At 41.9% G+C, this 72,089-nt stretch overlaps 1 protein-coding gene across 1 annotated transcript; it reads left to right on the top strand.

The window, feature by feature from the left end:
• Positions 1-13,834: 13,834 nt before the first annotated feature.
• On the top strand, positions 13,835-53,202 carry LOC147621746 (pleiotropic drug resistance protein 1-like). The gene is made up of 24 exons (XM_086822769.1): positions 13,835-14,604; positions 16,065-16,185; positions 16,510-16,592; positions 16,719-16,803; positions 17,005-17,164; positions 17,320-17,396; positions 17,477-17,530; positions 17,631-17,721; positions 17,863-18,164; positions 18,259-18,540; positions 18,667-18,983; positions 19,086-19,246; positions 19,392-19,495; positions 19,583-19,745; positions 19,881-19,994; positions 20,080-20,246; positions 20,356-20,688; positions 20,758-21,048; positions 50,958-51,041; positions 51,127-51,260; positions 51,354-51,581; positions 51,942-52,113; positions 52,249-52,503; positions 52,636-53,202. The coding sequence occupies exons 1-24, from the start codon at positions 14,255-14,257 to the stop codon at positions 52,909-52,911; spliced, it is 4,404 nt and encodes a 1,467-aa protein (XP_086678895.1). The 5' UTR covers positions 13,835-14,254; the 3' UTR covers positions 52,912-53,202.
• The last annotated feature ends 18,887 nt before the right edge of the window (positions 53,203-72,089 follow it).

Genomic DNA, 72,089 nt, shown 5'->3' with positions numbered 1-72,089 from the left:
CATGAAATTATGGGAGCTTTCCTTTGGCTTAATAGTTTGAGGGATCTACTCTTGTGTGCAACAAGAGTGGCCACCAGTTCTTTAGAAGAGGAAACGGTCAAAAACTAATGAATTATTAAGAAATTCACACTTTTTGGCTTTGGAGAGAAGTAGAGTAACAATGCATAAAACACTATTAAGCTTCAACAAAGGGGGAGGCTTCTATTTATAGGAAAAAGTGAGCTTCTAACCAAGCAACCTGATTCTAGAATTTTCCAGATCAGTTTGGTCAATTTTTGACCATTTTTGGATCAGTTTAGTTGGTCGTTAGTCCACTCTTCATCTTATGTGAGTATTTATTCATTTTTGGGAGGGATTTTTTTATTTCTTCTATTTATCTCCTCCACACATTTGGATGAATGTGATTGGCCCCTCAAAACCTTAATTTAAAATTTTCAGAAAATCTGGACTCCTAGGATAAGGCCTTTTAATGCACCTTCTGAAAATCTTTTTTTGAACTTCTGTTTCGGGGGAATTTATTTTAATAAGAAGAGATATTTTTCCGTCCAAAAATATCTAAAATCTGAATAATCTCTCTCTAGAATATTTTCTCTCTCTAAGCCAAAATAGGTAGAAACAAGATCTTTTATATATCTGAAGAGGGATTTAATTACAGGGGACTGATACTGGACATCTTGAGAGGCTGGGGAGGTCTAATATCACATATTGTATTCTTTGTCTAACCTTTAAGTATGGCTCATGTTAGAGCAATTGTGTTTTTTTCCTATATATGTATGTAGCAACAATGTCGATTGAATGACTTATTGAGCATGGAACTTTTTTATATTTCCCTTTGTTTTTGTCTACTTAGAGGGTGAGGCTTGCAATTCTAGCTCCAAGAACCTTTTATCATAGACCTCTACTTTTCCCTTTTGGTAAGGGTTAGCCTCTCTTGGATCATATCAAGCTATCCCTGTTGAATTTTGAGGTCATTTTTGAATGTCACATAGGCTTCTACTACGAGTTCTCTCTCGTTGTTTTGTAGCTGCCCTTGCATAACTTGAATATGATCTCTGCTAAGTTAATAATATTTCTCTCTTGATAGTGAGTGTACTCTGTGAGGAAATATTGCTTTGCAACATTAAGAGAATACACTTTAAATACGTTCGAAGGTATACAAAACTCTAATTTAACTTATGAACCTATCAACACAAGGTCAACTTCCAAAAATATAATAAGAAACATATGATCCATCGAGTTCAACTCATCTAAGTTTTTTAGAAAAGGTACAAAATCTTGGACACCCTGGATGAGAAGCTCTATCGTCCTATCGAAGAACACGACACCCAATCTTCTCCCAATTGTAGCTCTTGCTTGTGTGAGAAATTGAAACTTCTCACCCACCTCACATACCTTCCATGGCATGACTCTTACATGGAGAAGTATATTGTGTACCTCTTTGAATTTAATTAGCACCTTGAAAATGGCTATTTAAGGTAAAGAAATTGAATATTTAAGGCAAAGAAATTGATTTTTTTACCTTATTGAGTTTAGTCATTGCCCACTCATCACATACATCATTATACATTTTCTTGAAGTCAACATCCAAGATGTATAGTTGTCCTTGGTAATTGTATATTCACTTAAACTTGAGTCAAAGTGCCTAAGATAAATAATAATATCTTTCAATCTTCAACCTCTTTATAACATCTTCCATGTCTACCTTCTTATCAAGTGTTCTTTGACCCTCTTTCATTCTCCTTTAATTTAATTTTGTGCCCTAGGATTTTCTTAAGTATCATAAACAAATTACTAATTTCTAGACCCTCTAGACACTAGGATAAAGAGGAGCTCATAACTCCCACCTCATCATCCTTTGTGGTCTTTCTTACTTTCCCTTTCCTAGGTGACTTTGCCTTTGCATTGATTATCCCCACAATGTCTCCTTTTAGCCTTGATAACTCACCTTTACAATATTTGAAATTAATATCTTCTATAGAAATTATTTGGATAAGTAATCATATGCATATCACTTCCACGGGCATTCTGAAAGTATGACACCCCCTCTCTCCTCATGGAATATAAGCTAGGATTAGTATAAACTCCAAGTCGCGTAATTGTGGGTGGATCATGTATGCCATGCGGCTCCATGACTACCATGGGGCCAGTCACATATCTAGCCACTTCATCAAATTGGAGCATAAGAAATGCCCATTTGCCACATCAATATGCCACCTCTACATGCCATGTAACACCAAACTTTGCCACATCATTATTAATGGCATGGCATGCCACCTCCTTCACGGCCATGTCATACACTATGACACATCATTACAAACATGTATCACTAGTCCATGTCATGAGATTACATGCCAACTTACCCATGTCACATCATCAAACCAAACTACAACAAACGAGCACCACATTACCAATTGCCATGTCAACATATCATGCATGAATACAATGGCATGTGAAGTGTTATGCCAAGCATAGCTTGCTCATGTATGCATACATATGCATATATCATGTCAACAAGAGAATGTGTGTATATATGTATAGGTGATATCTAAGCTAATAGCTAATAGCATGTGTGTATGCATGTAGATGTGATATCTCAATTCAAGCTAATAGCTTGAACTTAAGACCTCTTTTTGAAAACAAATATGTGCATCTCGTTGTTTTTTGCTCACCTTGAAACTCCAACTGGGGGTAAACCCTTTTTCATTGGCATGTAAATTGGGTTTTCCCTTAAGACTAGTATTGCATGCATATCAATGCTTGCATCTATTCTTTTAGTATCTTACCTTGGGGTAAACCTTCTTTTCATTCGCATGTAAACTGGCTTTGCCCTTAAGACTAGTAATCTCATGCACATTGATGCTTACATATATTCTTCTATACATAGGAAATATTATGTGTGCCATGTAGATTGTATACCAAATGCATTAGTTGATGGGAGCTTTACACCATCATAGGCCATGCTGACATATCCTCCTTTTTAATGGACATGATGCTTTTGGTTCCATCTCTTATACATGTGTGCATAATTACGTAAGTGATAACTTATTTTTAAAAAATCCTATAATTGAGGATTGGCTAACCTTGCTTGGCCAAATTATCCCATGAATTACCTTCCCATGCCATGGGCATCATTCCCTCCAATTTCAGATGTTGGGCTCCGATTGGGTTTCTGATCGGGTATGGCATCCATGGCTTTTTTGTGTAGGCTTTAGGGTATATCCTTCTGGCTTGGTTGAATGAGTTTCCTTTGGCTTTAATAATGGGGAGCGTGTGGAAAGGCCTCAGAAGCTATCATCCGAAAGGGGCAGTGTCCACCCTGCTTGTCTAAGCAGTATTGTAGGAGGTCTTAACAATGTTCTAATATCACATGTTATATTCCAAGAACCTTTTATCATAGACCTCTACTTTTCCCTTGCCTCTCTTGGACCATATCAAGCTATCCCTGTTGAATTTTGAGGTCATTTTTGAATGTCCCATAGGCTTCTATGAGTTCTCTCTCGTTGTTTTGTAGCTGCCCTTGCATAACTTGAATATGAGCACTCCTACGCATTGATGTCCTCTTCTCTTAAAGCAAACTTGGCACTAATTATCCTCTTTTGATTCTTTGATCTTACAAATAAACATGGCATTAAGTTTGCAATATCATGAGCATCTCGTCTACATTCTTCAATCTAGCTATAGACCAAATTCTCAAGTTAAAATATTGACTCATGTTTAATAAAAATTAAAAACAACCATGCTTAATACCTATCCACTCATTGTAGTTTGTCATAAACGAGTGGCTTTGATTCCTGCATCTTTCTAGTCCTATGTAAAAGAAATCATTTAAGTTAATAATATTTCTTTCTTGATAGTGAGTGTACTCTGTGAGGAAATATTGCCTGCAACATCAAGAGAATATACTTAAAATACGTTCAAAGGTATACAAAACTGTAGTTTAACTTATTAACCTATCAACACAAGGTCAACTTTCTAAAATATAATAAGAAACATATGATCCATTGAGTTCAACTCATCTAAGTTTTTTAGAAAAGGTACAAAATCTTGGACACCCTGGATGAGAAGCTCTATCGTCCTATATTGAAGAACACGACACCCAATCTTCTCCCAATTGTAGCTCTTGCTTGTGTGAGAAATTGAAACTTCTCACCCACCTCACATACCTCCCATGGCATGACTCTTACATGGAGAAGTATATTGTGTACCTCCGTGAATTTAATTAGCACCTTAAAAATGGCTATTTAAGGTAAAGAAATTGAATATTTAAGGCAAAGAAATCGACTTTTTTGTCTTATTGAGTTTAGTCATTGCCCACTCATCACATACATCATTATACATTTTCTTGAAGTCAACATCCAAGATGTATAGTTGTCCTTGGTAATTGTATATTCACTTAAACTTGAGTCAAAGTGCCTAAGATAAATAATAATATCTTTCAATCTTCAGCCTCTTTATAACATCTTCCATGTCTACCTTCTTATCAAGTGTTCTTTGACCCTCTTTAATTCTCCTTTAATTTAATTGTGTGCCCTAGGATTTTCTTAAGTATCATAAACACAATACTAATTTCTAGACCCTCTAGACACTAGGATAAAGAGGAGCTCATAACTCCCACCTCATCATCCTTTGTGGTCTTTCCTACTTTCCCTTTACTAGGTGACTTTGCCTTTCCCCACAATGTCTCCTTTTAGCCTTGACAGCTCACCTTTAGAATATTTGAATAATATCTTCTATAGAAATTATTTGGATAAGTAATCATATGGATATCACTTTCACGGGCTTTTTGCATGTATGACACCCCCCTCTCTCCTCATGGAATATAAGCTAGGATTGGTATAAACTCCAAGTTGCCTAATTGTGGGTGGATCATGTATGCCATGGGGCTCCATGACTACCATGGGGCCGGTCACATATCTAGCCACTTCATGAAATTGGAGCATAAGAAATTCCCATTTCCCACATCAATATGCCACCTCTACATGCCATGTAACACAAAACATTGCCACATTATTATTAATGGCATGGCATGCCACCTCATGGCCATGTCATAAACTTTGACACATCATTACAAACATGTGTCACTAGTCCATGTCATGAGATTACACGCCAACTTACCCATGTCACATCATCAAACCAAACTACAACAAACGAGTACCACATTACCAATTGCCATGTCAACATATCATGCATGAATACAATGGCATGTGAAGTGTTATGCCAAGCATAGCTTGCACATGTATGCATACATATGCATATATCATGTCAACAAGAGCATCTGTGTATATATGTATAGGTGATATCTAAGCTAATAGCTAATAGCATGTGTGTCTGCACATGTAGATGTGATATCTCAATTCAAGCTAATAGCTTAAACTTGAGACCTCTTTTTGAAAACAAATATGTGCATCTCGTTGTTTTTTGCTCACCTTGAAACTCCAACCGGGGGTAAACCCTTTTTCATTGGCATGTAAATTGGGTTTTCCCTTAAGACTAGTATTGCATGCATATCAATGCTTGCATCTATTCTTTTAGTATTGTACCTTGGGGTAAACCTTCTTTTCATTCACATGTAAATTGGCTTTGCCCTTAAGACTAGTAATCTCATGCACATTGATGCTTGCATATATTCTTCTATACATATAGGAAATATTATGTGTGCCATGTAGATTGTATACCAAATGCATTAGTTGATGGAAGTTTACACCATCATAGACCATGCTGACATGGACATGATGCTTTTGGTTCCATCTCTTATACCTGTGTGCATAATTACGTAAGTGATAGCTTATTTTCAATAATTCCTATAATTGAGGATTGGATAACCTTGTTTGGCCAAAATATCCCATGAATTACCTTCCCATGCCATGGGCATCATCCCCTCCCATTTTAGATGTTGGGCTCCGATTGGGTTTCTTATCGGCGGGTATGGCATCCATGGCTTTTTTGTGTAGGCTTTAGGGTATATCCTTGTGGCTTGGTTGGATGAAGTAATCTCCAATAGTGCTTTACAAAGGACTGTCTTGTGTAGGCTCCTCAAGGTAAACATCCTTGTTGCTAGGTTGGATTTAGTAATCTCCAATAAATCTTTGCACTTAAACTTTGGCTTCAACAAAAGGATAAGCTATTTGGATTATCTCTTCATATTTTGTTTGTGATAAGGCTTGTATAATGATTGTGTGGGATCCTAGATCATATCTTAGAGAGCTTCTGTTGAGAGAATTCTATAATGGACTTACCATTGTTAGGACTCTACACTAGCTCCTTTAGGTCACAACACCCTACTCCTCTTGGTCACAAGGGTTAGTGGGAAAATCCAAATAAGGAGGAAAATAAAATATGTTACTTTGTTGTTTTTTAGTGACATTGTTGATGACAAGAGAGTTAGGATTGAGGTGAAAACGTCTTAATCTAGTATTTAGAGGGGTAATTTTCTAGAGGGTATGTTAGTGGAGGCAAGAGAGTTAGGAGTGGGGTGAAAAGGTATTAATCTAGTAGTTAGAGGGAAATTTACTCATGGGTACATTAGTGGAGGCAAGAGAGTTAGGAGTGGGTTGAGAAGGTATTAATCTAGTAGTTAGAGGGAAATTTACTAGTGGGTATGTAAGTGGAGGCATATATCGTCTTCATGTGCCCCATCATTAGACTTCTCAAAAAAAGACTCTAATTAGGTCCATTCCCCTTGACCTATGAATTGGAGGATACTTTATGTGCTCCAAGGCAAAATCATTAAATAAACATGTAAGCATGGCTATGTAATCATTAAGTAAACATGTAAGCGGCTATTAGATTTTTATAAATATATTGGTATAACTTAATAATACCAGGTGGATTGTATTGTATGCTTTCATAAATTTTGAGGTATGAAAATGTGTCATAAGCCTCTAACTAGTCGTATGTTTAGAACCATCCTTGGAATTACTCACCCACCTCACATACCTTTAGAACCATCCTTGGAATTACTCACCCACCTCACATACCTCCCATGGCATGACTCTTGCATGGAAAATGTATTGTGTACCTCCTTGAATTTATTGATCGCCTAAAAAACAACTATTAAAGGTAAAGAAATTGAATATTTAAGGCAAATAAATTGACTTCTTTGCCTTATTGAGTTTAGTCCTTGCCCACTCGTCACATACATCATTATACATTTTCTTGAAGTCAACATCCAAGATGTATACTTGTCCTTTGTAGGTGCATATTCACTTAAACTTGATTCAAAGTGCCTAAGATAAATAATAATATCTTTCAATCTTTAGCCTCTTTACAACATCTTCCATTTCTACCTTCTTGTCAAGTGTTGTTTGGCCATCTTTAATTCTCCTTTAATTAAAATTTGTGCCCTAAGATTTTCTTAAGTATCATAAACAAATTACTCATTTCTAGACCCTCTAGACACTAGGATAAAGAGGTGCTCATAACTCCCACCTCGTCATCCTTTGTGGTCTTTCTTACTTTCCCTTTACTAGGTGACTTTGCTTTTTCATTGATTATCCCCAGAATGTCTCATTTTAGCCTTGACAGTTGACCACTACCACTGGCCATATACTATATGAGGTGCTCTTGATTCCAAAAGGATTAACATCATCCATACCCAATCCAAGTCTTAAATGTCTAGGCTCTTCCTTGAAGCTTGGCCACATTTCCTCGATGCGCTCATCCATCTTCTATAGAAATTATGTGGATAAGTAATCATATGGATATCACTTCCGCAAGCACGCAGTGGTGGGCTAAGGTCTTCACTATGAAATGTAGAAAGCACCCCGTTGGTGGTGGTCTCAAGCTGCAAGGCTACAAAAATTAGCTGATGTTACAACATTTTGTACTTGCTTCTGGACTAATTTGAAATACCAGCCCATTTTGATTTTATCGATGCGTTTTGTGTCATGCCGCTCTACTCTTGAAAGGTGTCAATGTGTTTGTAAACTGTCATGTCCTACTGTCACTGTTTTGTAACCTTTTATTGGTGCCCAATGTCTAACTTTGCTTTTGCGAAAAGGCTGTGTTCTTCTACTCATATAGTTTAGTGGTACTACAACAGGGGACCATTGGTGGCTACATGAACAACCACCGGATACATCAATGCCGATACATGTAATGGCAAGCAATAGGCGCCTTGTTGTTTTGGATGTCAATGGAGTGCTACTGAAGGATTAATGCAAGTTTGAATGCACTTCTCAAGTGAGTTTTCTACTTTCATAAATTGTCTACTTCCATTACAAATATATAAGAAGAAATTATTTTTATATTAATGTATTTGATTATTTTGTCAATAGGCTTTTGTTGAAGATACTTCCAAAGGAGAATAGATTGCCAACCTCAAGAGACCAAGAAAGAAGCTTTGTGACATCTCTTCGAGTCTTGTATTATACTCGCATCCATGCATGTATCAATGATTCTATTCTCTTCCGTGGGATACATGCGACGGCTCAAGAGTGTCGTATTTGTGGGGCGAGCCAAGATATCGAGAGGACCTTAAAGGTATACATGTGCCACATAAGGTGTTGCGACATGTTCAAGTGCAAATATATTGCAGAGCTCATGTCATGGCATTCCTCTCATCAATCTAATGATGAAAAGATGAGAATTGCCACAAGCACTCCTGCATGGAAGCACATCGAGGAAATATGGCCAAGCTTCAAGGAAGAGCCTAGACATTTAAGACTTGGATTGGGTATGGATGGTGTTAATCCTTTTGGAATCAAGAGCACCTCATATAGTATATGGCCAGTGATAGTGGTGAATTACAGCATTCCTCCATCCATGGCAATAAAGAAAGGACATATCATGTTATCCCTTCTCATTCCTAGGAAACATAAGTTAAAGAATATGGATATGTATCTTGCGCCCTTGATTGATGTGCTTGATATACTTTGGAGAGGTATCCATGTGCATGACATATGTTGGCCTCCATCTTCACGAGACTTTCTCTTGAAGGCCATCTTGATGTGGACGATGCACAACTTTCCTGGTTATGCGAGTGTTCAGGTGAGTCAATGGGTTTCTATTCATGATGATTCTTTATTATCATTGTACTGTTTTTTGACATGCTTAAATGTGTATGTTGTTTAGGTCTCTCCACATCTAGATACCATGTATGTCCTATTTGTGGTCCATCATTGGTGGCATCAAAGCCAAAGAGCTTGAAGAAAGTGATATATGAGAATCATCATCGATTTCTCCCTCATCATCATCCCAAATTTGTTCGTTCTTGGATGGGAGTCCCTCCACATCCACTAAGCATGGGAGATTGGAAGGCATTATGGAATGGAGTGGAAAGTCCTCCTCCCCCAAGCATGAATAGGTAATATATCTTTGACATAGAATTCTAATACAAGCCTTTATTTGAAAAGATAATCCTCTTAATATTTGTTGTTATTTGATAAGGTACTCTATCTTCTTTCGCCTACCATATTGGACGAGCCTCAAAATCAACCATCTTCTTGATCCAATGCACATCTTCAAGAATGTTGCCTCTAACATTTGGGAGAACTTGAGAGAAACATGGAACTCCTTGCTTGTAAGAGAAGATCTACAAAGCATAGAGAGGGTGCAAAGAGCTTGGCCATGAGAGGGACCAAATGGGAAGACAATTCTACCTCGAGCACCTTGGATATTGACAAATAAGGAGGAGAAGTTGGTGAAAGATACCATTACTACATTTCGTACTCCAACGAGATGCATGAGGTGTTTAAAAGGTGCCTTCACAAAGACAAAGAAGAGAGGTGTTGAGCAATATATGGCTTGAAGTCCCACGATTGGCACAAGATGCTTCAAGTAAGTGAAACATTCAAGTTGTACATATTTAACTTGTTTAATCATGATGTATCTAATCATGGTGTATAAATGTTTATAGTTTATTCTTCCTACAAGCATTTCCAATTGTGCATCCCACGAAGTGCGAGATACGATTTATAAGATGGGGGAGCTTGTGAGGTTTGTACTCCAAACCCTCATAGTCAATTTTCTACATACGTTTTCCTCAAAATGATTTGTTTATTGTTTCGCATTGTAGATATGTGAGCTCAAAGGAAATCGATCCATGTACACTTGACTATGCAAGGGTCATGGCGGTGGAGGTGGTCTGTTTGGTGGAGGAGACATTCCCAACGGTCAATTCTCACAAGCTAACGACATCTTATCGTTCATTTAATTGATCAGATTGTCGTATGTGGCACTGTGCATGATCAACGGATGTTCTTTCTTGAACGTTTCATGAAGACCTCAAAGAATTTTGTAAGGCAAAATGCAAAGCCAAGAGGTAGTATTTGGTTGGTATAAGAATCTCTTGTTTATATCTCAGAATACCTTGCCAAGTGAATCCCTCTCTCCCTCGCCTATGGAGCAATGAAGAAGACTTGAGGATGACCTCTCATGTTCCTCAAGGAAAGGGAAAGACCAAAGTCATGGATACAAAGATGCATAGTAAGCTTAATATCTTTTGTGTGCTTTAATAGTGATGTGATGAAAAGATGGGTGGCAAAGTATGAGGATGAAAATGCAAGAAGACAAAGTGAAAGGTCGGCATTCCATAAGCGCAATGGACGTACTGTGCCATACCCGGAGCACCTATGATCACTTCGCAAGAATCTTGATGTAGATTGGCTATATGAGGAGATGGAGAGAGTGGTGCAAGACGAAAACATGCATATCACATTGGAGGAGTGGGAGTATGCCCGAGGATGCTTCAAAAAGGTAAACAAACTTGTGTTCTCAATCATATTTTAGTATGTTAAACTTGTAAAATTTTATTTTGAGGTATTTATAAATTTTTTTGTCTTGGTATAGTGCACAATGTTTAATGCTTTGTGGTCGGAGGGTAAACATTTTTGCACACAAAGGATTGATGAGAAGAGGAACACCCAAGATTGTGGGGTAATTGCAAGCTTTGAGGGAGCCCATGGACCCATGGATGATTATTGTGGATTGATCCAAAATATCATTAAGCTTGACTTTCGAAGCTTCTTTGTATATATTTTGGATGTCGTGGTTTAAGGATGTAGTGAAAAGAGGTCCTAATGCAACAATTAAGCATCATGCAAGTGGCTTTGTGACCATTGACTCTACAAATTTTTGGCAAGGAAAGGATGGGACTCTAATGTTACCACAACATTGTGAACAGGTACATAAATTATTGGTAATTACAATTTTTGCATTTACAGATAGTAGAGATGTAAATTTTTTATATGATGTACCTTTGTGCTTGAATAGGTTGTGTGCCAGCCAATAATTGACAATAAGAGATGGTGGCATATAATCCCAATCTCACCACGTTCAAGAGCCATTTATAGTACATTCACCCACATTGAGCATATGGAGGAGCATGTCAACTCCACTATGGAGGGAGATAGCTTGGAAAACATTGATGATGATCGTGCCATTGGAGATGATGATCGTGCTATTGGAGATGATGATATTGCTTCTCATAGTGATAATTCTAATAGTGGGAATATTGATCTCTTTGTAGATCTGGATATAGGCATGGACATTGAGATAGATACTTTAGCAAGGGTTAACCTCATTGAAGATGAGGTTGAACTCTAGTTCTTTCATTGTACTTTTATTATGGCTATGGTCTTCCTTTTGGTTAGTTGTTATTGGTGGTTAATTGATTGTTTTATTAGTAATTCATACCTGTAATTAGAGAAATGAGACATGGATAATATGAGATGGATTTGTGCACTTTCAATCGACAAGACTCACAATGCACGCGAGTCTCAAAAATCACCTTATTTATGTGTCCTCCACATCAGTCAATGGCATTCCAATATGTTTATTAGATTGAAACTACAATTAGATAAATGAGACATACATAGCTTGATATAGATTTATTATGATATGTTGTTATTATGTTTTTTAGATTACATGTAAAGATTCATGCCTTTTTGAGATTACATGTATAGATTTATTGTGATATGTTGCTTTTCGTGACATTACTTAATCATTCACCTTTGGACTGCTTTTCATGGAATTACTTGATATGCCAAAGCCTTTACATGTATCCAACTGTGAAGGTTCAAGATTTTTTTTAAAGCTTCACTTTGATGAAAAGATGTGGGGACTCAATCATTGTCCTTTGGATTGTTTTTCATGGAAATACTTGATATACCTAAGCCTTTGCATGTATCCATCCCTTTCACCACATTACTCGATTTACCTATTTTTTCTCTCTTTCCTTGCAAATATGCTTTCTGGAGATTCATTTGTATATAAATGCACCAAAAAATCATGTATATTATCAAAATCTTGTGCACATAGTTCAGCAAATGATATTTTTGGGGATTGAAGATTTTGTTTTTCTTTGCAAGGTCCACAATGCCAACTGTGTCTATAAGTGGGTCAAAACTCGTGTCTGGTTTCAAAAGAACTAGACGCGATCATAGACGCATTTATAGACGCGATTATAGATGCCTGCGTACCTTGCGCGTCTATAAGAGCGTCTAGTTTCAAAGGAATTGGACTATATAGGTGAGATCTAGGTCAAGCTAGGGTGAGCTATATATAGTCCAACATATGGGTCCTCTTAGGGTGCTTTCACGTTTGTTTACGGAATATATACGACTAGCGGGGTCCTCTATTGATGCTTTCAGGTTTATTTATAGCTTGAAATCGGATCCATTGAGGAGGACAAAGACAATAGATGATGAGATTGAAAGATGGGCTACTAGAAGCTCATATGGTTGTTGGTAACACCTTCGCTATGCCAAATGTGACTCACTTTCCATGGCACAACAAAGTGTAGTCCTGTGGTTGGGCATATTAATTACTAGCACGTTATTAATTTGATATACTAATAGGCATGGCAAGGAAGAACTCAAGTGTCTCCCCAAATGTCGTCACGAAACGAGAAATCATTTAAATTGGTAGTTTTGTCCTCTTCACTTGCAAAGTATACGCTATATTAATTTGATTCACATGAAGGGGTTATTAAATGGGTGTGGATACATGGTTATTGAAGGATGGAAGTAATCTTCGGCCATTCTGAAACCTTCGTTCTGAATGTAAGAAAACTAAGTACTTCTAAACTCATCTTGATGTTTCTCACGTACGAAATTGATTCATGTATAAAAATGCTTTGTAACATGAGAAATTAATTTTTGTGTATGAAGAGGCTTTAACATGTAATTTCAAATGAACGTCAACAAACAATACTTTGAAAGATTGTTTCATATGCATTTTCCACCAAAAAGAAAAACGAATTCTTAACTTTAAAGGTAGCTCGTCAATGATCAATTGTTTCATATGCATTTTTCAAAAAGAGAAACGAATTCTTATCTTTAGAGGTAGCTCTTCAATGACCAAGTCTACTAAGAAGCATCTTTCTAGAAGAGCAATGGTCAATTCTTCACTTTAAAGCCAGCTCGTTCTAGAAGAGCAATGGTTAAGAAACCACCTTTTTAGAGGTGAAGAGGTCAAACGTCTACGTCAGGAAGGATCTTTCTAGAAGATGACTAGAAGTCAAAAAAGGGAGGCCAAAATTTCCACGGTGGGTGTTTATTGGCTTGGGGTCTCAAAGGTACTTCAATGATTCTAGATTAAAAAAGGCGAAAAAAATCTAGAGGCTGAGTTTTTGGAGCATTCAATTTTTGTCTTTGTTTTCAATATAATTCTCATTCTGGCGACAAACAAGAGAGGAAATTTTCAAACCTATCTTGGAATTCAAATTTTGAAAGCTACAAGGTACCCAGGCCTTAACCAATTTTCAAAGGTGGTTCACAGGCGCGCGACTTCCCAAGAAGCTCTCTCTCTCTCTCTCTCTCTCTCTCTTTCACACAGACTCACGAGTCACGACTTACGAGTACATATAAAGAGACACCGATACTCTCACACACTTGCGTGCGCCCCCATGAAAGATAGTCGTCGCTTCAATCATAATCCAACACCTTATCTCTATTGAGCCGCGTGTGAAGATTATGCGGCCGCAAGCACCTCCTACTCTGGTTTTGGGGGATTAGCACGTAAACCTTCTGCATGCATACATGGTCTTTCCTCGGCCAAAACCAGATTTAGTACTCTTGCCATTTAAGTAAAATCCTCCTTGATCTTCTAGTCTTTCTCTTTAATCTACTCTAATCAATCTAGTAAACATTATCATGGGAAGCATTCTGTCTCTAATTTTCACTATCACGTAGCTAACCAGTCCATCTCCATTAGTCTACACTGCTAACTTGCTGCGAAAATCAGAGTCATAAATCATTCCTCTGATCAATCGCTCTAGCACCATCATTTGTGGCAAGTAGCTGAGCTGCTTGAGATGGCCTCGTTCTCGAGCGAAGCTGGTGTTGGTGTCTGGGGAGACGCAAGGACAGCCAGCCAAAGAATGTTTGCGAGGGATGACAGTGTTTTCTCGAGGCCTTCTAGTGGTCGGGGCGACGATGATGAAGAAGCTCTCAAATGGGCAGCCTTGGAGAAGCTGCCCACTTATGATCGGCTAAGAAAAGGTTTCCTCGACACTGTCAGCGAGACGGGCATGGTCATCCATGAGGAGGTGGACATAGCCAAGCTTGGATTTGCTGAAAAGCAGCAGCTAATACAGAAACTTCTGCATGATATTGAAGAGGACAACGAGCGGTTTCTCCTCAAGCTAAGAGAGAGAAGTGAAAAGTAAGTAAACTCCCAAAAATGCTTCTGATTTCAGGCTTCTCCTTCTTTCGCTGCATTGTGCGTGTGAAATTGAAATTTTGAACAAGAATTTCATCCAATTATTACTATTTTTTGCAAAATAAGTGGCGCCATTATTTCTTTTCCTCTCAAGGTGAGGCCGATTTTTCAAAAGTTGAGAAGGTTCCAAGATAAAGCGAACCCGAATCCTAGGACTTGTTGCACCTAGTCATCCCAAAGAGCTCCCGGGTGATGACATGTTGTAAAACCTCACCTTGCAGTATAGCCGAGGAATGTAGCACCAAGGGAGGGTGTTGAGAAATATAGACACCCGGGCTTATATATACTTTGCGCACACACCATTTGCTGTCCTTTTCCAACAGTCTAGCCACAACGATCTGAGCCTTTGCTGGCACATGTGGAAGGCTTTTCATAAATTTACCTTGGCAGGACAGTGTGTATATACATGCTCCTCATCCATAAAATAGTAAATTTCGGTGATGATAAAACTACAACATTGTTTTGTATCACAAGGTTGGAATTGATTTGCCCAAGATCGAAGTTCGATTCGAGCATCTAAATGTTGAAGTAGATGTTTATGTTGGAAGCAGAGCATTGCCAACCCTTTACAACTTCACAATCATGTGAAATGACATGGAATGATATGAAATGATCTAAAATAATGTGAAATGACATGGAATGATGTGAATTAACGTGGAATGATGTGAAATAATGTCGAATGATGTGAAATAATATGAAATGACATGGAATGATGTGGAATAATGTGAAATGGTATGGAATGATGAGAAATGATGTGTAAAGATAGGAATCTTACTTGAAAAATATGTTATTTTTAAAGATTGTTTTATGTCAAGAATGCTGGAGGAAGCATTTTGACTATCTTCTGGAAAGAGGTCATGGACCTAGGTTGAGAATGTTGCAACAGTTAGACGGAGAGTCAAAGGACGTCTCGCCTGGCAAGGTCGGCCGAGGTCTTGATTAGCCTCGGTTCGGTTAAAATGGTGAGCTTCCGGTATGGTAGATGAGGGACCAAGGAAGCGGCCTATGAGTGAAGTGTCAGGTCGCCTGCGAAAAGGATCCTAGAGGGTGTTGACCATACGGTGCTCGGGCTCTGGGTCGCCCACGATACCCACGCGTGCGTCTAAGAAGAAATGGAATATTGAGTTGGAGTTGTTTTCTGAACACGGGCGTGGATCTGGTTAGTTGACCTTGTTGGTCGTCAACGGATGAGTCCATGGTTTCTTTTTGGTAAACTGGATCTCCATGGTTGATTTAGCTGGTCTTCAATGGAGAGTCCATATGGATTTTATGGATAGAAATTGGAAAAGTTGGAACTTGGACCATAGAACTGGAATACTGAGGATTATGATGGAAACACTCTGGTTTTATTACAATTCTATCTTGAAAATAGTTGAATGAGAAACACTATGCATATATCACAGGGTTGGGATTGATTTGCCCAAGATCGAAGTTCGATTCGAGCATCTAAATGTTGAAGCAGATGTTTATGTTGGAAGCAGAGCACTGCCAACCCTTTACAACTTCACAATCAACTTGCTGGAGGTAAGCTTCACATGACTGCACACGTGCACACCTGCCTTCATACCCACACATGCACCCTCAAACGTGCACACATCCACACATGCACGTGCACACACACACACACACACACACACATGTGCATGCGCATGCGCACTTGGGCATGCACACACATATGCACATGTGCACCCAGGCATGCACACACACATATGCTACATTCAAATGTATGTATGTAGATTGCAAGTGGACAAGCAAAAGCAGACATCTTCCTAAGCATTTTTTTCAAGATTTGCTACCTATCTGTAAGTCTTATATTTGTAGTAACCACATGCTTTTCTTATAATGTAGGGGCTTTTCAGTTTTTTGTTACCAACAAAGAAAAGAATTCTTAACATACTCGATGACATTAATGGCATTGTCAAACCCTCCAGGTAGGTTCTTGGTCTGTATAATGTCATGGGATATTACTGTGACATGTAACATCTAAAATAACATGGCAGTTCAATATTTTCAAGGTAGGTGGCTCAAAACCCAAAATCTCTTGTGTTTGTTTGCAGAATGACATTGCTTCTTGGGCCCCCCAGTTCAGGAAAGACGACCTTGCTGCTTGCTCTTGCTGGGAAGCTAACTCCTGATCTCAGGGTATGTGTGAAACTTGGGCTACATATAATGGTGGGCAGGAATTTGAAAGGGTGAGGTCGCACGTACATATCTTGCTGGCAATGGGGAGAATGGACAGCTGCCGCAGCTTTTCTTTTTCCCTTAAAAAAAAAGAGCATTTATGAACACCACCATGAACCAGTATACAAACTAATGAAAGAAAAACATGTGACAAAATGCCAGGTGTCAGGCAAAGTGACATACAACGGGCATGAGATGACCGAGTTCATTCCACAACGGACGTCTGCTTACATCAGCCAGCATGACCTTCAACTCGGCGATCTGACCGTTCGTGAGACGCTCGACTTCTGTGGTCGTTGTCAGGGCGTTGGGACTAGATATGGTCAGTCCTCACCATCCTGATAGAGTGTGTGCTTCGATGTTGGGGGCATTTGAAATTCCTTATATCCTACCCTATTTACAGTTTTAGTAAAACAAAATGGAACTTCAGGAAATCAAAGCAGTAGTCTCCTTAAGTCTGCTTACTGCCTGCAACAGAGATGCTCCTGGAGCTTTCAAGAAGAGAAAAAGCAGCTGGAATAAAGCCAGACCCTGACATTGATGTGTTCATGAAGGTAACTAGACTTCGCATACATTTCACTTTGCAATAAGTTTCGGCTGTATCTTGTGTACTACCTACCTGTATCTTTTGCAGGCGATTGCGATGGAAGGGCAGGAGACAAGTATTGTCACAGATTATATATTGAAGGTAATGCTTCTTTTGTGGCATGGATACATCTGCGGGCATAACCGCTTGATGCTTTCAGTACTACAACAATCAAAGATTTGATCACATGTTTACCTTGCAGGTTCTCGGCCTTGACATTTGTGCCGATACCCTGGTTGGTGATCAAATGAAAAGAGGCGTTTCAGGAGGGCAGAGGAAGCGTGTGACAACGGGTAAGTGCTGTGCTCACATGAAGATAGAGCAGAGTGCCACTTGACTCTCTATCCTTGCATGTTTCACAAAGCTAATTTGAACACACCAAGACAAGCATGCATCACAGAAGGAAAAACATTTTTTGATCCAAAGATGTCCAGGTGAAATGCTAGTGGGGCCTGCAAAGGCTCTCTTCATGGATGAAATCTCTACTGGCCTGGACAGCTCCACCACTTTCCAAATAGTGAAATGCTTGCGGCAGGTCGTCCATGTGATGGACTCGACCATGCTTGTCTCACTTCTGCAGCCTGCACCCGAGACTTTCGAGCTCTTTGATGATGTCATACTTCTCTCTGAAGGCCAGATTGTTTACCAGGGCCCTCGGGACCTTATCCTCGATTTCTTCAAAGCAATGGGGTTCAAGTGCCCGGAGAGGAAAAGTATTGCGGATTTTCTGCAAGAGGTACAAGAGCTGCTTGGTTGATAAGCTTATAAGATATTGTTGCCTAAAGACACGGGAAGTTGGGGGCTTCAATTGAATTGTTTTTCTAACATAGGTCACTTCAAGGAAAGATCAAGCACAGTACTGGGCAGACCAAAGCCAGTCTTACAGGTACATTCCTGTGAAGGAGTTCGCAGAGTCTTTCAACTCTTTCCATGTCGGCCAGCGGCTTCAAGAAGAGCTTGCAGTCCCCTTTGACAAGGCAAGGAGTCATCCAGCAGCCCTTTCAACTAGAAAGTATGGCCTCGGAAAGAAAGCCCTATTCAAGGCATGCTTCTCAAGGGAATGGTTGCTCATGAAAAGAAACTCCTTTCTCTATATTTTCAAGGCATGCCAGGTGTTTCCCCTACTCAGCCCTCTCCTGCCTGCACTTTCTTTTATGTGATCCCATAGACTTATTGTGTAGTATCCAGGAAAAATACCCTAACATCCCATTGTTTGCTATTATCCTTTCAATCTACAGGTATCGATTATATCCATTGTTGCAATGACAGTTTTCTTCCGGACCAAGCTTCATCCGGACAGTGTTGCGCAAGGAGATTTGTATTTGGGCGCCCTGTTCTTTGCACTGATGATTGTTTTGTTCAATGGCTTTAGTGAGATGGCTATGACTGTCACTCGTCTCCCCGTGTATTATAAACAAAGAGACCAACTGTTTTATCCTGCATGGGCTTACTCAATACCAACTTTCATCACAAGGCTACCCATATCCGTGCTGGAGTCGCTAACTTGGGTATGTTTAACATACTACGTGATTGGATTCTCTCCAGGACCCGGCAGGTTAGTAGAAATTGAAGCATTGTAGATCCTAAACTCTAGTTCTAGATTCCCTAGAGTCAGTTACATAGTGTGATTCCACTGATTGGGAGCTGTCACGCACAGATTCTTCCGCCAGATGTTGATATTATTCTGCATGTCTCAAACAGCCCTGGGAATGTTTCGCTTCCTTGGTGCAGTGGGCAGATCTATGATCATAGCAAGCACATTCGGATCCTTTTTTCTGATGGTCATCTTCCTTATGGGGGGGTTTATCATCTCTAAAGGTACATCTTTTGGTCTCCATACACAGAGGAAATTGCTATTTTCTTGGGAGAAATTGCTAACACCATTTGGAGGGCCCAAGGCTGGCAGCTGATAGAGTATGCAAAGTGGAAAATGGGTGGTAATCTGGTTGTTTGGCATTGGCAGATCAAATCCACAAGTGGTGGATTTGGGCTTACTGGATCTCTCCAATGATGTATGCGCAGAATGGTTTAGTCAACAATGAATTTCTCGCAGATCGTTGGAAAAAGGTGCATGAACCTTCCATCCCTAGCTGTAATACTATCTTTCTGTTCCTGTATCCATAGCACCTAACATGGGGAGCTTCATCGTTACAGCCCTACAGTGGGAGTGTTGATGCACATACCATTGGAACAGCCATATTAAAATCAAGAGGATTCTTCACAGAAGAGCATTGGTATTGGATTTCCGTTGGAGCTTTAATTGGGTTCACCATACTGTTCAATGTCTTATTCACATTGGCTTTGGCTTATCTCAATCGTACGAACTTCCATCTTTCACCAATATTGTTGCAAGTTTGTTCAGAAGTTCTAGTATCTAGGTTGCTCCCCTTTCAGCCTTATTGCAGTGCACACACATGGGCTTAGTCAAACAAATGCCATTGTTGGCCTGCAGCCCTGGGTAAACCTCAAGCGATCTTGTCAGACGAAGCTTTAGAAGAGAAACACTCAAATAGAACTGGGGACTCCTACAAATCAGCATCAAGCAGGCCAACATCTGCCCATCAAGGTAGTAAAACTCTCCCTTCACCAGCCTTTCAAATGGAAGTTCCATGAGTTCACATTATTGAAGTGGCTGCCTCCAATTTTGGTAGGCATTGATTTACCCGAGTGGAGGCGATCAAGTATCTCCTCAGCAGACTCTTATCACTCCGATGGTGCTGAAATTACCACTGCAATTCAAAGGAAAGGAATGGTTCTCCCTTTCCAACCGCTGTCTCTTGCCTTCAACTCAATCAACTATTATGTTGACATGCCCCCAGTAAGATCTTCTATCCTCCAGCTTCTGCTGCATGCAAATTTGTTTACACCTGTATGCCAAGGGTAGAAAAAATTAGGTCTATTTTACATGTGATATCATCTTCCAACAGGAAATGAAGAAGCAGGATACTGTTGGAGATAGACTTCAACTGCTACGAGAGGTGAGCGGATCCTTCAGGCCCGGGGTTCTTACAGCTCTAGTGGGTGTGAGTGGTGCTGGAAAGACTACTCTTATGGATGTTTTGGCTGGAAGGAAGACAGGTGGGTATATTGAGGGTGATATTAGGATATCTGGATATCCAAAAAAGCAGGAAACATTTGCTCGGATTTCAGGCTATTGTGAACAGAATGATATCCACTCCCCCAACGTCACTGTAAAAGAATCACTTGTATACTCTGCATGGCTTCGTCTGCCAAAAGAAGTTGACGAGACAACAAGGATGGTAAGCTCTTAGTAACCTCAAAGTCCTACTTTGCAAGCTTCCGACTATAATTGAGAATATCCTGTGCAGATGTTTGTGGAAGAAGTGATGGAGCTTGTTGAGCTATCCCCCATCAGAAATGCTTTAGTGGGTCTTCCTGGTGTCAATGGGCTCTCGACAGAACAGAGAAAGAGACTCACCATTGCCGTTGAGCTGGTAGCAAACCCTTCCATAATCTTCATGGACGAGCCCACATCTGGTTTGGATGCACGAGCTGCCGCCATAGTCATGAGAACTGTGCGTAACACTGTAGATACTGGCCGGACAGTAGTATGCACAATCCATCAGCCAAGCATTGACATATTTGAAGCATTTGATGAGGTATGCTTGATGTTTAAAAGTTGTCAACAGTAAACTTGCACTTGCAATTCGGAGTCTTACTCAATTTCTGCTGCAAAAGGCTGAAATCGCTGGAAAAGTTGTTTTATTTTATCTTCGTTAAAGGATTGCATATAGGAATTGGAGAAAGCCACACTGGGCCTGTAGCACCATGTGATCCCGTCTCCACCTAGAGACAAGAAGAGCCCGGGCCTAGAAAACGCTGCCCACCATTCCTGCATTAAGCTGCCCTACAGATGCTCCCCAATGACAACACGGTGTGGATGAGATTGATCGAGATGGCCTGGACGACTTATCAGCTGGTGGGTTAGAGATCCCTCAATGATCTTGCGGCATTATGATCGCGAAATTGCCAAGCTTAAGATGCTTCCCATGGGCACTCGCATGGTATGATGGTAGCCCAAGGAGCCGTGGGAACTTGCCTTGCCTCCATAACCGTTATTACTCCACCTGGTGTGCCCAACCTATACTATCCTCGTAATTGGGTGAATGGCACCACGATCCTTCTATTAGTTAAAAAGGGACCTGGCTAGAACAACAGTAAAAGAAACATAACAGGGGGGCTTCCTCCATGGCTGGCTGCTCTCACAGGAAGGCTACATTGCTAATACAAAAGTAGAAAGTCACTAGGGACCTGCGCTTGGTGTCAACACCTGCCTCCCAACCTCCAGAGAGGATCAACAAGGATTGTCTCGTGCGTGGAAAGAGTGTCATCTCGAGAGTGGAGCCTCTCTACTAGATTGCGACAAAATAAACCTGCTGAAACCTCGGTCTGCTCCCTAGATGCCGAACCGATTGGGGCAACGGGTGCCTAAGGCTGAGTCACTTTCCTTTACACCGGGTCCAAGCTCGCCTCTACACTGGGTCCAAGAAGCTCTGGAGAGGTCGTGAGCACGTGACCGGTCGTTGAGTCGAGGTCTGCTGGACTAAGGTGGAGGAAGCCTGCTGAACCTCACGCTCTGCGTAACCTGAGGAAGGTTTAGGATGAGGAGGGGGAGGGGAGAGAGGAGGCTGCCTAGAAGATGGGGGCTCTTTGTGGGGAACTTGCTTTTGGGCCAACTGGAAACTTAACCGGGCCCAAGCGGGCGTGCCGTGACAGATTCAACCACGTATCCAAGAGATAGAGAATAGAGATAGATAAGATAGAGACAGGGAGATAGAGAACGGTTTAGGGAACTTTGTACAATACACACATTGAGCGGGGGAAAGACCTTGCCCCCTTTTAGGAATTTATTCAAGAACAATCCATGGGCTCGCAAGCCAGGATCCATACAACCAATGAATACAAAAGCAAATAAATATGTCGATGTAGAATATCCAAGTCGATGTTGAAGTCGAGGCACGAGATCTCTGATGCCGAGCACTCCATGGGGATGACCCTCAAGAATCTCTCACCGGGCTAGTACCAGATCCGATATCCAAGTCTAATATCCAATTCCAAATCCAAATCCAAGTCCAAGTCCAAGTCCCAATTCCAAATCCAAGTTTCAAATCCAGGGAACCTAAGCTTGTACACCAAATACACAATAGATTCGTGTTGACAACAACGAAGAATATGATACTCAACTATAAGCTTGCTCCCCAAACCAAATTAGAAAACAACTCTCCAAAACCGAATAGGAGAGTATAAATAGAATAAATGCTCTTGTGGCTACACGGTATCTCTTGGTTCAGGCGATGATTGAAGCGTATAATAGCTTGTATGGAGGGCAACACAAACATCGTATAACTGTTAGATAGGTGTTGCGCAGTGGACTATCACATGCCATAAATCCAAGCATTGTCCACACATCAAAAACAACACACAAAGTAGAAATTCAAACATACATCTGTATGCAGTGCACAAGTAATGATCCTCCTGTTCATGGATTGTCGTGTCTGGTTTCATCCGAAACCGTGCTGAGCTATCTGGCTCTCGAGAGAAACCGCTCAGACTATCCTCAAGGCCATTTGGTCACTAGGAGCGCCCGAGAGTTCATCAATAGTCATATGGGCCATTTGGTCGCATTGACCGCCTGATTATGAAATCCAATACAGTCATCTGGGCTATTTGGCCGCAATGATTGCTCGACTGTCCATCAATAGTCGGCTGGGCTATTTGGTCGCAATGACCACCCGATTCTTCATCAGTAGTCAGCTCAACTATTTGGTCGCAATGATCGCCCAACTATGAAGTCCAAAATATTTGGTACGTTGCCATCCAATGGGTCATCTGGCATCGTTGCCACCCAAATACAAATCTTGCTCCTTGAGCTATTTGGCATCGTTGCCACCTAAACCAGAGCATGCCCAAATAACCAATATTTAAGCAAAATAATGATCAATTCCATTTCAATATATATACAATGAAGAGGGCTAGAGAAACAATCCCTCCCTCTTGAATGTGTCTTGATCGCAAGACGTCTATGCCTGTACTTTAAATATATCTGGACCAACCGTTTCCTCATAAGCTCGAAGTATATGTGGATAGTCCTTGAAGTACTCCTATGGCATCCATTTCGCATCCAATGGCAAATAATTCTTGAATTTCAAGAGGAACTTTTTGACCACTGTCTTTTCTCGTTTTGTCACAGAATGAAACACAATCTATTCTGGCTCTTCCACCAAGTGTTCTGGCTCTTCGATCCTTGGTGGATCTTCCACTACAGGCTTCTTTGGGGTAATCTTGTGTATGGTTTTCATAAACTGACATGGAAGGCATTATGTTTCCTCCAATGATTTAAAAGGTCCAACCGATAACATACACAGTTGATCTTCTTAGTAACCTGAAAATGTCCATATACCATCTTTTCCATTCCCTGACTTTTGCAATCCAAAGATAAAAGCCATAGCAATACTCACAATACTCTCTCACAGAACATTCAATGGGTGCAATAATCTTGCGAGCTTTTGTCAATCAAACTTGACCTTCAGACAAAACAAACATTCTCGAAACATATAGCTCAATGTCCTTTCTCATTAGGCTAAAAAAAGTAGCTCAGCAAGGCTTGAGTTGTAGTCAAGATGGCTCTATGCCCTATGCAAGATGGAGCATGTTATTCTTCGATCACTTTTGGTCTCAAATCCTTTGTTACACAAACGGGTTTGCATCATATGAAAAACCTTGCTTGATGACATAAGAAGTCACTAAATCTTCATTCTGCAATCTTGTTGTCTTTCACTTTCATAGGTCACAACATGGTCCTCATGGTACAAGACTGCTCCAAAGCAATCTTGCCGAGGTATCACATTCAACCATAAAAGGTTTTGCAATCTTGCCGAGGTATCACATTCAACCATAAAAGGTTTTGACTAATATAAAATAATCAACATTGGGTCTTTGCTAGCATAAAATCTCAATGCTTCAAAGGATTTTTTTCAGCTTTGCTCTATAAAGATTCCCACGGCTTTCTTTATCAAAACTTGCTATGGACTAGCATCCATTGCCAACCTCTTGACAATCTTCCTGCCATGATGTCAATCTGATGATCTTCTGGTCTCTTTGGCTTCTTGTTCTGGCAGGTAGGGACAATTTTGTCATGTGCAAGACATGCACTCGCTGAGCCTAGATATAATCTTGAGGAGAGCAACCAAATAAATACTGATTAGAACCCGAGATTAGGAGCATGTGTTGTTGATTTGGTTGCAGCAAGTTGAATAGGATTTGTCCAGGAGTTGGCCAACCAGCAGTCGGCCAGTTCCATATGTCAATTTCCAGCCTATAAAAGACATTGTTTCTCATCGTTTTCAGTATTCAGCCCTAGCTTGGGGCTAGGTCTAGACATAGGCTTAGAGTAGGTTTACACCTTTTGATTGAAGGCAGCCAAAGGCTACAAAACATATGTACCTTTTTGTACAGATATGAATATACTGAATACTCAACTCTCTCTCTCTCTCTTCTCTGTCTTCTTCATGCGTTTTTGCATCAGCATGCTCCTAGATGGTGTTTAGGGTTGAAAGAAGGTTCCGAGAGCTTCCGCATGTAACAAATTTGCAGCCAAGTATCCCTTCTTTCCACATTGAAAACACTTGGCATATTCCTCAAGTTGCTTGAGGGACAATCTTCTTAAAAAGAGTGGAGGTTTGTCCTCACTCATATCCTTCTTCTCTCGAGACTAGTTTTTTTGATGGGGATTGGTCTTTAAACTTCTTCCTTTGAGGTGGATCCCGATTTTCATTCTTTGTCTTGCCCTCGATCTGAGGCATGTACAAAGCCTTGGCTTACAAAGGTTTGGCTTGGGCTTCCTCCAAAGTTTTCGAACCAGACATATAAACTACTTGCATAAGCTTTGGTTATAGTCGCCAAAGAGGTGATAGTCCAAGTGGTAAAGTGTTTGCCTAGGACCGAAAGGTCTTGGGTTCAAACCCTGCTTGGACCCCTCGGCGGCACCTCTCATCCGCGCTCTCCATAAACTTCCCTTTCGGCGTCGATCGTGTTCTGGCCGCCTTTCCCAGGAGGACTCCAGTGTAGCCCCTCCGCTCTCTGTGGTTGAGTGTGCTCGTCGCCCTCTTCAGAGGGCCGCGTAGATGATCTTGTAGCTCACGACACCAGCGTGGCTGGGACGTTGAGCGAGTTGTAATGTTAACTATTAGTAGGATCTCTCTCCCGGGAAAAAAAAAAAAAAGCTTTGGTTATAGTCCATTCACAAACTTTCGCATTTCCATTAGCAGTGGAATAAGAGTATATGAAGTAAACTTCAAAGTTGTTAAGGTAAGATGCCATATTCTCACCAACTTTTTGCTTTACCTCATCCCCTTCTTTCTACACATCTGCTTCAAAATTTGCGGGTAGAACTTTGTGTTGAACATAACCTTGAAGTCGGTCCATGTCTTTGGCTCGGTCCCTTCTTACACCACTTTTAGCCACCAATTCAAGGCGGCATTCTTCAAATGCATGTGAACCATTCGAAGTTTGGACTTTTCGGAGAAGTCCTCTCTTCCAAAGGTGGCATTGAACTGTTCAACAAAAGATAATGCTTTTTTTGTATCCCTCTTTCCATGAAAAGCATCAAACTTGACACTCTTCTCTCTCGGCTTGAAGTCCATCTTGCCGGTTGATGTAGGATCTTTTTCCTTTCTTTCCCTTATCTGTTCTGAAGAAGGTGCATCTAAGAAAGTAGGTGTAGGAATAGCTCCTTCACGAGAAATAGACTTGGTGGCTCTAGATCCTTCTGCAATGGTGACTCCTTTGGCACGAAGGTAGGCTTTGGAAGTGTCACCTCCTTGAGCTTTGGTGGCTCTAGCCTTGATAAAATCTTCCAACATTTGAGCCCTTCTTTGATCCTCTTCTCTCTTGGTTATCCAAGCGAGGAACTCTTCGTCTTTGAGAAGTTGTCTGGACTGGTGAAAGTCATGGTACTCTTTTGATGACATGGCCGCGGTCTCATGAGTAATGGATCGACGGTCTTGGTTTCCATCCCGAAGTCTTGGATCGGCCTCATAGTTGTTACCTTCGTTAGGCCCTCAACTCTCGACATGGTTCTGTCACCCCAAGAAAAATTCCTTGAAGGAAATCCTGCTCTGATACCACCGTAAGACCAGCGGTGCATGCTGTGATAGATTCAACCACGTATCCAAGAGAATGAGATAGAGATATATAAGATACAGAGAGGGAGAGAGAGAAGGGTTTATGTAATTTTGCACAGTACACACACACACTGAGCGAGGAACAGGCTCCGCTCCCTTTGAGGAATTTATTCAAGAACAATTTGTGGGCTCGCACAACCAATGAAGACACAAGTAAACAAATATATGCTGAAGTCGAGGCACGAGACCTATGATGCCGAGCACACCACGGGGATGACCCACAAGAATCTCTCACCGGACTAGTACCAGATCCAATATCCAAGTCCAATATTCAATTCCAGATCCAAGTCCGAATCCAAGTCCAAGTCCAAGTCCCAATTTCAAATCCAAGTTCCAAATCCACGGAACCTAAAGATTGTACACAAAATACACAATAGATTCGTGTTGACGACGAAGAATATGATACTCAACTGTAAGCTTGCTTCCCAAACCAAAGTAGAAAACAACTCTCCAAACCAGGAGAGTATAAATAGGACCAATGCTCTTGTGGCTACATGGTATCTCTTGGTTTAGGCGACGGTTGAAGCGCATAATAGCTTGTACGAAGGGCAGCACAAACAATGTATAACTGTTAGATAAGTGTTGCAACTTAGAGCAGCAGCCAAGTCAGTGGCAGTGCTGATGTGTGGTGGCATTGCCAGGTGTTGTTCAGTGATGATGGTAGCGCTCAGTGGCAGGGGCAACGGCAGCTGCGCACAAGCAGGCCGCAACGGAAGCAAAGTGTAGGCAGCGCAAATAATCAGCAACAAGCGCGAGCAACGGAGGTATAGCCAGGCGCGAGTGGCTTGGGTCCTATTTTATATCCAAGGGAGGTCTTGCTTTTTGTCAAAAGCTTATCCATGCTTGCTTTTGACTTTCTCTCTTTGCTTTCCTCTTTTTTTTAAAATAAAGTTCTTGTGCTTTGCTTTTCTGTCTTCAAGGCCTTGCTTTTTGGCCTTAGAGCTGCTTTTTGAAAAAACAGCTTTTAGCTTTTTGGTCTGGCTTAGTCTCCTCTTGCCAGTGGTGCTCTTGGCTCACGGTCAATCCAATTTGACTTTTTTCTTTTCTTTGCTTTTTGACAAGGACTGGTGCTTTTTCTTGAGTAAACCTTATGGTCCTTGTCCCCATGCCTTCTTCCACTTGTCTGGTGTCCGGGCAAGGGTTCCATCATGTGAAATAGAGCTAGGAGGGCCAAATAGTTACATTGACTTTGGGGGAGGGTCTCCAGGGAGGAGTCCAAGTGCCTTAGAGGGAGGAGAAGAGGGGTGTGGTGGCTATAGGGATGTCTTTGAAGATAATGGCTCATAACAGTGTGTGGTGGTTGGGTGATGGCCTCTACTACACCACTAGCAAGCACACAAGAAAGAAAAGTAACTCTACCATATCACAAAACAAATCTTCAAACTCCACACTGGCATCTTCTAATGAAGCACTCCTCAACTCAGGTTCATGTGGGGTCCCCAACTCACTAGGGACCTCCTACCCCTGCACAATAGACTCATCAGTCTCTGAGCGATCCTCCATCTCCTTGCTAGCATCTACTGCCTCCAATTCTGGGTCCACCGCCATACAAACTGCATTCCTCGTCACTACACAAACGCGGTGATTCATTGCATTAGCATCCTTTGCCATAACACTCACGTAGTGATCTGCAACAAACACACTGTTCCTAGCATGAAGTACATTAAGCAAATCAAACATAGCATCTCTACCTGACCTAGTGGATGGCATATTCAAGCCAGCCTTCCGTCTCAACTTCCTCTCTTGATACACAACAGTCTTTACATCCTTTGGAAAACTCGGTGGGTCCTTCACCTCCATCTTTTCCTTGATCCTTCCATTCAGTTCTTCCAACTCAGAGGGTCTCGAGGGAGGAGTCCAAGTGCCTCAGAGGGAGGAGAAGAGGGGTGTGGTGGCTATAGGGATGTCTTTGAAGATAATGGCTCATAACAGTGTGTGGTGGTTGGGTGATGGCCTCTACTACACCACTAGCAAGCACACAAGAAAGAAAAGTAACTCTCATATCACAAAACAGATCTTCAAACTCCACACTGGCATCTTATAATGAAGCACTCCTCAACTCAGGTTCATGTGGGATCCCCAACTCACTAGGGACCTCCTACCCTTGCACAATAGATTCATCAGCCTCTCAGCGATCCTCCATCTCCTTGCTAGCATCTACTGCCTCCAATTCTGGGTCCACCGCCATACAAACTGCATTCCTCGTCACTTCACAAACGCGGTGATTCATTGCATTAGCATCCTTTGCCATAACACTCACGTAGTGATCTGCAACAAACACACTGTTCCTAGCATGAAGTACATTAAGCAAATCAAACATAGCATCTCTACCTGACCTAGTGGATGGCATATTCAAGCCAGCCTTCCGTCTCAACTTCCTCTCTTGATACACAACAGTCTTTACATCCTTTGGAAAACTCAGTGGGTCCTTCACCTCCATCTTCTCCTTGATCCTTCCATTCAGCTCTTCAACAAACTTGTCTTTTTTCAAAAAGTTAGAGAAACCTGACACTCTCCCAATCCTCCTCCATGCAGCTTCAAACTTGTCACAAAATCTGGCACTTCCTCATCCTCTCCTTGGTTCAACCTGGTCAACTCCCCCCACAAGTCTTCTGGAGTGTCCACCTTCCCATAATTCCTCCTTAGGCCTTCTCTCAACCCATCCCAATCAAAAATCTCTGTAGCCAGACACTGCAAGTCTCCACCTTCAAATACAGCAAGGAACAATTGAGCAAAACGTTGAACTCGGATCCTAGGGAACACACTTCCTACAAGATCCTCTGCTTTTCCTGCACCCTCTACTCTGGACGACTTCCGCTTCCGCACACTGTGCTATCCTTCTGTCTGCAAAACTTCAACAACTGTAGGAATTCTAGCCTGCGAACTGCTGCAGCAAACAAATTTGACCTGCAGGAACTCAATTCACTGCAGTCTCAACTCTGGTGGTCTCTCAAGCCCACATCCTTGCATATCTGTATCTGTTCTTCAGAAACTATCTTCCCCGCCGTCTTGAGCTCGTCGGCGTCCTCGATTCTTCCAGAATACTTCACCGCTAGTCTCCTTCGTTTGCCATACACCTTCCTTTTTGGTTTCTCGCACCTGGACGATACGTTTGGATGCCACGTCTCCTTTTTGCCACCTTGGATCGAATATTCACAACCATATACACCTTACATCCATCTATACATTGGGTTTAGAAGGGTCTTGGGATTTCCCTCATAATGGTTCTCTCTGGAGAGACCGCGAGTGGTGATGGCCGGTTGTTGAGTCGAGGTTTGTTGGCTGGACCTCACCCTCCGTGTAACCTACGGAAGGTCCAGGATGAGGAGGGAGAGGCAAGGGGAGGTTGGCTGGAGGAGGGGGGCTCCTTGTGGGGAAAAACTGTTGTTGTATCGACCCCAGGGGAGGTCTTGAGGGAGGGTTCCAAGCGCCTCAGAGGGAGGATGTAAGCCCAGCGGAGCGTGCTGTGACAGACTCAACCATGTATCCAAGAGATAAAGATATAGAGAGAGAGGAGAGATGACAATGATAACATAGGGCTCGCAACCACACCCCTCTTCTCCTCTGTAACTATTTGGCCCTCCTAGCTCTTTTCACATGATGAAACACATGCCCCGACACTGGACAGGTTGATGAAAGCATGGGAACATGGACTATTATGTTGGTACAAGGAAAAGCACTAGTTTTGGTCAAAAAGCAAGGGAAAGCAAAAAAAAAAAAAGCCAAACCAAGTTCACCCTGAGCCAAGAGCACTATTGGAAAAAGGAGATTGAGCCAGATCAAAAAGCTGAAAGCTACTCTTCCAAAAAGCAACTCTAGGGCCAAAAACAAGGCCTTGAAGTTAGGAAAACAATAATTCAAGAACTTTGACAAAAGATGAATAATATTTTATTATTATTAAAATGCTAAAGCAAAAAACAGAAACAAAGCAAAAAGTATTGCTCTTGGCAAAAAGCAAGGCCCTCCCAAGTATAAAAGAAACTTGAGCCCCTCTTGTTTGGGCATCAAGCGTGGAGACCTCCAAAGAACAAATAGATCATCATCTTCAACCTCACCACCCTCTCCATCCGTCGGGTCTAGGCCTGCGCCTCCATCTTCCGCTAGGGCTGTGCAAGTTTCAGCCGCCAGAGCGCTGCTGCTCTCTGCTTGCTCAATCCGTATGCCGCCGGCTTGTGCCCAACTCGGCCGTTCTGCGCCGGTTGTGCCGCCCTTCTCCACCGTTGCTCAGCCACTTGCGCCGGCTGTGTGTCCGTCTTAGCTACTCTGCGCCGCCCTTCTTCGTCCTTGCTCAGCCACCTGCGCCGGTTGTGGGCCCGTCTCAACTGCTTTGCGCTGCCTGTTTCTCCTACAGCGCTGCTAGCACCAGCAACAATGCCACCAGTGTCCACCTCCGGCAGAAACTTGGCAAGCAGCCCCTAAATTCCTCTCCCGGTATAAAAGCACCACTGCCATTTTTGGATTCCTCCTGGTGTTCACTTTTTCGAGGAGCTTTTCTGAGGATTTACTACAGTTTGGGCATTGAGTTTATTTCTGGACTTCTCTAGACTTGGGATTTGATTTAGATACGGGATACTTGTGGGGGAGGGGATGCCCATGCCCTTGTGTAATGACCAAATCGCCGAAAGAAGCACAATGTACTCCTTGGGGAGCCCATGAAAGCATACGGTATACTTGGGAAGCCGATGGCCCTTGCCAAAGGGTCCAAATCAAGAGAGAAGCTATGGTGCCACTGTAAGTCAACATGGTTCAAACCACAAGAGAGTGAGTGGAGATGGAGAGATCAAGCCAAGGTGACTTGGTGCATAGACATGGATGGGTGAAAGCAGAGTGAGTGAGAGATGTGATACCATACACACGAGAGAGTGAGTTGCTGCACAGCACAACAATGATTGTATTATGAAATTTCCAGCATGTACAATGCTTTATATAGGCACCAAGGCCCTATCTAATGTTCTCTTACCATGTAGGTGAACATGGTTCTAGCCATGATAGATTATGAGTGGAAGGACAGATGGAGAGATCAAGCCATGGTGACTTGGTGCATAGACATGGATGGGTGGAAGAGAGAGAGAGAGAAAGAAAGAAAGATATATGAAGTGTCTACTAAAGACCCAACGGGCCTATGAGACCAAATTGATACCATAATGTCCATGGCATATCTCATCATGGAATGGAAAATAAAACAGAAACAAAACATAAACATAGCTATGGTTTGCTGAATGGCTTTGGTGGATTCACCCATGCTGTGATACCATGTAGGTGAACATGGTTCTAGCCATGAGAGATTGTGAGTAGAAGGACAGATGGAGAGATCAAGCCATGGTGACTTGGTGCATAGAAATGGATGGGTGGAAAAGAGAGAGAGAGAGAGAGAGAGAGAGAGAGATATTAAGTGTCTACTAAAGATCCAATGGGCCTATGAGACCAAAGTGATACAATAATGTCCATGGCATATCTCATCATGGAATGGAAAATAAAACAGAAACAAAACATAAACATAGCTATGGTTTGTTGAATGGCTTTGGTGGATTTAGCCATGCTGTGATACCATGTAGGTGAACATGGTTCTAGCCATCAGAGACTCTGAGTGGAAGGACAAATGGAGAGATCAAGCCATGGTGACTTGGTGCATAGACATGGATGGGTGGAAGAGAGAGAAAATGAAATGATATATTAACGTCTCTAAGAGGCCATAATGGCCTATGAGACCAAAACTGAGAGTACATCTGAAGTTGGTGTCTCATCAAAGAGAACAACTAAATGAAACTAAAAAGTTCAATAAATTGATTGTCTGACAATTATAAGAACTATAAGTAAGACTCCTAGATGATACTGAGTAGAAAATACTGGAAAATGTATATCAAGTAGATCCATGTATGCTGATCAATTGAAGTGCTGCCCTCTTCTCAGATCAAATATCTCCGTCATGGGGTTGTCTAGAATGGAGAGGTCGTGGAAGTGAGGTAGGCGCCTCCGATGCCGAGCAATAATGGCTTTGATCTGGTGATGGTGAGGATGTCGTGGTTGGGATCTTGGTAGGCAGAGAGAGAGAAAGATATATTAAGCGTCTACTAAAGACCCAATGGGCCTATGAGACCAAAGTGATACAATGATGTCCATGACATATCTCATCATGGAATGGAAAATAAAACGAAAACAAAACATAAACATAGTTATGGTTTGTTGAATGGCTTTGGTGGATTCACCCATGCTCTGATACCATGTAGGTGAACATGGTTCCGACCATGAGAGATTGTGAGTGGAATCAAGCCATGGTGACTTGGTGCATAGACATGGTGTCAAAGCCCCACGGAACTCCTCATAGAGCAATCCTAAAACACGACTTGAAACCTACAAAACAAAGCCAAACAACATGAAGGGGGTGCAAGCTTGCCCTCACCACCCAACCATGCAGCTGTAAGTCTTGGCTATCCCCACCACGCCACGAGCTGAGCTAACTAGCAAGACACACTGACCAATCTCTACCCTGTGACGTCCCATACCGCCATGGAGCTACCCTCGCGGGCCTCGATTGCATGAAGCAGGTGAACGTCTGCACTAGATCCAGGCTCCTGATCGTAGAGCTCTTGCAAAGACTCGCGGGACTCTATGACCAACCGACTAACCTTGGCCACTCTTTTATAGGCTATTGGCCGGTCACCGGGCATCCACACTTGGGCGCCTGTCCGTCCACACTTGGGTGCCAGTCCGTCAGTCTATACCTAGTCTAGCTTGCCAATCAACCTGCCTAGCTCCAAGCTTTCCCAAGCCTCGAGGTGTGCATGTTGCACACAATAGATACACTCTATGCACATGACATACTCCCCTTCCTCTAAGAGGTCAATCCTGAGCTCAGTAAAAACCCAGGGTAGTCCCTTTGAAGGGTAGTCAATGTCTCCCATGTAGTGTCCTCAACACGATCCTTCCACTTGATCTTGTATTCTGTGAGTAGCGTATGCCGCAATCCTCTTTTACGAAATCCAAGAATCTTTTCCGGTTCATGTGGCACAAATGTCATATCCTTGACATTCATGATTTTTTGAGGAGTAACTAATTGGTGTGTTTCACCTAGTACTTCTTTAAGTCTACTGACATGAAATATTTTGCTGCCACTAACAGTCAATTAGGTCATCTGATCTAGGGATAGGATAGCGGTTCTTGATTGTCACTTTGTTCAGTCTCTTGTAATCTGCACACATTCGTCAGGTGTTGTCCTTCTTTCTCCTAAGTAACACATGCGCACCCCAAGATGATTTACTTGGACGGATTTGTTCCATCCTCAAATGATTTGCGAGTTGTTTAGCTAACTCATCTTCCTCAGCCTGGCTCATCCTGTAAGGCGGATTGCTAACAAGTTGAGCACCAAGGACTAGATCAATATGATGATCCACTATCCTTTCGGGTAGTAAGTCCAATGGCAGCTCCTTAGGAAATACATCTTGAAACGAGTCAACTAACTTCTGTAATTCTTTGCTTTTACGCACACTTCATTCATTGACATCCATAGTAGGTATGAGAAGTAGGTATGAGAAATGAAGAAAGTGGAATCAAAACACAGTGGAAAGCAATATATAAAGAAGAATTCATTATATTTCCAAGATCAACTGTATTTACAAGAGGTCCTTGAGAGGGATGTATACAATCACCTATGATAGAATATTGGGTGTTCCTATGTTCAAAAGAAAAAGTATGACTAGACCAATCTATCTGGACCTTAAAGGGTTTTAAACCACTCAATTCCTAATAGCAAGTCTAAATTCTCTAGATGCATAACATATCACTCCAGAATATCTACGTAGTCTTGAATCCAGATCGGTAGCTTTTCCACCTTTCGATTCCACACTTGCCGACCCGCAGGTAGGCGTACCTCATAGGTATGATCGTTAGGCGTCGTGTCCAGACCTAATTTCCGCACAAGTTTGTAATTAACAAAGTTGTGCGAGCTTCCGAAGTCCAGAATAATGTAAATTCTATGGCCATTCACTTCTCTATAAACTCGGAGAAGATCGTGCAACCCAAGAACTTTACAGTTGAACAGACAATCAGAACATGAACTAGGGCGAGAAAGTACAAGTGACTGAAGTACCTGACAAAGACAATTGGTTGGCTGCCTTCGTCTTGGGTCTTACGTTGGTCTTAGCACCCTTCTTCTTCAGGCATTTGTTATGCATGTGTCCTTTTTCTTCGCAGATGAAGCAATGTCTCTCTTTCTTGAGCTTTATAGCCTTGAGGGGACGGTTTTTCTTCGCTGGAGTCGAAGTAGAATTCTTTGAAGGTTGGTCCGAAGACTTTCTTTCTGTCGTGCTAGTCCTCGGCTCGGAGAACCTTCTTTTGTGCTTGTTTCCTATGCTCGGTTATGGGTTTGGTTTTGGAAGAGACCATTGTATCATCATAAATACGAGCAGAGTGAATGGCCTCGTCCAAAGTTTTGCACTCGTTATTCTTGACCTGTAAACGGTATGAGTCGAGTAACCCTCCTACGAAGAAACCCAAAAGAGTAGTAGAATCCATCTTCGTAGCTTTCATCTGTAAGTCTCTAAATATCTGGAGGTAGACCTAATAAGTGAGGTTCTCCGAGGTCATAGTGAAACTGGTAAACTGAGCAACTATATCGTAGTCATTCGCCTTGAGGAATTCTTTCTTGAAGACTTCTTCGAACTGGGTCCAGGTTTTTGGTTTAGGTTTGAGTTCTTTCCACCAGAGCAAAGCTTTGCCTGAGAGGAAACCTGCTGCCAACTGAATCTTTTTGTCATCGCCATATGGATGAAACTGGAAGTGGACCTACCACTTATGTAGCCACGTGTCCACAATCTTCTTGGTACGTTGCTTTTGCTCGCTACCAAACTGTTCCGGAGTAACATTGGGGCCTAAAGCAGACGCCAATGTATCCATGCACGAGAGAGTAGACAAGGTAGTGGTCAATAGAGAGATGGAATTCTGCGAAGCTTGCATCTGTGCGGCGATTTGTGCCTCGGGCTCCATGAAAGAAGCCTCAAAAGTAACTTTAAATTTCTGAAAATCAGATTTAGTTACAAAATCTTCGAAAAGATCGCCATCGGCGGTCTCGGTAGCCGGCATGTCTTCGTGTGCGGGTGCGGGTGCGGGTTCCATCTTGGATGCTTGGGCCAACATCTCGAAGTGGGAAAGAGAGAAAATCTTGGCTGCAAGCATGAGATGGTGCTAGAGAACTCGAGGAGATGTGTGGCTAGAAGTCCACTGTAGGCGAATTTTATAAACTCCCCAAAAGAGTTTTTGTATTTGTATGTTTCTTTTGTGTTTTTTGTTTTTTCCAAAAAAAACCATGTAAGATGGCACAACTTTCTTTGTTTTGTTTTGTTTTGTTTTTTTTAAAACATAACACGTTGCCTTAGATTTTTAAAGAACAAAACGTAGCTGTTTCTTGTATTTTTATTAATACGCTAAAAAACGTAAGGTGTGCGAAAAGCAACAAAAGGGCTGAAAAAAACAGCCGCTTTTGACTGCCTGCTGCCACACGTCGGTTGCAGGGAACAGCAGTGAACCAAAAGAAGTCGCCGCCCTACTGATCGCAAGGTCCTCGATAGTCTTTTCTCACACATACGCATTGAAAAACAACAGCCGACAACCCTTACTCTCTTACTGATTCACGCAGCTGACAAGCTATTGCTTGTTGAGTACTATTTCACTTGCTTCTCTCCTCACCAGAAAAGCAACTCTTCACTTGCTAATCAAAGCTACCCTTTCCATGACCACAACCCACTCGGATTCCAACGATGCAACTAGAAACCATACGCTGAATTTTGAAAAAAAAAAACAGCAGTATTACATGAAAAAATAGCAATCATCTCGACCTCATACCACTTTCTTCAACCTCTTTCTTCTTGCAACACGCTCTTCGAGGCATGCTCTGATACCACTGTCAAATCCCCACGGATCTCCTCGTAGAGCAACCCCTTCACGTTGTTTGGTTTTGTTTTGCAGGTTTCGAGTCGTGTTTAAGGATTGCTCTACGAGGAGATCTGTGGGGATTTGACACATGGATGGGAGGAAGAGAAAGAAAGATCTCCCAAAGACCGAAATGGCCCATGAGACACGACTGATGATGATGATGCCTCATCATAACAAATTTGAAAGAAAGAATGAAAATAGTAACATCCTAAGAGAGCTAAGAGCTGAAAGCTGAACCGCTGAATCGTCGCGGTAAACTCCTCCAGTGGTGGGCAATGATGGGGAGTCGTGGAGACGATCCTTGTGGTCGTGGGCGTCTCGCTCTACAGATGGAAATGGCTCTGTCCAGGAGGGTGACTCCTCTGGAGGGTGGTCTGCCAGGTAGGCCTGTAGATGGGGGAGTAGAGGCTGGTGGGGTTACAGTGCTGGCTCTTAAAAAATCTGTGAGGGCTCTCTGTCTAGGCAGCTTTGGTCCCACTACCCTCCTGTTCCTCAATAGGCTCTCTGTGTGGCGTCTAAGCTCAAGTATGAAGAGCCCTAAGCACCTTTGGTCCTCAAAGTCCATGATCCGACGCAAAGGTCCAAAGCCTTCACGGAACAGGCAATGGTACCTCCGTCGGATCTCATAGTAGACAGTACAACGACATATATAGTGTTCTTCCGACTCCACCTCCTTATGGCAAAGCTTGCATATGCGATCCTCTAGTGATATATCCTCATATCGACCTGTCTCGATCCTCAGCCGGTGTGAAGAGGTGCGAATCTATCCAATAGCACTCCGAATACCATGTGAGAGGTGTGTGTCCATGTAAGCATGGCGTATAATAAACCCGTCCGAAGAGAGGTGTAGAAAATGACTATGGTAGTGTGCCATTTTCGTGCCCAACGGTTGCAAGGGCCTGACCCATGTCCTCTCTGTATCTAGTCTCACAATGTCCATCTTGATTACCCGATTCAACTTTGAACGGCTGAGAGAGAGAGAGAGAGAGAGAGAGAGAGAGAGAGAGAGAGAGGGAAATGATATATTAGAGGCCATAGTGCATAGTTACCACGGAACGTCGTTCCGCCTTCCTGGAACGCCGGAACGATGTTCCGGGCGAAGGCACGTTCCCGGAACGTCCCAAAACGTTCCGAAAAAAAAAAAAAATTAAAGTTTTGCTTGCAGAAATGTATGTTCATGTCTTGGGGGAGCAAATATTATGAAGCATATTTGGCTATCCGCATACAAAAAGTTACATTTTTTTGTGTCATATGCTGACATGTCATATGACCTTGCGTTCCGCGACGTTCCCGTTCCCGCTCCCGCTCCCGTTCTAGCATCCGACGTTCCCGGAACGTTCCCGTTCCGCGGTAACTATGCCATAGTGGCCTATGAGACCAAAACTGAGAGTACATCTGAAGTTGGTGTCTCATCAAAGAGAACAACTAAATGAGACTAAAAAGTACAATAAAGTGATTGTCCTACAGTGATAAGAACACAACTGTAAGACTCCGAGATGATACTGAGTAGAAAATACTGGAAAATACTGAAAAATGTATATCAGGTAGATCCATGTATGCTGATCAGTTGAAGTGTTGTCCTCTCCTTAGATCAAGTATCTCCGCCATGGGGCTGTCTAGAATGGAGAGGTCATAGAAGCGAGGTAGGTGCCTCCGATGTTAAGCAATAATGGCTCTGATCTGGCAATGGTGAGGATGCCGTGGTTGGGATCCTGGTGGGCGTATTCGACGAGCACGACATAAGATAACTGCTCTATCAGTGGTGACTCCTTGGGAGCGTTGTCGGTGCCCTGGGGACCCAATGGAGGAGGTATCCGGAGGTGTGTGGGCTGGGTTGTTGGTGCTGGTGCTGAAGAAATCTATCAGGGTCCTCTGTCTAGGTACGTCATGGCTCGGCCTCCTGTCTGCCAAGAGGGTCTCTCTGTGTCTCCTGAGCTCAAGTAGAAACAAACCCAGGCATCTTTGATCCTCAAACTCCATGACCCTCCGTAACGGTCCAAAACTCTCTCGGAAGAGGCAGTGATATCTCCCTGGGATCTCATAATAGACTGTACATTGGCAAATGTAGTGTTCCTCTGTCTCTACCTCCTGGTAGCATAGCTGACATATGTGGTCATCCAAGATCTGATGCACATATCGCCCTATCTCAATCCGCAGTTGGTGTTATGAGGTCCGGATGTGTCCAATGGCACAACGTATCCCATGTGATAGGTGTACATCCATGTGCGCTGGGCGGGTGATAAAATCATCCGGTGAGAGGTGTAGAAAATGGCTCTTGTAATGAGCCATTCCCAAGGGCTCAAGGGGGCTAGTCCATATCCTCTCTGTGTCCACTCTGATGATATCCATCCTGATCACGCGGTTTTGCTCTGAGCGGGTGAGATTCAAAAATGAACAATCCAGATCGTACTGAAAGGGTGGTAGTGCCTCTATCCGCAAACCATGTAGGTCAAACCATGATCTCATTTGAGCGTACCAACAATGAGTATCTCCATCGTCTGCCAACTGAATGGATGAGGTCAATGCCAATTGGGAGTACCTTTGCTGAGAGAGCTCCCATAGCCGCTGTAAAAAGGTAACTGCCTGGATAGGGCCTCGGTTACTACTGGTGAAGCACCCAAGCTTAGCCCGAACAATCTCATGTGGTACTGATGATTTGCTCCGAATCATGTGGGCAATCATCATAATTAATGGTCTCTCCATTTGCCTCCATCCTTCATCTGTTCCTCTCTGAGATCTATGATGTATACTGGGCTCCCAAATTGGAGCTCCGTACAAGAGGGTCGGTGTGACAAGCGTATCAAATAGCCACAATTTGGTGCGTGGCTCCTGAAACTGTATGTGTGCACATTGCCTATCTACACTTGGATGCCACTTAGACATTTCTGTACAGAAGGGGCAGGACCTGGGATGGTGAACTGGTCCCATGTGAGTGCAGTCTGGGACGAGTCAGCCAGAGATCCATCTCAGTCGTCCGAGGTCAGGTGTGCATTGTCCTGCACATGAGTCCAAGGTCAGGTGTGCACTGTCCTGCACATGAAACAGTGCCAGTCCGCGCTGTAAGACTCCCTCTAGAATGATGTCAGTGGTTCTGTGTATCTGGTATGGTACCGGCTACCAGATCACTGAGTAGATAGTTGTTAGGACAAGGGGCCAGCCCATAGGGCTACCTCGGATCTTAGTGTGGGCATGGGAATGGTGTGGAACCACCCCCACGAGGGCCAGGAAGGCCCAAGCTGAACCCACTAGCCATGGAGGGGCTGTAGGACAGCTGTAGGGCAAGAATAAGGCAGATTCCAGGAGATTACAGCCGTAGGGCAAGAATAAGGCAGATTCCAGGAGATTACAGCCTTTACATGGCTGTAGGGCAAGTATGGGGCAGCCCATACAGGCTACCCAACCCTTGGATTGTGGGCAAAAGCTGTGCCCAGCCCTCTGGAAGCAAGGGCATCATGCCCAGCCTTTTAGGAAAAAAACGTAGCATTTAATGAGATTTAATTCAGCATTTAATGCTGAATTTTCAGTCGTGGAACATTTCTGGGCTGGCCGACTGCAGTAGCACTGGCCGATTGCTCATGATGGGGTAGTATAAATAGAATTGCCCATAATCCCATTCATTCACCAAGAGCTCAATCATAAGAGGCTAGACAAAGCCAAGAGGGTGCTAAGCAAAGGGGTGAAGGATTCAGGTCAAGGGCAGGGTATTCCTAGCCAAGAAAAGGACCAAGATTGCTGTATTTTCTTTCAGATTTTCTCATCATTCTAATAAAGCAAATACACCATCTGTGGTGGGGGCCCTACAGAGGGTAATTGGGACCCAATATTGTGTCCTCTCCACCTCTCCCTTTCTCTCTCTCTCTCTCTCTCTCTCTCTCTCTCTCTCTCGCTCTATTTTCTGCACATCTCCTTTCAGTTTGTGCGTTAATGTCCGTCGCGAAAAGAGTGCTGAATTCTGAGTATTGAAGTTACCGATTCTTCTCCGAAGCCTCCGCATATTACAGTGGTATCAGAGTCTACTTCAAGTACAAAGATTCAGCAAAGAAACCAGAATTTTTTCTCGCTCAAGTGGTTGGTTTTTAGACACCGGTGGACTACCCCTTTTGTCACTTGCATCCCGCACTTGGATGCCACTTTGACATTTCTGTACAGAAGGTGCAGGACCTGGGATGGTGAACTGGTCCCATGTGAGCCCAGTCCGGGACGAGTCAGCCAGGGATCTATCTCAGTGTGCATTGTTTCATGTGCAGGACAGTGCACATGAGTCCAAGGTCAGGTGTGCACTGTCCTACACATGAAACAATGCCAGTCCGCGCTGTGAGTCTCCCTCTAGAATGATGTCAGTGGTTCTGTGTATTTGGTATGGTATCGGATGCCAGATCACTGAGTAGATAGTGGTTAGGGACAAGGGGCCAGCCCATAGGGCTACCCCGGATCTTAGTGTGGGCATGGGAATGGTGTGGAACCACCCCCATGAGGGCCAGGAAGGCCCACGCTGAACCCACCAGCCATGGACAGCCGTAGGGCAAGAATAAGGCAGATTCCAAGAGATTACAGCCTTTACATGGTTGTAGGGCAAGTATGGGGCAGCCCATACAGGCTGCCCAGCCCTTGGATTGTGGGCAAAAGCTGTGCCCAGCCCTCTGGAAGGAGGCGCATCATGCCCAACCTTTTAGGAAAAAAATGCAGCATTTAATGAGATTTAATTCAGCATTTAATGCTGAATTTTCAGTCGTGGGACATTTCTGGGCTGGCCGACTGCAGTAGCACTTGCCGACTGCTCCTGATGGGGTAGTATAAATAGAATTGCCCATAATCCCATTCATTCATCTCATTCTCCACCAAGAGCTCAAGCATAAGAGGCTAGACAAAGCCAAGAGGGTGCTAAGCACAGGGGTGAAGGATTCAGGTCAAGGGCAGGGTATTCCCAGCCAAGAAAGGTTCCAAGATTGCTGTATTTTCTTTCATATTTTCTCATCATTCTAATAAAGCAAATATAGCATCCGTGGTGGGGGCCCTACAGAGGGTAATTGGGACCCAATACTGTGTTCTCTCTCTCTCTCTCTCTATTTTCTACACATCTCCTTTCAGTTTGTGCGTTAATGTCCGTCGCGAAAAGAGTGCTGAATTCTGAGTATTGAAGTTACCGATTCCTCTCCGAAGCTTCCGCATATTACACTGCCTCTCAAGTGCTCCCAAGGCTGCATGCCCTCGAGTGCTGCCTCCTTCAGGGAGAAACGAGGTCCTATGAAAGTAACTCCCAAGTAGACATATGACGTGACGTACTCTACCGGCTCCCCTCGGAAAGTGAACTGAGGCTCTGATCTTGTCACCCATGCCTGTGTGGTGTTAAACACCATAACCTTGGTTTTCCCAAGGTTCACTGTCAGTTCTCTATCCGCTGCACAGAAAGCCTGTAATGCATCCAGGTGTCTCTGTAATCCCTCCGGAGAGTCTGAGATTAGAACAATATCATCAGCATATAACAAGATGGGTATCAACACCCCTGCCAGGCATGCTCCTGGGCCTCCCAATCTGTCTACATAATTAGAGACCGCATCAATGTACAGTCCAAAGAGGGTGGGCGATAGCGGGCATCCCTGCTTCACCCCTATCGTGCTGGTCACCCTATCAGATAGTCTGCCTGGAGCTCGGACTCTGCCTGTCAAAGACTCATACAAAGTATATATCCCCCACTGCATATGTAACTCGCGGCGGGTGCCCGGGGGACTAGGGCCTTTTACACACTTGTTGATACCATCAATGCATGTTAACACACTTAAACATGGCCACAACCTTAACACATATCCATCATCACTTTGCATAAAACATAAAGCTGGACAAAACCCACAAATGCTGAAAATGGAGCTTGCACGTGTGACACCGCATACAGGCCAGAATGGGTCGACCCCCCCCCCCCCCCCCCCTTGGAGTATTTTATTACCCAAGGAGAATAATATCATGTACAAGCTTTGAGGGCCTTACTCTCCCCACGGGAGATGCCAGATTATCCCTATACAAATGCCATAACACAGCCCAACACAAGGCTACCAAGCCGGAACATAGGCTGTAGAAATGCCGAGCCAACAATATAATCCATATACCTCCGTGTGGGTACTGATTCTTTCTCAAAAACCACGGATCTTCATGCAATAGAGCTGGTACAACAAGTACAACTCTCCATTCAGCCGGTACAGCAAGTACAATGGCTGGTACAGTCGGTACAGTGGCTGGTACAGCAGGTGCAGTGGTTGGTACAGTCGGTACGGTGGTTGGTACAGCAGGTACAGCAAGTACAAATGTTGGTACAACAAGTACAATGACTAGTACAGCAGGCAGTGGCTGGTACAACCGGTGCGATGGTTGGTACGGCCTGTACGATGGCTGGTACAGCAAGTACAGCAAGTACAAATGCTGGTGCAACAAGTACAATGGCTAGAAATCGTAATAAATGATTAAATATCCTTGCCTTCAGTATTTCTTCACGATGGAAGCCTCCAAAACAGTCCCCAACAGCCCGTATTCTTCACGGGCAGCCTTTAAGAGAGAGAGAAAGAGAGTAGCCATCATTAGGGCAGCCTGTAACGGTGGTAGAGGCTAGTGTGCAGCAAGAGAGCCTCCATTAATGAAGAGAGAGGGCTCCAATTTATAGATTTGAACCTCCCATGAGCTAAAATGGCAAGAGAAGGCTACGATGACAAGTGGAGAGCCACACAATATCTGAAGTGACAAGTGTGAGGCCACTTGTCTCACTTCGATCTACTTTCTAACAAATGTCAGGCCACTTGTCTCACTTTGGTCCACCTCCTTGCCACATGTCCCAATCTAAGAGATGGGTCCTTCCATAAACTTTATCTCTAAAAATATCCCAACTGGTAGACATTCTGTCATAGGCACTTTGCCAACTCTTGGTATCTGCTCAATTCCAGATGTAATGACGCGAACAGAATTTCCATCGGAGTCGGGCCAAAAATAGCAACTCTCCTAAATTTTAGGAGTGTGGTCCTTTGTATTCTAGGATAATCCCCCATTCCCAAAGCTTGTACTTTCCAAATATTTAAACATCTTGGAGTCCACCAGACCCCTTTCAGACTGGGAAATGTCCTGGCTGGTGACATCCTCCCCAACTTCTTAAAAGTTGTCCGCAACTTTAAGCTTCAAGCCATATATTCAAGATATAATCATGTCCCATCGATTGGGCGAGACGAGACAGTCTCAAAAATCCAATATAACTGAAGAATCCATGTCCCAAAGAAATGGGCGAGACTAAATAAGTCTCCATAATACCAATATCAAAATCATGTCCCAAGATAAATGGGCGAGCAAAAACAGTCCCATAAGTCCAGATATCATAATCATGTCCCAAGATAAATGGGCGAGACAAATCAGTCCCATAAGTCTAGATATCATAATCCATGTCCCAAGTAAATGGGCGAGACAAAACAGTCCCATAAGTCCAGAGATCATAATCCATGTCCCAAGTAAATGGGCGAGACAAAATAAGTCTCCTGCCAACAAGACATCGGTCCACATGACCGTTGGCATAGACATAAGTCCCATCATGTCCACTTTACCGTGTTGGTTCTCTGACCACACACCTTGGATGAGAGGTGGGCTTAAGTAAGATAAAACAATCACTCGCAGGCATAGATAACCTGGTGTTCCATAAGCATTTCTGCTACACATAGTTTATAGGCATTTCGGCCACCAATTCACACTATCCTCTCAAGTGCCCATGTTTCCTTCCATCTGCTCTCTATTGTTCCACCCACACATGGGAGAAACAATCTTTAAGAGAGCACGTAGGACAAGAGAACACTACACAGGGTATGTTGTGCTTGTCACTACCCTTTGAAGTGCCCATGTTCCCTTCCATCTGCTCTCTATTGTTCCACCCTCACATGGTAGAAACAATCTTCAAGAGAGCACGTAGGACAAGAGAACACTACACAGGGTATCTTGTGCTTGTCACTACCCTTTGAAGTACCCATGTTCCCTTCCATCTGCTCTCTATTGTTCCACCCACGCATGGTAGAAACAATCTTCAAGAGAGCACGTAGGACAAGAGAACACTACACAAGGTAAGTGAACCATGAGTTCCATAAGTCCAATGCATTCCAAATAAAGGGAGCCAAAAAGAATAATCCATAAACCACCTATCATCATTCTTGTACTTGAAAATATTCCGCCTGCCATCACAACACACCATGTGTGCATGGCCGGAATCCACACGGCACCGCCCGAAGGTCCATAAATGTCCTGCCATGTCCTTGGACTCATATGCATCCACTCATATGATCCATACACATGCCCAGGTATAATACATACATGCATCCGCATGTTTCTAGGCCTGACACGCATCCGCATGTCCCTAGAATATAGGGGTTTGTGACATTCTCCCCGGCTTCTAATCAGTTGACCGCAACTGAAAAGCCTCCAGATAGGCCTTCAAAAGATTTGGGTAATCCTCGAAGTAGGCCCCAATTCTATATAAATCTCGTCCAAGAAAGAAATCTCCATAGATATAATCCATCCCAATAAAGGGAGCCATGAAAAGAATTCATCCCATTAAAGGGAGCCATAAACAATGTTTCCCTGAAACCATCTCAAGGCAAACAACAACACCTTTCTCCTTGCATAGCTATACAAGGGTTAGTGTACATCAAAAACACTTCATAGTAAATAGCAAAAGCACCAACTTTGCAAACTCAAAGTATACTTAGCTTTTCTTTGCCAGGTTGGTCTTGAAGCCAAAAGAAATATCTCGTCACCATATCCTTAACATATCCTGAGATATATCTCCATATAGCTTGCTTGTAAGCTTGATAATATAATCCACAATATCCATATGGAAAGAGTGCTAAATGTGTGCACATAAAGCCAACTCCATACTTGCAAGATAAATTTTGTGCATTCATAAATCCTTAGACCAAGCTGTCTATTGCTCATGCTCTTGCTTCACAGGCTCTGAAGTGGCTGGCCATGCTTAATAGCAATGATGGTAAGTGTGGTCCCCACTTGAGATCTTTTCTCTTTCTTATTGATAGTAGGAAGCCTCCGCTTCCAAGAAAGCCTATGCTCTGATACCAATGTAACTCGCGGCGGGTGCCCGGGAGACTAGGGCCTTTGACACACTTGTTGATACCATCAATGCATGTTAACACACTTAAATATGGCCACAACCTTAACACATATCCATCGTCACTTTGCATAAAACATAAAGCTGGACAAAACATCCACAAATGCTGAAAATGGAGCTTGCACGTGTGACACCGCATAGAGGCCGGAATGGGTCGACCCCCCCCTTGGAGTATTTTATTACCCAAGGAGAATAATATCATGTACAAGCTTTGAGGGCCTTACTCTCCCCACGGGAGATGCCAGATTATCCTTATACAAATGCCATAACACAGTCCAACACAAGGCTACCAAGCCGGAACATAGGCTGTAGAAATGCCGAGCCAACAATATAATCCATATACCTCCGTGTGGGTACTGATTCTTTCCCAAAAACCACGGATCTTCATGCAATAGAGCTGGTACAATAAGTACAACTCTCCATTCAGCCAGTACAGCAAGTACAATGGCTGGTACAGTTGGTACAGTGGCTGGTACAGTAGGTGCAATGGTTGGTACAGTCGGTACGGTGGTTGGTACAGCAGGTACAGCAAGTACAAATGTTGGTACAACAAGTACAATGACTAGTACAGCAAGTAGTGGCTGGTACAACCGGTACGATGGTTGGTACAGCCTGTACGATGGCTGGTACAGCCTGTACAACAAGTACAAATGCTGGTGCAACAAATACAATGGCTAGAAATCGTAATAAATGATTAAATACCCTTGCCTTCAGTATTTCTTCGCGATGGAAGCCTCCAAAACAGTCCCCAACAGCCCGTATTCTTCACGGGCAGCCTTTAAGAGAGAGAGAAAGAGAGTAGCCATCATTAGGGTAGCCTGTAACGGTGGTAGAGGCTAGTGTGCAGCAAGAGAGCCTCCATTAATGAAGAGAGAGGGCTCCAATTTATAGATTTGAACCTCCCATGAGCTAAAATGGCAAGAGAAGGCTACGATGACAAGTGGAGAGCCACACAATATCTGAAGTGACAAGTGTGAGGCCACTTGTCTCACTTTGATCTACTTTCTAACAAATGTCAGGCCACTTGTCTCACTTTGGTCCACCTCCTTGCCACATGTCCCAATCTAAGAGATGGGTCCTTCCATAAACTTTATCTCTAAAAATATCCCAACTGGTAGACATTCTGTCATAGGCACTTTGCCAAACTCTTGGTATCTGCTCAATTCCAGATGTAATGACGCGAACAGAATTTCCATCGGAGTCGGGCCAAAAATAGCAACTCTCTTAAATTTTAGGAGTGTGGTTCTTTGTATTCTAGGATAATCCCCCATTCCCAAAGCTTGTACTTTCCAAATATTTAAACATCCTGTCCACCAGACACCTTTCAGACTGGGAAATGTCCAGGTTGGTGAAAGCATATCCTCGGGTACGTCAATGTCATGCAATTTGTGCATAAGCCTAGCACGTGTGGTACGGTATCGAGAGAGAGAGAGAGAGAGAGAGAGAGAGAGAGAGAGCGTCTACTAAAGACTCAACGGGCCTATGAGACCAAAGTGATACAAGCATGTCCATGGCATATCTCATCATGGAATGTAAAATAAAACAAAAACAAAACATAAACATAGCTATCTCACTAGGGTGATACAAGACTGTCCATGGAAACTCATCATGGAGTACTAGGAACATAGAAACATGAGAGCAGCATAAGCTCCTCGTAGATGGTATACCACTTGTCTTGAAGTAACGCTCGCTGAAGCTTCCGCTCTCCCCCCTGCTCGCGCTGCAGCCTGCACGCACTCCCCCCTCCCCGCCCTCGCGACTGTCCCCCCCCGCCTGCCTTGTTATCGCCGCCCTCGCGTTTGCTCCCCCCTCCCCCCGCCAGGTCTTCTCGCGCCCCCCGCCCCAGCTCTGTAGCCCCCCCCGCCCCCTGCTCCATCTCCTTCGCGCCCCCCTTGTTTCTCCCCTTCTTCAGTGACCCACCCCCTCCGCCTGCCTCCGCCCTCTCTCCCCCCCACCCGCTTTCGCGTTGCCTCCACCCCCCCCCCCCCCCGCTTTTTCGCCGCTGCCTTACGCCCCTCCCTCTCTTTCTGTGTTTTTCCGCCCCCTTTGTTTTTCTTTGTCTTCCGTCTTTTCCCCTCCGCCTTTTGTGCAGCAGCTCGGTTCTTGTAGGACTCTCCGCATTCACTTCGCCTTCGACCTAGCTTCAGACACTGATGGAGGCTCCTCCCGCCCCACCTCAGAGGCACTCTTCCGCAGCCCCCTTGCCCGCCCCTGAGGATACCCCCATCAAGCTTTCTCTTTCGCCAGAAGAGGAAGCGAGCCTCGCCGTAGAGGTGAAATGCCTCCAGGCACATTCCACCATCTGCCGTATAGTCGGCACTCGCCCCAGCAGAGAGGAGATCCGGGATCTTCTCCAGGCCTGCCTTCTTGCAGATGTGGACAAGATCCTGGACGTTCAGTTACGGGACCGTGGACACTACCAGATTGAGTTCGAGACAGCCTAGAGCGTGGCCCAGGTCCTAGCCATGAGCGAGCCTCGCCGCAGAGGTGGAATGCCTCCAGGCACATTCCACCATCTGCCGTATAGTCGGCACTCGCCCAGCAGAGGGGAGATCCGGGATCTTCTCCAGGCCTGCCTTCTTGCAGATGTGGACAAGATCCTGGACGTTCAGTTACTGGGCCGTGGACACTACTAGATTGAGTTCGAGACAGCCTAGAGCGTGGCCCAGGTCCTAGCCATGAGTCCCCTTGACATCAGGGGCGCTCGGGCATTCTTCAAACCTTGGCAGCATGGCTTCGACCCAGCAGCGGCCGGTTTGCTTCCCTGGACTCCGCCACGAGTACCTTCCGCTCCTTTCTAGGCTAGGAGCATTGGTGGGCTCGGTGCTTGAGACTGGCTCCACAGCAGCTTCAGTGGTGGCTAGAGCAGCTGGGCTACCTTCGGTGAGAGTTTTGGTTCCTCACATCTCCTCCCTTCGGAAGGTCATGCAGCTACCTAGGATGGGGGGGGGGGGGATGGATTGATCGGAGAGTGGAGTTTTCGGGGCTCCTGAACCAGTGTTTTATATGCAGGCAGGTCGGCCACATGGCCAAGGCCTGCCCTCGTAGGAGACCCCGACCTTCATCGCAGCAGGAGGCCCCCGATGGCCCGCCCACAGATGTGGCTCGGCAGCCAGCCTCCGGGACACCTGCTCAGTCCACAGAGACCTCGGAGTGGCAGCCTGGACAGGGGTGCCGTAGAGGGAGACAGCCACAGCAGCACGCCTAGAGACCGATGCAGCAGCAGCCACAGTCTCAGCATCGCTGGGTTCCAGTGAGGAACAGCTTTGCTCCCCTCCAGGAGGAGACCCCAGCGCAGACTGAGGACCAGGAGATGCCAGCACCCCCTCCTTCGCCCCCACCCCCCACCCCCCCTCCCCCCTCCCCCCTCCCCCCTCCCCCATCCCCCCCTCCTGCCTCGCTTCCACCTTCGCCTTCTTCCGTTCCCGCTCCGGTTTTGTTAGCGGCTCCTTCTCCGGTTTTGTTAGCGGCTCCTTCTCCACCCCCTTCTGCCCCCCTCCGCTCGCCTCAGCTCCCCGGGAGGCCTTGGCAAGTCCCTGGCGCTCACCTGCAGTCCGGCGGGCACTGAGCACCGACCTTGCTCGAGCACCACAGAGGAGACTTACCATGCCGATTCGGGCTTCACGGATATCCTCTATCCGCAGTTGGCTGAGTAGTCTCGACACTAGACAGTGCTCGGAGGCTTTTGACTACTCCTTCACACGGCTTTTTGGAGCGGAGGGCCCCCATGAGCCAGCACCCATCAGAGTTCATGTACTGATACCTCCGGCCCGAGGGGAGGAGGCACTTGATTCAGCGGTGGCCTTCTCCTTCCCTCTCTGTGGCCCTAGCGACCGGGAGTGGACTCTAGATCTCGCTCTTAGCATTTTGAAGACTCATGCAGTTGAGTTTTCTCACCATGTGAGCGATCTGGAGGTGACAGACGTGATAGGCCGACTCTGGGAGTTGGCTCATTTTTTCTTTGATACTGGGAGTGTGGATGCCTCCGGGATTCGACATTTGGTGGTTCGCATAGTGGCAGACCTAGCACGCGACCCTGGTTATGTATGCATGCACGAGGTTGCTCTCTCTGAGCGGGAGGCAGTCGCCATGGGACATAGCGACTGGCGTTTTTCTCTTTTCCTTGAGTAGATACTTTTGTAGTAGCAACTTAAGTGGCCACCCAAAGGTGGTATAATTAAGGCTGTAAATGCCCGAGATGTCGTCGAAGAGCATGCAGAGATTCGACCTTGGGACCTTCCTGGTACAAACCCACATCGCTAGGCTACCCACCCATCGGCCATTGTTTCCCACGTTACGTTCGTAGGTGAATAAAAACACTCTCTACCATACCTATTGTACGCAACTATGCAATAGGCAGGGGTGCTGGGATCTCTGTGTTGTCCCGCAGCCTTGCAACTGGTCGATGTGCTCATTGTAGCCATCCACGGCCCCACAGAGAGTCCTCTGTGAGTCGTGAACTAAAGAGAATGGAAGATCTTGTGGTGGCAGAAACTATTATTGTAGCACTCCATGTGCTGCAAAGAGTCGTCGACCACTGCCACTGTCATGTACCTCTAGTCTAAGAGCTACCTCTAATGTTGTAACTAATCTTGGGGTTCACACAAGACTATCGGTTGAGCCACTCTTGGGCCCACAAGGTGCTTCAGTAGAGTGGCTCAACTGATAAAGGTCTGTCTAAGGACCACTCTTGGTTTCAAAAGCCCCCAAGGTGCTTCTTTGACGGTATTGTCCACGCGCGGTGAAACACAAAAACTAAGCCAGTTGAAAAAAGAAGAACTCTTTAGCACCCAAACCACTCTTCGTTTTATTCTATTCCTTGAGTCCTTGAGTAGGTCGTAACGTGCGTGCCCGCCATATGAAGGCGGTACAATTATGGCTGCAAAGGTCCCGAATGTCATCGAAGAGCCTGGGAGATTTAAACTTGCAACCTCCATCCTCCTAGTCAAAAACGCACGCCGTTAGGCTACCCACCCACTGGCCATTGTTCCCTAGGTAAATAAAAAAACTCTCTTCCATTTCTATCTCTATATTATCTTCAGGAAGAGTTTCATGTGGCAAGAATTTGGAGGTTTGAGAAAGGGAAGAGGAGGTTTGGGTAGAATTTGAATTTGGAGTCTCAAAAGAAGTGCGATTTTCCAAAAAAAATACAAGGCTAAGGTTAAATGTGTAATGTCCAAGGAAAGGACACCTGGATTGGCCTAAAGACTTAAATCTGGATGTACTGTGCTGAGTTTTGCGTATTCGGTGATTTAAACTGCAGTTGCTTTTGATGAAACGAGGCGGGCACGTGATCTACACAGGCCCTCTCGGTCACCTCTCTCAACACCTTGTAGCATACTTTCAGGTAAAGCCTTCAAATAGAGCATGGAACTGGTTCACCAGGTTTGAGTTCTTCACCCCCACAACCTGAGCCACATTTTCTCTTGCAGGCAATTCCAGGAGTCCCTCGCATCAAAAAGGGATACAACCCGGCAACGTGGATGCTCGACATCAGCTCACAGTCAGCTGAGGCTCGCCTCGGCGTTGATTTTGCACAGATCTACAAAGATTCCACTCTCTATCAGTAAGAAATGGATATACCTTGCTAATTTTGATGCATCATGTTTTCAAGCTCGATTTTAATCTCTCTTGTCGTCTTTATCTCTATCATGATCAGAAACAATCAAGCGCTGATCAAGGAGCTCAGCGTCCCCCTGCCTGGTTCCAAGGACCTCTACTTCGCAACCCAGTATAATCAAAGCTTCTTCGGGCAGTGCGTGGCGTGCCTCTGGAAACAACACTGGTCTTATTGGCGCAATCCTTACTACAATGCTGTGCGATTGATGTTCACAACCATTATCGCTCTCATATTCGGCACAGTCTACTGGAATCTCGGTGGCAAAACGTAAGGCTTTCCTGCCGCCTTGAAGCAAGCTTCCATGCAAAAACACAAACTCACTCGTGGTTTTGCTGAATTATGTGTTCTGTTTTCTGCTGGGTTTATAATAAATACTGGGTGCTGTTGCTGCACCCTGCATCGCTAACTCCTGCTGGCACGTACTATGTTCACTAAATTAGAGAACATCTGTACATGTGTTCACTGAGGCATGAACAGTTCCATGAACACTGATGTATGAACATTCATTAACCGTTCTTTAAACATGTTCACTGATGTCTGTTCGGAACTGGCGGTGTACGCCTTCACAACCTTGATTGCAGTGCGATACCTCCTATCAATAATCCTGCTGTTATCCTGTGTCTGCAGAGAGTCGACGCAGAATTTGCAGAACATCATGGGCGGCATGTATGCGGCAACACTGTTTCTTGGATTTAGCAATTCAAACACAGTAGAACCCGTTGTTGGGATTGAGCGAACTGTTTTTTATCGTGAAAGAGGAGCAGGAATGTACTCCGCACTCCCATATGCCTTCGCTCAGGTACATCGTGCATCCGTGCAAGATGTGAAACTGTTAGACGATAGCAGTTTCGCAAGAAAACTAGTCAGGCTTCTATGGGCTGTTAACAGTTATTAAGAACCCCTCTATGAACTGATCCATCTGCTGTGCTTGCAGGCAGCTATTGAGATTCCTTACGTTTTCATACAGACCATACTGTATGCGGTGCTGGTGTATGCAATGATGAACTTCGAGTGGACTGCAGCCAAGTTTTTCTATTTCTTCTTCTTCATGTTCTTCACCCTTCTTTATTTCACCTACTTCGGCATGATGAACGTGGCGATCACGCCCAACGTCCACTTTGCAGCGATCATCTCATCTTTCTTCTTGAGTTTCTGGAATTTGTTCGCGGGCTTCATGATCTCTCGCGTGGTAAACTTTGTGAATCCACACACCTAGGCACACCCGTTGGCTAGAACTGAAAGGGTTTGCATTGCATATCTACATAATGATGGTGTGTATGCTTTCTTTTATTGTCTTGAGTCGTGTCTTTTTGCAATGCAGAACATTCCTGTGTGGTGGAGATGGTATTACTGGGCAGATCCCATTTCATGGTCACTCTATGGCTTGATTACATCTCAGTTTGGTGACATCAATACTCGTGTGAACGATCCCACTGTCAGTGGGCCTCAACCATCTGTGAACCAATACATTAAGGACGACCTTGGCTACGAACATGATTTCTTGGGAGCAGTGATCGGGATGCATGTTGGCTTGGCCTTCTTGTTCATGTTCGTGTTTGCCTATGCCATCAAGAAACTCAACTTCCAAAAACGGTGACACCTGAAGGACTGCTCAAAGGAACAAATGATGTAGAATATATACTATCGGTTGCGTTATAAAATCCCATCAATTTTAACAAAAAAAGGCAAAAGATATCCTAAAGTTTGAATCAAATATTGGATGCTTTAGTAACTAGGTACTATGCTTTTGTAACCAGGTACTAGATCAAATTTCCATGTTTATGGGCATATAGTCTAGTACAGATTGTCATAGTCAAGATAATTTTCTTGACATTGTAGATTAAGAAGGCTACATTTACAATATAAATAAAGAGTGTAAATTAGAGTACTTGTGCAGTTGTGTCTGTTGTTTCTTATCTACATTAATATATTGGAGTTGCAGGGATTTTGTAGAACTTTAACGTGTTTATTGAGATACAAAGCGGCTAACTTGGTTAATGAAATCTTAAATAAAAAAAAAATAAGGCCTCACTAAATCAAAAAAAAATAAGGCCTCACTATTTATAGTATTTGCACAAATGTGTCTCTTTGTGTTTGTCAAAATTTTGTGGAATAGATCGTTATAAATCCATTTAGATGCCTTTTCACGTTTACTTGAGCGTCTTCACACATCCTTGAACCACTTCACATCCAATAGAAAAATTTGGAATGTCTTGAATCCAACCAGTAGGATCTTTTGAATCATGTCATAATAATTAAGCATTGTTCCGCTTTCTTGCTCAAAGTTTACCATAATACGTTGACTGGGGAAATGTCTTCCTTAGCATCACATGGCATTGTATACCTTATACTACTATCAACACCAAATGAAATATATTTATGATGTTGAATAACCATATCATGAGATTTTACTTGAAAAAAAAAGAGAAAGTAAATACACACTTTCATGAGGCTCGCATTCTCTTGCATACTCCCACACTTCTTCTGTCACCAGCACTCCATGTTTTTCGGTCTTTTTTGTTTTTTCATAAAGCTAATCAATAGTACAATCTTTTGGAAGTGATGCAAGCTTCGTAAGAAATGGCAAGTCTCTCTAATGCATTCTAAATGCTCTTTTTATTACCTCTTCATACCTTACCACCCATCTTTTCATAACTTCACTATTGAAAATAATATTGTTGTGAGAAAACTAGGTAATATTTTCAAAGAACGAGAAACATTTCGCACCTTTCAAAGATTTCATAAAAAAGATCAAATTTTTACTTTTTTTGAAAAGTGTTTTATACATACATACATACAACAGCATTTAAAAATGACAATATTTAGGATACTTACATATTTTTTTTAAAAATGAAATGAAAAAAAAAGTCTTGGTTTTGCTTACTTTTTTAGATTACAATTGAAAATTTAACAATAAATTTTTAAAATATGCCAAAATAGAGACCATTTGTCATTGTCATCTTCAATCTAGAAAAGAAATTAGTATAACTCTAAAAAAGGAACTATTTTCTAGTCATACAAATCATGGCATAGTTATGGCTTCTCATCATCACTGCTACCTATACGATCACTATCACTAGTTGGTTTGCCTTCCCTTGAGGAGGTAGACGAGGCATCCTTTTTATCACTATCCAACTTGAAGCTAAGACTTCTTGGGTTTGCTGTCATGCTAGCACACCCGAGGATGTGTTACCAAGCTTAGAGTTATTGAAGCAAGGGATCTTCTCTTCTGAAATAGAAATGGTTGACTTTCTCAAGTAACTTGATTTTTGGAGCGTAAAGTCAAACACCAAAATATTTACCTCATCAAGTGGTAGTACACTAGTGCTAGGAGTGTTCTTTTTCCCCTTGCAGGTTGCCATTTCCTTTTGTTGTATTTACCAATTCGAAGCTACACCTTTCCTCAAACGCATTTGCATGAGTTGTTCTCATCTAATGTACTATTAGTGACAATTTATGCTCACCAATTTCAACTTTATCAGTAGCTATTACCTTGCCAATGCAGAATGGATGTTTTAAAGCATTATCCTCAGCTAGGGTAACAACAAGGGTACCCTCCTTTACATCTTGTGGAGTCTTGTTCGCCTTTCTTTTGATCGTCTGGCTCCTATGTATATCTCTCTTGCTTCCCTGCGTGAAGAAGTTTATTGTAACAGTTCTTTGTTAGATGCAAAATAAGTGGTTTTTTCAGCAATAGTTGGCAGCACTGAAAAGAACTAGCTAGATTCCATGAGTTATTGATATTCTTTTCAAGTATTTCTTCTTGTTGCTCAAAGAACTTGTCCCACTATTTTACATCTTTCTCTCTTGCATACTACTTTTCCTTGTCGATTAGCAATCTTCTCTCTGTAATGCACCTTTGAAAGTCCATCGCACGACCTACCTTGCTTGCCTCCTTTGCTTCCTTTAAGGTTTCCAAGGGTGCAATTTGAAGCCTGCATAACCATGCCTGGAATAAATTTGGGAACTTTAAGGCCACCAGATGGAAGCCACCAATGATTTTATATTCACGTGATCACAAGATTTTTTTTGTTAATAACACTTGTGAACATGTTATTCACATGTTCACATGTTTTCATGTTCTCAAAATAGCAGGTTACCAGTGACCTGGTAACCTGTCGAAGTCCGCCGGGCTTTTTGTTTTCCCGACGGGCCCGCCGGGAAAATCCATTTTTCCGGTGGAAAAAAAGTTTTAAAAAAATGGTCAAAATATTTTCAAAGTTCACAGTCATTCCTACCATTTTTGGACCTTCTGGACTCATTTATGATGTCAAAAGTTCAAAATTCTTTGTACAAAAAAAGTTATCTCTAAATTTATCACCTTAAGCTCGATTACCATCAATTAGATCTTATTATACTTCCAATTGAGTCTAATTGACATCAATTAATATCCAATTGAGTCCAATTGGTATCAATTAAGTCTAATTGGGTGTCAATTGATCGATTGGGCTCAATTGACATCAATTGACACCCCATTGGACTCAATTGGGCTTAATTGGACTTAATTGGATTCAATCAATTGACACCCAATTGGACACAACTGGGCTTAATTGGACTCAATTGACATCGATTAACACCCAATCGATGTCAATTGAGCTCAATTGACATCAATCCTAGTCAATTGATATCCAATTGATGCCAATTGAGCCGAATCGACACCAATTGCACTCAATTGGTACCCAATTGATGTCAATTGAGTCCTCAATTAACATCAATTAACACCCAATTGAGTCCAATTGACATCAACTAATACCCAATTGAGTCAAATTGATATCAATTAAGTATAATTGGGTGTCAATTAATCAATTCGACTCAATTGATATCAATTGACATCCAATTGGACTCAATTGACATCAATTGGGTGCCAATTGAGTCCAAGTGACACCCAATTGATATCAATTGCATCCAATTGGGCTTAATTGACATCAATTCACACCTAATTGATGTCAATTGAGTCCAATCCGGTTCAATTCACACCCAATTGATGTCAATTGGGCTCAATTGACATCCAATTGATGTTAATTGGACTCAATTGACATCAATTAACACCCAATTGATGTCAATTGAGCTCAATTGACATCAATCGTAGTCAATTGACACCCAATTGATGCCAATTGAGTCGAATTGAGCTTAATTGAAATTGATATCAATTGAGTTCGATTAGACTCAATTAACATCAATTAACATCGAATTAAGTTTAATTGACATCAATTAATACCTACTTGAGTCAAATTGATATCAATTAAGTCTAATTGGGTGTCAATTGATCAATTGGGCTCAATTGATACCAATTGACATCCAATTGGACTCAATCGACATCAATTGGGTGCCAATTGAGTCCAAGTGACACCCAATTGATATCCATTGCATCCAATTGGGCTCAATTGACATCAATTCACACCTAATTAATGTCAATTGAGTCCAATCACGTTCAATTCACACCCAATTGATGTCAATTGGGCTCAATTGACGCCCAATTAACTCAGCCCAATTGATATCAATTGAGTCTAATTCAAACCCAATTGAGTCTAATTACATCTAATTGGACTCAAGTGACATCAATTAACACCCAATTGATGTCAATTAAACTCAAATAACATCAATTAACACCCAATTGATGTCAATTCAACTTAATTGACATCAATCGTAGTTAATTGACACCCAATTGATGTTAATTGAGCCAAATTGGGCTTAATTGACATCAATTGCACTCAATTGGTACCCAATTGATGTCAATTGAGATCAATTAACATCCAATTGAGTTCAATTGACATCAATTAATATCTAATTGAGTCAAATTGATATCAATTAAGTCTAATTGGGTGTCAATTGATCAATTGGGCTCAATTGATATCAATTGACATCCAAGTGGACTCAATTGACATCAATTGGGTGCCAATTGAGTCCAATTGACACCAAATTGATATCAATTGCATCCAAGTGGGGTCAATTGACATCAATTCACACCTAATTGATGTTAATTGAGTCCAATTAGGTTCAATTTACACCCAATTGATGTAATTTGGGCTCAATTGATACCCAATTGATATCAATTTGGCTTAATTGATACTTAATTGATATTAATTGGACTCGATTGACATTAATTAACACCCAATTGATGTCAATTGAGCTCAATTGACATCAATTGTAGTCAATTGATACCCAATTGATGTCAATTAACCCAAATTGGACTTAATGGATATCAATTACACTCAATTAGCACCTAATTGATATCAATTGAGTCTAATTGAGCTCAATTAACATCAATTAGGACCCAATTGAGTCTAATTGATATCAATTAACATCTAATTGAGTCAAATTGATATCAATTAAGTCTAATTGGGTGTCAATTGATCAATTGAGCTCAATTGATATCAATTGACATCCAAGTGGACTCAATTGACATCAATTGGGTGCCAATTGAGTCCAATTGACACCAAATTGATATCAATTGCATCCAAGTGGGGTCAATTGACATCAATTCACACCTAATTGATGTTAATTGAGTCCAATTAGGTTCAATTTACACCCAATTGATGTGAATTGGGCTCAATTGATACCCAATTGATATCAATTTGGCTTAATTGATACCTAATTGATATTAATTGGACTCGATTGACATTAATTAACACCCAATTGATGTCAATTGAGCTCAATTGACATCAATTGTAGTCAATTGATACCTAATTGATGTCAATTAAGCCAAATTGGGCTTAATGGATATCAATTACACTCAATTAGCACCTAATGGATGTCAATTGAGTCTAATTGAGCTCAATTAACATCAATTAGCATCCAATTGAGTCTAATTGATATCAATTAACACCTAATTGAGTCAAATTGATATCAATTAAGTCTAATTGGGTGTCAATTGATCAATTAGGCTCAATTGATATCAATTGACATCCACTTGGACTCAATTGATATCAATTGGGTGCCAATTGAGTCTAATTGACACCCAAGTGATATCAATTGCATCGAATTGGGCTCAATTGACATCAATTCACACCTAATTGATATCAATTGAGCCCAATTGATATTAATTGAGTCTAATTCACACCCAATTGAGTCCAATTGCATCTAATTGGACTCGATTGACATCAATAAACACCCAATTGATGTCAATTAAACTCAATTAACATCGATAAATATCCAATTGATATCAATTGACTCCAATTGGGTTTAATTGATACCCAATTGATGTCAATTAAGTCCAAATAGATACAATTAGGCTCAATTGACACCTAACTGATGTCAATTGAGTCCAATTGGATTCAATTAAGTCCAATTGGATTCAATTGAGTCCAATTGGGTTAAATTGGATGCAATTAGGCTTAATTGATGTCAATTGAATTAAATTGGATGCAATTTATCCAATTGATGTCAATTGAGTTCAATTGGATGTAATTAGGCTCAATTGACACCTAATTGATGTCATTGAGTTCAATTCATACCCAATTATTGTTAATTGTGTCCAATTGAGCTCAATTAACACCCAATTGATGTCAATTGGGCTCAATTAACATCAGTTAACACCCTATTGAGTCCAATTGATATCAATTGAGTCCAATTGGGTGTCAATTGATATCAATTGAGCCTAATTGATCAATTAATATCCAATTAGACTTAATTGATGTCAATTGGACTCAATTCATTCAATTTAGCATCAATTATAATCAATTGACACCCAATTGATATTAATTGACATCAATTAGGTGTTAATTGATGTCAATTGAGCCCATGTGACATCAATTGTGTGTCAATTGAATCCAATTGATGTCAATTGAGCCCAACTGACATCAATTGTGTGTCAATTGATACACAATTAGCTTCAATTGGGCTCAATTGACACCCAATTGATGTCAATTAGGCTCCATTGACACCCAATTAGACTCAATTTGGCTCAATTGACATCAATTGATACCTAATTAGACTCAATTTGGCTTAATTAAATCTAATTAGACTCAATTAGACTCAATTTGGCTCAATTGATATCAATTGACACCCAATTAGACTCAATTTGACTCAATTGACACCCAATTAGACTCAATTTTACTCAATTGACATCAATTGACACCCAATTAATGTGAACTGATGTGAATTGAGCTCAATTGCATCGAATTAGGCTCAATTGACATCAATTGACACCCAATTAATATCAATTGAGAGCAATTGATGTGAATTGATGTCAATTGAGCTCAATTGCATGGAATTAGGTTTAATTGACACCCAATTGATATCAATTGAGTGCAATTGAGCCCAATTCAGCTCAGTTGTAATCAATTGACACCCAATTGATGTCAGTTGCATCCAATTTGGCTCAATTGAAACCCAACTGATGTCAATTGAGTCCAATTGATGTTAATTGGCACCCAATTGATGTCAATAAGGTTCAATTGATGTTAATTAACACCCAATTGATGTCATTTACGTCTAATTGAGCTCAATTGACACCCAAATTATCTAATTGAAGTCAATTGACTTCAATTGTGTTAATTGGATATTAATTGATATCAATTAACACCCAATTGCTATCAATTGAGTCTAATTCGACTCAATTGACACTCAATTTACATCCAATTGGTGTGAATTGAGCCTAATTGTATCATATTAGGCTCAATTGACATCAATTGACACACAATCGATCACACAATTGAGTGCAATTGAGCCCAATTGAGCCCAATTGATATCAATTGTGATCAATTGACACCCGATTGATGTTAATTGCATCCTATTGGGTTCAATTGAGCACAATAGGATGCAATTAATACCCAATTGAGTGTCAATTGAGTGCAATTGAGCCCAATTGAGCTCAATTGATATCAATTGACACCCAATTGATGTCAACTGAGCTCAATTGAGCTTAATTGACATTAATTGTAATAAATTAACACCCAATTGAAGTCAATTGGGCTTAATTAATATCAATTAATTAATTGACATTAATTGTAATAAATTAACACTCAATTGAAGTCAATTGGGCTTAATTAATATCAATTAACATCCAATTATTATCAATTGAGTCCAATTCGACTCAATTGATACTTAGTTTACACCCAATTTATGCAAATTGGGTGTAAATTGCGTCGAATTAGGCACAATTGACATCAATTGACACCCAATTAATATCAATTGATTGTAAATCAAGTGTAATTGAGTCCAATTGGGCTCAATTGAGTGCAATGATGTCATGGACAATTGAGTCAATTGATGTAAGTATAGTTAGATTTAATTGGTGTGTCAATTGAACTTAAGGCCAGCAAATTATACAAAACTTTTTTTGTGCCAAGAATTTTGAACTTTTGACATCATAAATGAGTCCAGAAGGCCCAAAAATGGTAAGAATGACTGTGAACATGATTTTTTTATTTTTTTATTTTTTTATTTTTTTATTTTTTTAATTTGTCCACCGGGAAAATGGGTTTTCTCGGCGGGCCCGTCGGGAAATTCATTTTCCCGGCGGGATTACTGGCAGAGAAGGTTTTTGTAGGTCATAAAAAATGCCCGTGAATATACATTGTGATCACAAGAATTTTTATGTTAACAACAGGTTTTGTTAACGTGATCACGAAATTATGAAGACGTTAATGAAATCCCTGGAAGCCACTCTGTATTAGTAGAGAAAATCTTTCCATACAATAAAGTTTGTCCACTTTTTTCTGTAGGCTTAATTAGAAAGGCGTGTTGATAACTTGGATCATTCAACTTCTCCGAGCACATCCTTTTTTCTATCCTTGGTCCATTAACAAAAAACTTGAAATCTATTTTCTCCTTCAAATTCTCTACCACCCCCACTGACTTTGCTGTGTAAGCTTTCTTTATAAGTGTCATCATGGTCGGCAAAGTAAAGGAATTGTGGAAGATAATTTTTCTGAAAACGTGCTAAACATCTGATCAGTATGGTCATGAGTGTGACCCACAAGTAGAAAATTCACTTTCAGTTTCTTAGACACCCCTAAAGAAACTAACATGCTTAGGTATTCAAGAACTATTTGATTCTTATTCTCTCTCACAGTGTTATCTAGTTGTAAACATAATATGCTTGGCGATCTCCCTTGCCAATTAAATATCACACGATGAATGATTGTGATGGTTAGATTTGGATCATTATGGATATTTGGATATGTGAAAAAAACTCTCATGTTAACTTGACCCTTGTATATAAGGCAACCAACCAAATGCATTTGCAAAAGTGTGTCTTCTGTAATGTCCGCCCAAGATACTTTTCTGGAGATGCAAAACACTTTCCTCTGTGATCCATTGCCTTCTTTCATTTGCTTGCTCTTCCTTGTGAATTCTCAAAGCATTCTTGACTATCCTTAGCTCATTTGGATCACTTGCAACCTTTCTCGGAGGGTGTACTACTAAGAAACCCTATGTATCATGTGCGTTCAAGGGATATTTAAAAAACCCCTTACCTGTAAAATTTTATGACTAAAATGACCGGCAACCTTTTTTCTAGTTTTTAGCTTTGCACACAAAGTGCAAACACCCATTCTAAATTTTCGTGGGATAGTCATGTTTGCAAAGAAGATTTTCCATAGCCTGGTAAAATAAGAGTTATCATAACTTGTATAATGCTCTTCTTTAGTTGTCATAGCATCTCTATACAATGAGAATACCTTTGACCTTGTAAAATTGTCAGATAAGTTAAACTTGCATGTTGTCGGCATACATTCTACATGATACTTAAAATAACAATGGAGCCATGTTAAAGCATTTTGCCCTGTTTTGCCGTTGGACGTTGCCGTTGGACCTATGGATAATAAAGGATCCAATGACTTTGATGTGCCCCATTTTTTGGTCCGGCACTTCACTCTCTCAAGCGGTACATTTCCAAGACTCAAAGAAACCTTGAAGGTTGTCCTCCATACCAAATCAAAGCTAAGGCTATATTCAAATTTTCCATGCAAATAAGGTAATAATAGCCCACTAAGAAGTGCATCTTGATGTCCGCTGATCATGTCAAAATAGCGTGTTCGTAGTCTTTAACTTCTACAACCCAAACTTTTATATATAGACATTGTTGTTTGCAATATTCTGTTTTAATTGCATCCCTTAATTATGTATATCTACACAAGAATTTTCTTTCCGCTTCAACCCATGGTAAGTATTACCTAAATACATTGGAGATGATGTGAATTTCTCAATGGTATCCAAGGCATAAGAGCTCTTTACTACCATTATTTGTTGCTTGTTGCGGTGTGGAGGATTTACTTGGAGAAGCAAAAGAAGGAGACCTCATGTGGAGCTCTCACATGTTGCTCTCTCCAAATTGCTTCACCTCTCTCTCTCTCTCTTCATGGTGGAGGGGGGTTTCACATTTCTATAATTGGAAGTTGTACGTGAATGAACTTGGTTTTATTTTCAGTTTGAACCAACAATCTCAATGTAGAGGATGTGTTGTTGACATGTTTTTTTGTGTTCACTCCCTCTGGCTCACTATCGCCCTTTCCCTCTCAAATAATTATGACATGTTGCTCTCTACAACTTGCTTTGCCCCTCTCTCTTCATGGTCTCTTCATGGAGGGGGGTTTCTTTTTGGAATTTGCTCGCGTGATTCCCAAAAAGCGCTCACTCAAAAATGCTCACAACCCCCCCTTTAACTTAGGTGTTATAAACACTATTCTAGAATGTACTTATGTCTACCGGTGAACAAAATCTTAATAACAACAACTAGTTTTCGAAATACATCTTAAAAGATAAATAAAGTTTCTAAAGTATTTTTCTTAAACGAAAGTTCACACAAAGAATGGACACATTTCTAGTGTTTTTTTTAAAAATATTGGTAGAGCAACACATGATTTTTACAAATTGTTTATATACATACATTGCATCAACTTTGGCAAGCACAGAAACTTGATGCTGTGCATCGAGTTGATACACACAAAACTAAGTTTGTGTGCAAAGTTGATGTAATGCATCAACGTTAAAATTTTTTTATTTATGTATAAAAGTTAATGCAATGTATAAACTTGTTTTTGTATAAAAACTTGATACATTGCATTAACTTTGCCACACAAACTTGATGTTTTGTATCACGTTGATGCATAACATCAAGGTGGCTTGGTAAAGTTGATGCAATGTATCAATTTTTTAAGAAGATGCACAACATCAAGGTGACTTGGCAAAGTTGATGCAATGCATCAAATTTAAGAAGTTTTTTTGGGTATGCAACGTTAATGCATTTCATCAACTTTATTAAGAAAAATATGTATGCAAAGTTGATGCATTGTATCCATTATGGCATACAAAATTGATGTTTTATATTAAGTTGATGTAGAACATCAAGTTTATGTAGCAAAGTTGATGCAGTGTATCAACTTTAAGAAAATTTGTTTGTGTAAAAATCTTATGCAAAGTTGCATCAATTTTTACACACAAACTTGATGTTATGCATCGAGTTGATGCACAACATCAATTTTGTGTCGCAAATTTGATGCAATGCATGAACTCTTTATTTTTTAGGGCATGCATATGAGATGGTTTTTGATTAAGCTAGCGTAGTGTGAGTTAGACTACATGCATGTGCAGTGAGTTATTTCTAAACCTAACCATAGAAGAGCTATGTCTGGAGGCACTGTCATCTCGTGCAATTGGACCAACAATTTATAGGGACCCAATAGGGCACATAGCGAGGGGGTGATCAAGGGGGGGCATCTTAGGGAGTCCAAGGGGTGAAGTGAAGGCACACCCACCTCCCGACTTGCAGGGCCATTATTTTAAAACCTCACTGGCTTTTTCCACCTGTCCGACAGTGCAATTGGTAGTTGATGAAATGCATTAACTTTGCATACCCAAAAAAAACTTTTTGGTAGTTGATGTGATTGGTAGTTTTTTTTTTGGTATGCATTAACTTTTTGGTGGTTGATGTAATTGGTAGTTTTTTTTTGGTATGCAAAGTTAATGCATTTCATCAACTTTTTTGGTATGCCCAGAAACGTATGCTCTTGGTTTTTTTTGTTTGCTTACCATGTATAGATTTGTCATTGGTTGAGGGATTACCTCTCGCAGCTAAAGTGGGCAATTATCTATGGTATTTTACAGACCAAAAATGTTGAAATCATTCATCTCATAATGTGGCTTTGTTGTGTATCGTTATTTCTAGATTATGGTTGTCGACGTCTATGCACTATCTTACATTGATTATTGTCCATTGAATTCACCACTATTCACTGAGCCACTCATTGGGGCATTGTTAATCACATTGAATTTAAAACCATTCATTTTTCCCATGGATGGAGTTATTATTGCCACCATCATTTCTTACAGAGCATTCCTCGTTCCATGTGGTTTTACAATTTTCTTCCATATTTTCCATTACTAAGGCATGCATGTGTAATTTGATTTGGATACCAAGTAGGAACTGGATGATCTGGAAAGTCTCTAGAATGTGCAGGGATATGATTCCTGAAAGCAGTAGACCACATGACCGACCATAAGCAATGTTACGCTGCTCGAACAAGAGAATTTTTGCCTTACCAGGCTGGTTGATGAAAATCCTATGGAGGATGCTAGTTAGTATAATTTGGATCATGGGGATGAATGGGAGGAGAAATTTACCAACCACCTAGGAATTTGGCAGTGATTCCTAAAGTCTAGATGTTCTCGTGTGAGCATGAAAGTTGTTAGTTTCTGGTCTCCTTCTTGTGCAGGTCTTGGTGCTAACGCACAACCCTTGGTTCCGTTGGGCCTTGGTAGTGTAGCATTGCCACCCATCAGAATGGCTCATTGGGTTGCCTTAAAGTATCCAAAGTTACCCACGTCACCAACTTTGAGAATATTTGACACACAAATGGTACGCCACCCACTGTTCCCAAAGTTACCAAGGGAATGCCTTCAGCGACACTTTTGATGGTGAGGAAACTAACTGCCATGCTCAATACGGCCCTAATAATTTCCTTACTTTTGACATCCCGTGAGATGCTTTCCCTCACCGTTTTTGGAAAGACAAGACCTCTTCCCAAGTCCTAGATAAGCTCTATCCGGTTGGAACAAGAGAGGAAACTAACTGCCATGCTCAATACGGCCCTAATAATTCCCTTACTTTTGACATCCCGCGAGATGCTTTCCCTCACCGTTTTTGGAAAGACAAGACCTCTTCCCAAGTCCTAGATAAGCTCTGTCCGGTTGGAACAAGAGAGTTTGTCAGTGGAGGATTATGTAGCACATTTCCACACTCTTCGAAGTCGGGTGGATCTTGTGGATTGGCCAACTGAAGCCTTGATGGGGAGTGGTTTTTTTGTGGATTAGAAAAGAAATTGAAACCATCTGTTGCTTTGGTGTATCTCACTGTTGGGGGCTTTGATGCACTGGTGGAAGCCGCCCTGGCATGCTAAGTGCAGTTTGACAAGTTGAACTTCTAAGAAGGGAAAGCATAAGAAAGATTCAGATTCCTTGGATTTAGACCAAGACTTCAGATTCCTTGGATTCAGACCAATGGATTCAGACCAAGACTTCGGATGTAGACTCGGATTCGAGTTCGAATTTAGACTTAAAGCACTAGAACCGGAAGACACGAAGCCAAAAGCTGGATAAGAAAGTCAAAGAACAACTGTTGGTAGCATTGGTAAAGTTCATTGGAAGAAGTGTGGGATGGACTAGGGATCTAGATTTTGTCTTGTTAAGTTAAAAATAGACACATACTTTCACTATGCCTTTTAAATAATGAAAAACGATAAAGTAGAACAATTTTGCAAATAACAAAGAGTTAACACTTGGCACACCCAGTGTGTAGTCTGCCTCTCGGGACAAATGACAAGCCCACTTGTCAAATAACTAAGGATAAACATGTTAAAATCCCAAAGATCTCTCTAGCTAATCAATATGCATAATCTAGGCATATACTCATCCACTAGGGATTTAATATTCACGTGATCACAAAATTTTTTGTGATAATAACACATGTGAACAAGTTATTCACATGTTCTCATGTTACCATTCACAAAATAACAGGTCTTTTGCCATTTGGGAACCCCTTAAAAGCTTGGCTACACATGGGAATGAGCTATTCACATGTTCTCATGCTACCATCTTCACATAATAGCAGGTCAGTGGCCACCTAAGAAGATTTTTTATGCCCGACAAAGATAAATTTTTTAGGCCCTTGTGATTTCAAGCTTTGTGAATATAACATGTGATCACAAGATTTTTTGTGTTATTAACATATGTTATTAACATGTTCACATGTTCTCGTTTACGTCAGTGAAATCCTTGTCATCCACCCGACCACCCTCGGGCCCAAGGGTACACACATGAAAATAATGAAGAACCACATACCTAACCTTGGTGTCCTATACCACCAAGAGGTATGCCTTTAATCCAGCAGCATGTAGCTATAGTATGAAATGGTAAGAGAGTAGATACCATGCTCTACACAAGAGAATCCCCCTTGAGAGTGCCTCATGCTCCTATTTATAGGAGATCTCTCAAGTGACTCTTGACCTTCCATTTCCCAAGTAACTCTTGACCTTCCATTTCGAGAGTGAGTCTTGACCTTTCATTTCCATGTGTGACCCTTGTTTTCCTGACCCTAACCTTAACCTTAGGCCTACTAACCCTTGTCCCACTAGAGCATGTTCCCATGCTCCCATGCTCACATGCCTAGGGTGGGTTAGCCTTCTAGTATATGCACATAATATGATTGTGCACATAACATACTTGCCCTCTCTCAAAACATTGCACTCGTACAATGAAAAGAAGGAAACCTGCGTTGAATGTTCTCAACTGACCTCCAAGTCGAATCCCCGATTTTCCTATCTTTCCACCCAATTTTAACCTCAGGGATTAAGCGATTACGAAGTTTCCTTTCCCTGAATTCAAGGACCTTTCAGGTTCATGTGGAACATAGGATAAATCTTCGACTTCAATGAATTCTTCAATGAATTCTTGAGGAGTAACTGTGTTATCCTCACCTCTGAGCTTCTCTTTTAGTTTGCTGACATGAAAGACTAGATGAACTCTAACATGTGGAGGCAGTTTTAGCTCATACGCAATCATGCCATTCTACTGTATAACTCAGAATGAACCATAATATCTAGGAGATAATTTTGAGCACTTTCATGTTGATAAAGTCTCAGAATCTGTAGGAACTTTCAACTAAACCAACGCTCTTGGCTCAAAAGACCGAGGTGAGCGTCCCCTATCAGCATAAAATCATGCTTTATCATGAGCACTCCTGATAGAATCCTGAGCTTGGGTCAGCATTTCCTGCATATCATGCAAGAAATCTCTCGATGCATCAATCTCAATGTCCTTAAAACTGACATCAACAGGTGCCCTCGGTTGATACCCACTGTATAAGCATGAACAGACTATAGCCAGTAGCCATATGCTTAGAACTATTATAGGCAAATTCCATCATTGGAATATATTTTTCCAAGTTAATCGTTTTCCAGACATATGCACGAAGCATATCCTCTACAATCTGATCCACACGCTTTGTTTTCCCATCAGGCTACGGGTGATCAGAGAAACTCATACTTAAAGTAGTTTCCAATTTCTTGAAAACTTATTGTAAACCATTCGGAATAAAGTAGGAAGACATGGCATTATAACGACAGGAACCAGGGATCCATCCACGACACAACATACCCACATATACATAAGGAATTATCAGCATCCCGAGTTACCCATATCAACATAGGGAGTCATCAACGTCTCGATGAGTCGCATATATACATCTATAAATCATCAGGTCGACTATATAAATCACCTAAAGAATAGAACTAGAGAAAGAAATTCCAACAAAGGAAGAATCCAAAATTTCTTAATCCGAACACAACAAGAACTCATTGAACTCTAAAGAAAGAGCTTTCAACAAGTGAAAATTCCGATGAGATTACACCCATCAAAATATGCAGGCTATAGATAAAAGAAGTTTATCTAGAGAACGCCCACACTACAACTTCAAGTGAAGTCAGAAAATGAGATTGTCTTTGAATGTTGGGGTCAACATGCCAAGTGATGTAAGCAAGACAACAATCCTGACCCAAATTATCTGATAAGATAATATATGTGAGGGATCGCTAGCATCCCATACCACCATGATATAACCCATACATACCTTACAAATTTGAAACTCCTAGTATGTTGTCTAGGAAATATGAATAAAATTGTGCATAAAAGGAATGAGATGGCCTTATCCCAGACTTTCACATACTAAAACCTATCTCTATATACCTAAGACCACATCAAAGAATAACTCTTTCCAAGTACATCGTTAGAAAACAATTTGAAGTATTGGCACCTTTCTAATGATAACTACCCAATAAACACAATAAAGCTGGGGTAGAAAAATAATAATTCACCTAGATACATAAGCAACTAGGTATCTAAGTTGGAATATATACAAGAGTACAAGGAACATACTCCAAAATTACGTGTAAAAACGAAGGCAAACACTACCTTCAAAGCACATGATTTATCCAAAAGACCAAAAGATCCTCATAAAACCATGGATAGAAGCATAGGAGCGCCTCAAATCCATGAAAACCATAGTTGATCATAAAAATCAATGCATGCCATCTAATGGTCATTGATCATGCCAAAAGAAGCATTAAAACTGGTGGTGGACAACTCATCAATTCAAAGTATATGAATGTGGTGTTGTTCAAGCAGAACTCCAAAGTAAGCAAGTGAAACACGTGTGTAGCACTCATTAAAAACCCCTAGATGCATGTGATCTAGGAAGAAGTTGATGAGTCCATATAACACTTGGAAACCATCCAATAAAATGCACTCTTTCGAACAGCCTCATCTTCTTCAACAACTTGGAAATCAAGATCTTCCCTTCCCGAGTCAGGTTGATCACGCAACTCATCGACATTATCATTGACCAAGAAGTCAAATTGAGCCATGGTAATAAGGTTCTCGAAAATCACAAATCATTCGAGCCAACTTCACTTGACCACCCTTGACCAAAATAATCTAGCGAATTAATTCACTAGAATTGATTGCACATAGGAAAAAATACTTTAATTAGCATTTGGTGGCTAAACAACGGTAAAAAATCATGAAAACATCGTCTAAAATTAATCCAAATGGAAATAGCTAGTAATACAAAACACACCCGCATTAATTATATGTGAATAACCTGCATCTATCAAATGTCAGCATGTGAAAAAGTACTTCAATACTAAATAACCCCAGAAAATATAAAATTCTCAAGAAAAAAGAATTATCATGATTTTTTCCTAATTTTCTAGGGCCTCAAAATCTACTAATTTTGAATTCCACCAAATCCTATCTTATGGCACTCCAAATCTAAATTTTCCAGAAAATGTTAGCGATAAAATTTACCAAAATGATATATAAAAAATATCAATTTCTAGGATTTCTAAAATAAAATTTAGAAATTTTCCTAAGTGTCGTGATTATTTCATAGTTATCCTGAGAATCCCATCGATCATGAAATTTTTGAATTCCACCCGACGATCCTCAAATCCAATTAAAATCTCTAATTTTAATGGAATTTCTAATTTTTCAAAAAAAAAAGATTTTTATAGAAAATCAAACGATCATGGACGCCCGAACGGACATGTCACACGCCAGACGACAAGCCTGGATATTCCCAAAATAAGAAAAATCCATCGTCTAATTTCCTAATATTTTTCAAAAAAATAGGTTTTTCGTGTATCCCGTACGCACGAGAATGCAAACGGACACAACACTCCGAACAACCCCCGGAATACGGACAGCCACATGGGACTCTCAAAAATCCGGTAATTGGAAGGTCAAAAGATTGGCGAATGAAAAGTCACATAAAATAAAATTCTTGAAAAAGAATTTTAACAAAAGTGTTTTTTTTTGGAAAAAAAAAATTAAGCTTAATGCTTAGTATAAAAACATGATTTTTAATGGGGTTGGTGGGCGCATGCTCCCCGTCGACTGTGCAGCAGCAGCAGTAGCACGACCACCCACAGCATGAGACTTGGGATTTATAGCTATGCCAATGCTTTCAGTTACAGGCCGCCAATGGCCAATGGCCGTGCCACTAAAAAGCAGAACAAGTATGCCAAATTTGGCGGCTGCCTTGTGCGCACGATTACCTGAGGGAGAGGGGGAAGCATAAGCTCCTCTATCCCCTCAACTTCTCCACCAACAACTTCATCATCATCTTCCCCATATGAATCATTTCATCTCCTTCCTCTCTTCCTTTGTTAAATAGAGTAAGCTATTAACCATTAATCCACTTGATTAATTCCCATCCTCATGAAGGGCTTTCCCACGCGAGACAAGGAATGGAGACAATTCGGAAAAGAGCGAATAAGCCATCGCCACACACACACGGGAGAGAACCCGATGCACAAGCATCAAGTCTATTACTGGTTTTCAGTAGAAAATCAGCAAAATTTAGCCCACACCCCCGCGGGAAACCTACAGAAAACATGATAAAAAAGCCTAATTACCACATTGATGCTCAAAAAATGTCCTTAAAAATTATGATAAATTCTTAAAAAATTGTAGAGATGTAGGGAATTCTTTTTGAAATGTCTATAGTTGACCTTACTAAGGCTCTCCAAGAATATTTTAGGGGTAATCGAGCTCCTCAAAATAGCCATATATACCCAAGAAGAGAGTAACAATGGTGTTTGGTTTGCTTAGGACCACATAGCACGAGTGAATGTCCCACATTCAGAGTTAAGTTCAATGGGACTTGTAATACATGTGGTAAGCATGGCCATCAATCTAAGGATTGCATCTAGTACTTAAGTGTATGTTAGCAAATCAGGCACCACTAGCCTGGTCAAACACACCTCAAGTACTCGCACTGATGCCTGCACCACCTGTCGAGTAATTGTCACAACACATAGTTCCAAGGAACCCAAATTTAGTCCAGTCTATGCCGTTACCATCGCCAGTGCTTTGCTAGGACCACAACCTCTACATCTGAGAGCTACCCCTATAAACCAGATGGGTTGTGAGTCACATAGTGCGTGTGGGGATTATGAAGAGAATATAGACCCCACCGTTCCATATGGGATTGATACGTTTGAAATGACTCCCCAGTATTACATGGAGGATCCTTTCGGGCAAGTCAAGCCTATATATCAAGCGGCTGCTCTTGCCACAACATTAGGACCAAAAACGGCTAGAAAAGGGCTGTTTGTTAATCTAAGGATTAAGAAATTATCCAATTATGAATTGACACGTATACAAAAGTATGGCATTCTTGTCTTCTTAACGGTTCTATTTTAGTGGCGAACGGTTAAAACGGCTAAATTTAGACGTTTGCGATGGCTAACATTAAAGTTTGGGTTCAAAATAGTGACATCTTGTTCCATTTTTTATTTCAAAAAATCAAGCATGAAGATACGAAATCCTCTTTTCAGGCCTTGAAAACAACGCTATTAATGACAAAACACCAAATTTTTCAGACGTCTACTTTCCGCCTTCCCTTCATTTTGGCATATGGTTTATTCTCCTTTCTTTGCACTTTCAAAAGATTCACTATTCAAAAGATTCACTATTCACAAGATTTACTATTTTTCTCTTATCTGTGAGCTTCTATGGCGTCCTCACGTCGTCCTTCTCATAATATAACTTCTTGTGATTTTCATAACACGAGAGAAGATGGTGTTTGGAAACCCATGTCTTTTCGTGTGAATGATTGGGTAACAATGCTTCCCTCTTGCAAAGGTGCCCACAGGGTGAAAAGAACCAAGCGAAATGAAGTGAAATCCCATTGGAAAGGTCGTGTTCTTGCATTCAAAGTGACCGACAATGGCTGGCTTGCAAAAGTTCAACATGTCTACATGGCCAAAGACATGGTGT

The sequence above is a fragment of the Cibotium barometz genome, chromosome 29, assembly GCF_041138505.1.
Source record: "Cibotium barometz isolate CiBa-2024 chromosome 29, ASM4113850v1, whole genome shotgun sequence".
In the NCBI taxonomy this organism is placed as follows: domain Eukaryota; kingdom Viridiplantae; phylum Streptophyta; class Polypodiopsida; order Cyatheales; family Cibotiaceae; genus Cibotium; species Cibotium barometz.
This window is presented reverse-complemented; position numbering and strand designations above follow the sequence as displayed.

What these genes read in the sequence shown, in the direction of transcription:
- LOC147621746 (XM_086822769.1), top strand. Translation starts at nt 14,255, where the DNA reads ATGGCCTCGTTCTCGAGCGAAGCTGGTGTTGGTGTCTGGGGAGACGCA. An exon ending in ATATTTTCAAGGCATGCCAG is followed by an intron (nt 18,541 to 18,666) that starts GTGTTTCCCCTA and finishes TTCAATCTACAG; the next exon opens with GTATCGATTATATCCATTGT. An exon ending in TCCCATATGCCTTCGCTCAG is followed by an intron (nt 52,114 to 52,248) that starts GTACATCGTGCA and finishes CTGTGCTTGCAG; the next exon opens with GCAGCTATTGAGATTCCTTA.